At 41.5% G+C, this 72,089-nt stretch overlaps 1 protein-coding gene across 2 annotated transcripts; it reads left to right on the top strand.

Annotated features, from left to right (window-relative positions):
• Positions 1-15,306: 15,306 nt before the first annotated feature.
• SNX10 (sorting nexin 10) lies at positions 15,307-50,359 on the top strand. 2 transcript variants are annotated; one of them, XM_048303036.1, is made up of 7 exons: positions 15,307-15,344; positions 30,752-30,804; positions 36,042-36,128; positions 38,722-38,822; positions 39,407-39,505; positions 47,510-47,725; positions 48,168-50,359. In XM_048303036.1, the coding sequence occupies exons 2-7, from the start codon at positions 30,781-30,783 to the stop codon at positions 48,244-48,246; spliced, it is 606 nt and encodes a 201-aa protein (XP_048158993.1). In that variant the 5' UTR covers positions 15,307-15,344; positions 30,752-30,780; the 3' UTR covers positions 48,247-50,359. The 2 variants fall into 2 exon arrangements, with proteins under 2 accessions (XP_048158993.1, XP_048158997.1); XM_048303040.1 differs by lacking the exons at positions 15,307-15,344; positions 30,752-30,804; positions 36,042-36,128; positions 38,722-38,822 and adding an exon at positions 38,836-38,917.
• The last annotated feature ends 21,730 nt before the right edge of the window (positions 50,360-72,089 follow it).

Raw genomic sequence — 72,089 nt, 5'->3', positions numbered from 1 at the left:
TTTGTCAGCTACAAAAACCACTTTCAAGAAGACAAATAAAAAAACCCTGGAAACAGGGTTTTATTTTTCTGAATTTGTTTCAGAGTTGATGCTGACAAGCATTAACACGATGTGCATGTGGGCAGGCTTGTAGCATTTCAGAAATATCTTGGATTTGTTGCAGGGAGTGTTTATAAATTTGCTGGTGTTAATTAACATTAATGTGTCTAGTCTGGGGGTTTACTTGTTGCATTTCTGCTTGAATGCAACACTGCACTGATTGCTGCTTAATTCTATATTGTTGACAGATCAATAAAGCATTTTGATCCCAATTTGGTTTAAAGCTGTGTGGACTGAGCAGGTTCCCTGCAAAACTCAGGAAAAGCAAGAGTTTAAAAAACCTCACCTAATGATCATGTAAGGGTACTGGATAGAAGGCAGATATTTAGAGATTGATAACAAATCGCTCTGGCAAGGTTGTTCACATCCTTGAAATGCAGAATGACTGTTGATCTCTCTGCCAATAAGGCTTATTTCTTGAGTGGTCTCTCAGGGGAAAAGGGAGAGTCACTGTGCTTGTTACTGGAGATGTTGCTGTAGGCTGCAGAAGATGGCCCCAGCTGGGCTCCTATCTGAAATGAGAAAAATTTTGTGCTTGTTTGAACAAACTGTTCTTTTAGGCACAACACTGTTATTCACATTCAAAAGAGCAGTAGAGAATGCTAGTGTCTTTGCCCATTCCTGGAAGAAAGTGAGCAAAATCACCTCTTGAAACCACCAGGAAAAAACCACACACACACAACTACACACATCTGTATCTGTATTTGTATTTGTATCTGTATCTGTATCCGTATCCGTATCTGTATCTGTATCTGTATCTGTATGTCTACGTCTATATCTATATCTATAATCTGTGTGTATATATATGTATGTGTATCTATACCCATCTGCTGGGTTAGTGCAGATAAACCCTGACATTACAGCAGTACTGGTAAGCCCAGGTGAGGGTGTGTGCTGAGGACACCAGTTCAACACAGCAGCACTGCAGCTGTGGGAGGGAGAGGGAGACAAGCTGAAGGGAACTGCAGCAGCAATGCCATTGCAGGGGAGGTACCTAAGCAAAGGCAGGAAACAGGAGAAGCCATGAAAGGATAGGTTGCTGATTCATGCTATATCCTGAATTGGTACTCAAGGAAAAGGCATGACCTTCTCCATAATTTTTCCAGATACTGAATCAGTTTTGCACACAGAGTTGCACACCAGTTCTACATCGCCACAGAAAAGGAGCTGTTACAGAAAATTGGGTGAGGTCTAATGATACTACCAGACCCTACTGTAATTCAGGACTTTGTGTTCAGTGGATTGGTTACCACAATTTGGAATTACTGACCTGAAACAAAAAAAACCTGCAGAAAAGCATTGTCTTAATGTTTCGGAAAAGCTTGTATTGCTGAAATCATAGATACACAAGGGAATCTTCTTTGCATAGCAAAGAATAGTAGTTTTATTAATTAATTTTTAATCATATGAACAGAGTTGCAGTTTGGGTTTTCAGTTAATTTTCATTTATTTGATTAATTGAAAAAAAAAACAAACGGACATACAACTGTGAAACTAGAAAGGAGAAATTTTTCACCAGGGCAAGGAAAGCAACCATCTTATATGCTGAATCCTTAAACTTGATACTCCAACAGTTGTACTAAGCCATATATCCTGTGAAGGCAGTAAAATCAGAGATTCAAGGGAGAAACAGCATCTCACCTTGTCGTCAGAGACATTCTGCAGTTGTTGCAGGAACATCACTCTCTGTTACTGAGCAGCATTTCTGATTATTCTCTATGATTCCATTTATTGCAGCTGATTAATCTGCAGTTTTAGATGTTATTGCTAAAAATTTCTTGATTTTGACAAGTCACAGCATGGTCAATTCTCTAGCAAATGCATTTCTCTGAATTCAGGATTTTATATTTGGCAACTCCCTTGTTTCTCTCACTGCAACGTGAAATCTGACAAAGAAATAGGTCAGTGCAACTCTCTGGATGAGGAAATTTATGGCAAGAGATACTACAAACATACATCTGAGATGTATGTAAAGGTGAATAAAGAGTTCTTCCTTCGTTAAGAAATTAGGAATTACAAATGTTGATTTTCACTATAATTCTCAGTGATGTCTGCCCTAATAGACCAAGTTGCAAATTTTCAAGTATTCTGTAAATGATGTTAGAAAGTCAGACCTTCTTTCCCTTTAATGACAACTTTAAACTAGATAACTACAGTTAAACACAAATAAAACAGGAAAATACTGAGGAATACATATAAGCAGTTCTCAGCTAGAGAGAACAATAACACTTACTACCACAATATTGATTTGTATTGTCTTTTGCTGTCCCATAGGCAGTAACAATTTATCCTGAGTGTGCACATGCTATGGTCAGCAAGCTAAAAATAACTCTCATTTTTGTGGACCATCTGTTTCAAAAGAAGCCAAGAGAATGTCACCAATCAAGTTAAATACAGTTATGAAGGCTTCTATGATGCCATGAGAATTTTTTGCCTTTTCTTTTATACCCCTGCTGTACCTTTTTTACAACTTCTGTGTTCTTGGTGTTTTTCCCTACATTCCTGGACATGTTTGTCAAGCTGAGAGACTGAACATTTTGGAAGCTTCGCAGCTGAAAATCAGTGTGCCCCGGACCCCAAGGTCCTCTCCAGAACACATTCTGTGGGCTGGGATGAGGCCATCCAGGGGAGAGCTCCTTGGGGAGGGAGGCTCACTCGAGCCTCTCATTAAGGAATCTTTGGTGGATGTGCTAGTTGGTGAAACCTGTAGTGTTGTGCCCGATCTTTTGAGGGGAGCATTTTGCGGGGTGCATTGGGGTGCATATGACCTGGACGTGTGCACCTAAGGATCCTTAAAATAAATACCAAGGTAAAATCCCTTTTACCCTTCTAACCGTGTATGACTTGATTTTAAGACCAGGAAAAGGCATCAACTATACAGGAGCCAGTATATTCACACAACTTGGACAACAGAAGGCTGCTAAATGTATTTTATTCTTCCACTGTCTGCAATTCAAAGGCTGCTTGAACTTCTTTTCCTCCACCTGTTAAATTACCAATCAAAAGGCAGGGAATGAATTGTGACTTTGGTTTTCCCAGAACCACCAAGTGCTGTTTGTACTAAATGTACTGGGAAGGTGGAGAACCAAAAACCTATTTACTCCTTCAATCACCAAGCACCACAAGAAGCCTGGACAGGACACAACATTTCTGTTGAACAAAAGCCAGGTGAAACAGCGTGCAGGCAGCACGCTTCCAGTCACCTGAGAAATGCCTGTATCCTGACAGTGTTAACAATCATTTTATTAATGATCCAGGTGGAGGTGCTTAAAAACTTTCCTGTCATCTGAGAAATGCCTGTATCCTGACAGTGTTAACAATTATTTTATTAATGATCCAGGTGGAGGTGCTTAAAATTTCTGCTATTTATCTAAGAACTACTTATGGTAGTTCTTAGATAAATAGCAGAATCCGTGTACTTCCCATTAAAATTCTGTTGTTTCTCTAAGCAGTCATAGATGTACAGGTGGCATGTCTGTCAGTATTCTGCACATCACTGCTTAGAAAATGTATGCTATACCCTCAATTTAGAAAAGAACCTAGTCAAATCTATCTTTTTTTTTTTTTAATGAGTTGTTGACTTACAGCTGATTTTACTCATTCAGGGGCAGCTGAGGACATAATTTCTAGGTTTAAGCATTTGAACATGTGGTTAGATATACGACATAATTGAAGTATCTCCAGTGTTGCTGCTTTTGTTTCAAATTCTCTGGCTATGTCACCAAATTGCCACGGGTAGCAGTAGTGGTGATTCAGTAGGTGGCACTCCAGCCTGGGAGTCATGTTGCTGCCTGCACCCAGCCCTGCCAGTCCCCAGCAGGTGGAGTGGCCGTGCCCGCGCTGCCTGGGCGGGCACCTACGAGGAGATGATGGGGAGCCACAGGGTTCCTCTGAAAACACCTGGCTGTGCATGCTGTGAACGACGTCGTGGTCGTGCAGGGAGTCAGTCATCCTTGTGCCGTCCTGCTGTTGACTCTTCCACGACCTTCATGGCTAAAGGGACCCGAAGCTCTTGTGTTTTAACAGCAGATTGCAGCAGCCTGTTCCTCCCCTTTCAGAAATGTGCTGGGTGGTGATGTTTGGGTTTCCCCACATAACTGCAAAGAATTCATAGCCCGTGTGCTATTCTGCAATGAAATACTTTATGTCTGCCCCATGCAACGTGTCTTACAACCTATCAGAATACTAAGGATTGGGGTCAAACTGACAATGTACCCTTTTTTCCATGTTCAGTGATCCAGAGTAAATTTGCTGCCAATGTTCTGGGTGCCATATTCAAAATACCGTGCACCATCTTTCTGACAGACACTAACACTGAACTGTTCTTCAGCCATATTGGCCCTTGTCTTGGTGGGTGACTTCAAAGAGTTGGAAGATGGGGCTTTGAGCAACATGGTCTAATGGAAAGTGTCCCTGCCCATGGCAGAGGGGGTGAATTAGGTAATCCTTAAGGCCCCTTTCAGCCCAAACCATTCTGTGATTCTATGATTCTATGCCACTGTGACATAACATGCAGAGAAGGGGGACCATGAAAGCAGCTGTTTCTGTATGGCCATCTCCTTGTGAAGGTCCACTCAGGATGTGCTAGTCCCAAGAATGGAATGGCAAACAGTGGCTGAAGGATTTCAGAGGTGAATGGTGACTTCCCTCAAGATGGTTCCAGACACTGACATCTCCTCCAGGAATCTAATTATGCCCATTGCTTTCTAGTGACTGATCTATTTGCCGCCAGTAGATCAGTGGTCAGAGCTGCTGTCATGAAGATTAGTGCTTCCATTAAGAGGATGTTGTGTTCATTTAGAGGGAAGTAAGTGAACCAGGGGAATAAAGGTAGTATTGTAAGTCTTCGATATTAACTGCTTATATATGGTTCAAGGCTTGAATAATGAGATTTTGATTTTCTTTATCTCATGGCAGATATGCAAGATCCAGGCTGAAGTTTGTAAATGCATTTTTAGGATGAATGATGACCAAATATTAAATTCAGTAGATATGTAAAATGGATTAGAACATTAAAATCCCTTGCCAAAGACATTGTAAAGGACTCTTTTAAAAACTACCAATAGTTCTGATGCAAAAGATCAGCTTTTCAAGCTGATTTTGGGGGAGTCATGGTTGCCTTCCTGCATGTGATTTCATGGCTGCTTGTCACACTGGTAGTGGTGTGACATTCTAAATACACAACTTACTATGTGCTTCACTGGCTTACAAATGGCCTTATTGAACATTAGGGCAGGAGGCAGAAGTTGTTTAACTTCATCCAGGACAGGTGTGGAGTAGCAGGAGAGAGCAGATATGGAGGAATGCTGACCAGCTGTACACAGCGATGTGCAGTTCGCCTGCTGTGCCTATGTGCAAGAGCAACAGAAGAACCAGAGAAAATGGTGATAAACAGATCTGGGAAACTTCTCAACAGCTGGAAGTGTTGCCTCTGCAAAATGTGAATATTTCGAATCGGTTAAAAGACTATGCATTGATAAATCGCTATCTTTCCAAGAAAGCTGTAGTGCTAAAACAGCCCTTGAAGCAGCACCTACCAAAACATTCCTGCTGTTTTTGCAGTAAATGCTGGAGGAGACTCACAGAGCTGACCTGCTCATGCAAGGCTCAGGATGTAGCAAGGCACCTGAAGAAAAACAGTGAAAATAAATGAGAGCACTTTACCCATATAGATAGAACGACCGAGTATATACTGGGGATGTTATGTGAAAACAAAAGACTTGGAGCCTTCTTTTTTAACACAATTGCAAGAAACCTATAACACCAATGCCATCACAGGCTTGATTCCTAGTCCCTCACTCTTTCCCATGATGAATATAAACTTCTCTCAAAGTAAGAGATGCTGTATCTTGGAAAAAGGGGGAAATTGATTTGATAGTGCTTTGAAAAAGCAAAATAGAAGTTTAAGGCAATACTAAAGCTTGGATTAGCAGAGGATGATGTATGTACCTAAAGACATCAGCACTGAAGTAGATTTCAAAGACAGTTACGATCTTAAGAGATACTCTCTCTTGGTGGAGAAATGAGGTTCAAACATTTGAACCAAAACTGAGGTTCAAACATCCTTCTCTTTCTTATCACCCTTCATATTCCTTGCCATCTGAAGCTGCTCAATTAGAGTGGCTACAGACCGCCCACCGCTTGTCTCTATTTTGAATAAACACAAAACCAGATCTGACTTCATCTTTTTGAGTCTGATCCAGCCACATGTCACTATTAAGACAATTTGTCCGGATGTCACTTGAAATTTGCATGCCTCTTTCCTGTACGTAGGGAGAAATGAATTTACTAGTTGCTGAGGTTGGTCTGAGTGGAGGTCAGTATGTCAAGGCCTGGACATTGCAGATATGAATGAATACATGCTCTGCAAAGGCAGGTGAGTGCCACAGGTAAAGGAGAGTTGCTTATGTAGTCCCTTGAAATCTCAGTTCTCCCTGTTCCCCAGCTATTGCACAACGTTTCTGTAATCAGAGTATAATGGCTGTAACAGCAACAGCAAGCCCAACTACCGTGCTCTCCATTCACACAGGCAAAATGCTTCTTTATTATTTCGTTTTCGTTTGGCTTAGTAATACAAAACCTTTCTGGGAAAAGAAATAAATAATTGCAAAAATGCTTCTGGTTTCTTGCTTAACTGTGCTAATGAAGTGAGAGAATGCAGCACAGTACAACATGGAGATAATTACATGAAATCACGGCAAGTGCATAGTAGAGTCCCACATCCCAAACTGAGATGAGACAGGAGGCATTACAAATCTCCCTAGGAATATTGCGATACCAACAAATCTCAAGGTCAGACCAATGACTTTTGTAAAAATTTAACCAAGAAATTCTTACCATTCTTCACACATTACATTGTTATCCAAAACTGGTGATTTACAAGGTAATTAAAAAACAGACCCAAATGTTTTAAAATTTGGAGTCAGAGAGGAAATCAAGCCACAGGTGGAAACTAGAGTCAATCAAATGCCTAAAGCCATGTCTACTTAAGTAACACATTTCAGATAGACCTTGGCATTAGCTTTTTTGGCCATGTAATATAATTTAAAAACCTCACACAAGGACATTAAGGGCAGACGAAGCAATGATCTACACCACAGGACTTGTCTACACAGGAAAGAGCTGAGAATAACCACTGCAGAATATCTGTTCTGCAACAGCTTTCCATGGGGACAATTTTCTTTTTGCACTAAGTACTCATTTGTGTGGTTTAGCCGACCATGAGAAGTGAGCTGTGTTAAAAGCAAACAGACGCATCCATCATGGAAAATAAGAGCGTCTCCTTTAGGAACTGGTACACCACAGCTGCTGGGCTCTCAATTCTGCACTTCAGATCTTTTCCTAGTAACCACCTTGCATGGATCAATCCAAAGTGCACTACTCCTCCAGTGTAAATGCACAAAATGAAGGAAATTGAACAATAGACCACATGGATTCATGATGAGGTAATAGTTAGCCAGAAGTGGCTTGTGGTGCTGAGCTACTGCTGCAACTCGCACAGGTAGGCTCACAAAGTCCAGGCTGCCAACTGCAAAGAAGCAACAATAGTCCAGCACCATTCACACCCTACAACATGTTTCTTTGGCTGTAAATGGCATTGCAGATGTTTTTCAGACAATCAAGAAGCTGTTTCAAATTACACTAGTGCATACAGTGTAATTCATATTGTAAATTCAAATATTATACAGATGTGACTGTTTATTCCATGCAGATTTTAGACTGTGCCTGAAAAAACTAGCAGCTTTTCTTTATGGTAATAACTTTAAGACAATGGATACACTCTTCTGAAAGGAACAGAATATGTGGGGAAACAGGGAGGGCAAAACCTGTCTGATGTGGCTGTGCCAGGCAGCAGGAGGCATCTGATTGAAAGAGCTAAGCAAAACAATTACTATTGAAAGAGCTAAGCAAAACATCCTAAAATACAAGAGGGGATTCTGAACAACTGATAGTTTTGCTTGCCCATCTCCTTTGCTGAACAAACCAGTTGGTTTAGTAGATTTCAACCAACTACCTGTACTTGTAGAATTTATTTGCAGCAATGAGGTACTGATAGAATTAAAAGTGACAGCCATTGCCATGTTAAATGCTGTAGGTACAGGTTGCCTATGGGAATCTTACCACCACATGAGAGTAGTCTCATTCTAATTATGCAGGTGTGCCTAAAATAATAAAGCCTTGTTGAAGAGTTCACTAAATTGGCATTCAGAGGGTATATGCTTATGCCTGTGCTGAGGAAGAGACTACATTACACTGAGGTAACATAGCTTTAGATCAATTTAATATATTAATGCCAGGAATTGTACCAGTATATTTATTCTGGCAAAAGAAAAAAAAAACCACCCTAAACAGCTCCTACACCAGCACAAACCCTGCATGTAACCAGGCTATGGGGCCAAGGCAGGGGAAATGGCAGGAGGAGTCCATCATGGGAGTTCACCATCGTTCCTTGGCCTGGTGAGATCCATCCACAGACACCATCTCAGAGCACTGGGAAAGCAAGGTGACAGCCTTTAGTTTAAACCTCTCTTGTTTCCTGCTAAATGAGATTGTATGATGTGGCATTAACATGAACCAATAGCAGAGTCACTGAAACTCAGCTGGTGCACAGTAACTTGTTTGGCTGCCACATCTTCAGCAGAGGTGTAAGCCCTGAGACTTTGCTGTCAAAGTACCAGTGGGAGAGGCTTGTTCTGTGTGTGACTAGTACAAGCATGTGCTCTTTGGATGTTAGGAAAAGGGGTCTGTTCCCCAATATCCTAAGCACTGTCAGTAATGCCAGATCCTGTAAACCTTGTTGTTTCCAAGCCTGCTTCTCCTAATTTCATCTCTGCTGTTCTGGATCTTCTAACTCCATTGGTAGCTACTTGGCTGTAGCTTCTCCTAAAATATTCACCTCTAACTTGACTCCTCCCATCCGTGCTCATCTCAGACAAAAACTATCAATCCAAATGCCTTTCAAAATTACTAATTCCTCCCAGCCTCTTCACTGTCACACCTGGTTCCCATTGCTGGTACTCCAGCTTCCTTCTGCCTGAGGGGAACAAGAACTTACCTTATCAGGCCACTGCACAGACTCTGCTTAGAAGTCAACTGCAGAAGTCTCACCCACCTCACTGGGTGAGACCCACCTGCCCCTCAGGCTTGGGGTCCCATCAGCAGAAGAAGCAAGTTTCTGAGGCTTTAGGAGTGTGGTGAGAACTGTGGGATAATCTGCCAAAGGAGAGAGATGCTCATTTGGAAATACACGTGTGCAACCTGCTTAAAGCAGGGCTCCATCTAAAGTTTATGAAGAATGGATAATACTTTAAATTTTATTTTATTTTTTTCCAGATGTGGAATAAATGGCTCATGAGAGTTTATCAAAAGAAAAACCAGAAAGGCTTGTACCAACTGAGAGTATTTGGACTGAAAATATCATAAGCCTCTTCTTATTCTACCTCTTCTTATGAATGGATCAGGACAACAGCGGGCAGTGCACAATAATCCACGTAGGCACTGCCTTTCATATGACATGCACATATTCTGTGCTAACCAAATGGCAGCTCACGGCCAAGCCTCTGGAAACCCAAAGAAAAAGCTACCATTTTATAGCCAGCCTGACCCAGCCATCTCCCACTTGAGGAACGGAATTGCCGTAGGCTGCCGCTCTGGGCCCTGGGGGCACAGGTGTTTTCAGAGGACCAATTAAATCCTAGGCAATCTGAATTGTCTGAAGGAAGTGTTTGTATCTGCCTTGACTACAAACATCTAAGTACCCTGTGTAAGCAGGGAAAATAGGGCAGCTAGCTGCTTGGCCTTTGTGCCTTGCATCCCAGTAGAAAGGGACACAAAGAGAAAGGGGAGATGGGAAAGATGAAAAAAAAACCACTTATGTCGAGTCTCCTCCAAGAACAAGATTGTTCTGGTCTCACATTCTGCAAGAAACCAGCACACAACCAATAAGAAATTGCAGATCGAAAACCAGTGTATGAGGCTCTTCCAGTCAACCACTGCTTTACACTATTATTCCCTTCTCTGAAATAGTCATAAATATCAAGCCAAATTTGAGGGCTGTATATTTTGTTAGCTTAGAATTTTCCCTGGATGTTGATTTTAATTGGTCAGTCTGGTCTATTCATGCAAATAAACAGTGGCTCTGTGCTATTTTATTAAACCTGACTTTGAGAAACAAAACTGAGCAGAATAAAAATTGCCTCGAAATAAAGGGAGGAAACAATAAAAACCCTGTAAGAAGCAAATTTAGGGGAGAAAAAGGAAAAGAAAATCTGTATTACTTTGTTTCAATCAAATGTGTAAAGGAGGAGTCCCTTTAAAAACATTCATGTTTCTTTCATCCTTGCTTATTTTTACTGCAGAGTATCACGCAAGTCCTGCAGGTTGGCTAGACAACACTGTGAAACACTAAGCGTGTGGTAACAAATCATAGCTCTCTCTGATGGTTTCCAGTTTTTAATAATGCTCTTGGCTTCAGCTCAAGTTGAAAAGATGGCAAAGGAATTTCATTAATAATCCTTTTCTTGTCAGTTGATAACTTTCTTCTTCACACTAAAAATATCAAGGCCTTCCATTTGACTTTGTCTTCAGATCAGATCTAATATGGAAAACTGGAATTACTTATGGGTAAAAAAAGAAAAAAGTGAAATAAACAATTCTTTTCCATATTACTTGCAAATCCAAATAATCCTCTTCCTCCCACAGTCTGGCCCAATTTTGCTTGGGCAGACTTTGTGCTTCTAAGCCAGACACCTTTGAGACTGCAAACTTAGCAGATACTACTGAATGTGAGAGCACAGCTCTTGCAAAACCAAGTTTAAAGCTACTGCATTCATTGCACTAAAATGTAGTGTACTGGAAACTTGCCTGTTCTAACCAGAAGTCCTCCCTTAGGCCTGGTCACATAAATGGACAAGCTAAACCAAGAGTTCCATTCCTTCTGCAGTTTCCGACATGAGAACATCTACCCAAGCTGCATGAGGGAATGTTCTATTTGCAGGCAGGAGTATTTAAAAATGATCATCTGCTTATTGCCATACATACTTGAAAAATGGATGCAAATTAGTAGCAAGACACCGGAAAATGTGTTGATTTCATGCTTTATTGCAAATAAGCTACAAAGAAATCACTCCTTGACAAACACGACACCATTGTTGAGGGACAATTGTTGTTTTCCACCCCGGAACACAAACCAGTAAGGGGAAAAACATCTGCAGAGTTCCTTCTTTTGCTCTTCTCGTTCTTTTCTTAATCCTTACAACTGCCACAAGATGCAAGCACTGAACATCTTTACCAAACATTTTTCAGAACTGCAGTCATTGACACAACTCCTCTCATTTTTTATTAATGCTTTCTAAGAGTAACGCCTGAGAATCCCACTGCAGCCTAATGCTGCATGATTTCCTTCCCTTTTCAGCCATGAAAAGGAAATCATGGGAAAGTCTTAAAAATATTTTTAAAAAATTTATGCTCATAATATGCCATATTTCTTTGTTCTTTAACTCTAGTTATTTCATTCGAGGTAGTGTACTTTGGAAATTTAAGAATCTTCCTTTTTATCTGGAACTTTTCATTATATGATCAAGCAGTCAGGATCCAGTCCTGTAGCATTCTCTGGATGCAGAAATTTATTCAAATCCAATGAAATAAATGAGGGATTATAAACATGGGGTAACAAAAACAGCACTGTAATCACTCTGTGACTTAGACTAGGTCTATGTTAGCAAGCAGCAGGATTCCAACAGGAAAAGCTCTGCAGTGCAAACCAGCTCGTGGAGGACGTAACCTTCCCCCTCTGTGCACTCTGGAAGGTTTGTTCCAGGTTAGCTCCATCAGTGGTTGGACTGCAGCTTTTTGTTATGTTTCAGGTGGATCATTTCTTACTGTGTCTTTTGGGACTGCTCCACACAATGAACCAAAGATTAAAAAATACATACCTCATCTGAAACAAAATGTTAGTGTAGATGAATGCATGCTTAAGTTTACCCTTATGAATAAATAGATGGTCAGATTTAATCTGAAATAAATCAAACTAATGGAAAGATAGCAGAATAAAATCTTATTTCTGTAGAAATTTTAAGAGAGAGCTGTTGTGGAATAAAGTTCCCTTTATTTTTTTGGCTGAAAAACATAAAGAATACTTTACATAGATTGAATAACTCCCTGAATCGCAGTTAGTTTATCATAGCATTGAGAGGCAAGTTCTTGGCATAGGGAAAGAATTCCCCTCAGACCAGCAGGTCAGCCAATGCCAGCAGCAGGCCCAATCACCCATCCCAGCACTACAGCTGCACCCCGAGAAACATTTGGACATCATGTCAGGACACAGTGCCACTGGCACAAAAAAACTGGACAAAAATACCATGAGGACTTCACAGAAAATACACAGGAATTTCCTTGATGAAAATTCTTATCTGTCAACAGAATAAATTGGCAACACCAGTTTTCTAAAACTCCCCCTTGCCCTGATTTCTATCCCTTTCCTCAGGAAATCAATCTCCTTTTTCCAGTCCTTTGGTCTTTTTCTCCTCCATCTTTCCTGTCTTTTCCCGAGGATGTTATACTTTATTTATCAGCTGTAATAATATTGAATTTTGCTGTTGAGCTGAAAGCTGTTTTCACTTCAGTAGGTCTGGTGGTAGATGCTCTGAGCAGTAACCAACTGGTCCCTCTGAATCTTTCACCAGACAGCTTCATATAGATCAAGGCAAACTGAGAGCCTGTTCTGCTGGCAAAAACAAGGAGGAAAATCAGTTGGAGTATACAGCCCCCATCATCCAGAACATAAAATAAGAAACATCATGAAGATGACTTAGATTAGGAAAATTTTGTCCATGCTAGCAAAAACTGGGTACATCAACCAAATTAGGTTATGGACACAGAAGCCCACCCCTGTGAGGAAATCCATCAAGGAGGTTTTGGACAGATCTTCCACTTCAGAACCACAAAATGTGAATATTATGGTGATTGGCATCTGGTCTTCCTGATGCAAGCTTTCCTACAAAAATAGGAAGGAAGAAAGGTTCTGTAGGAGCATCATTCACATGTTCATTGTGCTGCTCATCACAGTCTTCTTAGTAAGGTCTGATGTCTTCCATTTTCCATTCTTTCCTTGGAATATATCTGCACACCATAGCCTTATGAAAGGTGGCTATTCAGTATGACACTGAAGTGGGACAGAAAAAAAAAAAATCTGGAAAATGAATTAAGGATTGAAATCCTACAAATAAGCAGTTTGGAAGTTTGAAAAGACCCCCAAAAGAAAAAAATTGTTCCCTGGCATAATTGTTTTTCACATTTTTCCCATTAAGAACACTTGCCTTTATAGCCCCTCTTTGCTAAATTTAACTATATCTAATTATGATTTTTTCTTTGTTGGCAAAACTGTGCGGCTTACAGGTAGCACTATTTCACATTTATGCAGAGAAAACCAAGATTTATAAATCTCACTGATATTAATTTTTTAATGCTAGAATATAAGAAAAAATTGATTTCTGAAAAGGAGTTTACACTGGCAATCCTGCAGAGAGCTATTTAATTATGTTAGTCTCATTCTTTCACTTCGGCCTTTTCCCATGCTGGCCATCCTTTCTGAATCCCTTCTTGGACAGGGTGGTTGTTCAGAGCCGCTGTTCAGCACAACACCTGACAGCAATAGCAAAAAAAAGGTGATGTTCAGCCTTTAGGTGCTTTCACCATCCTACCACAAAATTTGCCACTACAGGACAAGCGCCACTTGGAGCCCTGTCTACACCCACGTGGGGTCTCCACTGAACCACCATCGCCAGATGTTTTGTGGAAAAGGCTGATGCAGACACCTCATGTAACATCCCCGTAATTCTCTGTACAATGTTACTATGATCCAGTAGTTGTTCATGTTGATCTCTACCTGTCACTGTAGTGTTTTGCTAAGGGCTCTTATCAGATAAAAGTTTCAAGACAAATTAGTAATTATTTTCTTTGAGAATTTTTATCCTAGAATTTGCATCATATTTTGATGTATTATGGGAAAAGTTAGCCCACAGATTACAGAAAAAGGCAAAGAAAAGAAAATATTATAGCCTTTTCAGTATTTAGAAATGAAGTAAATATGCATAATGTATTAAAATTACTTCCCTTTTTCAAAATAGGAGAAGTTGCTCAGATCGTCTGGTGATTCTTACCAGTACTGAGATAAGTAAAGATAATTCGAGCTCTTCAGAAGCAGAAACCCTTACCACTTCTTATTGCAACAGAAAATTAACTCTTTTCCTTACACTCTCATCAGTGGATATTTTCCAAGGTGCTTTCACTTATTACTCTCAAACAAATTTTGGCACAAAAGAAAAGCCTCAACAGCAAGAGACAAGCACTGTCACAGATAAATTATTTCCTTTAGCTTGCCAAGCTCTTTTTCAGAAGACAGATTCCAAAACCCAGGAATCCAAGGTTCCAGAGTTGTGGCATAAAGTTACCACACTATTACGACGAAAATATCCAAGTGATGGCACACAACATTAATCCCGTATTTCAAATCCCTCTTGGAACTTAAACATCTAGCCAGTAAGGAAACAAAGAACTTAGATTTCCTGAGAAACCAAGTAAAGCTGAAAATAAACCTTCAGGAGATATTTTATTCACCTTTTAAAAACTAGCTGATGGATTTTATCAATCACAGAATAACAGAACCTTTAGGTTGGAGAAGACTTCCAAGATCATCAAATTCAAGCTTTGACCTATCAACACCTTGTCAACTAAACCACAGCATTAACTCCCGTGTCATTTCTTGTAAAACTCTAGGATAATTTTAATTTCTTTTCCCCCTTCTTAACTAAAAGGCTTCTAAAAGACTCCCAGTAAAACCTGTGCTTTTTCAGTCTGAGCAGGATGCGTGCATAGGGTGCAATCTCATCAAGCACATCGGGCGCCAGCAAGTGAGGTGTTACATGTTGCAAACACCAAAGGGCCCAACTCAGTCAAGGTGACGCAACCACGGGACGCTGATTTGATCAGGATGCAGATTTGATCAGGACTCAGGTCACAGGACACCTCCATCCCCGCTCCGCTCCATGGGCGCGGCCCTAGCGCTCAGCCTCCTCCCGCTCCCAAGCGGCTGAGGCTGACAAACCCTCTGCTCGGGGAAAGCCATTCTGTGCACCTCTGGGGCTCCAGGGGCCGGGCGGGGCGGGGAGCGCGGCCCCGCCCGCCGCCGGTGACGCGCCGGCTTCTGCCGGGCGCTGGCGGCGGCGGGAGCGGCGGCGGCGGCGGGGGTGAGCCGTGGGGCAGCGGGATTGGGAGCGGGATTGGGAGCGGGATTGGGAGCGGGGGGGTCAGACCCTCCGGACAACCGGGGACCACCGGGGCGGCCGCGGCGGGCCGGCGGGGCGGGCTGCGGGGGCTGTGTCCGTGTGTGGCGCCGGGAGCGCCGGGCGAGGGGTGCGGGCCGCCCTGCCCGGGCTGCGGGGCACGGAGGGGCGCTGCCCGCGCTCGGTGGCATCGGCCGCGCTTCAGGAGCGGCTCGGGAGCCCTGGCCCAGCAGCCAGCCCTGTCGCCGGGCTCCTCCCGGCCCTTTGGAGTGTGTTTTTCCCCCTGATCTTTGGTAGAGGGCTCCGCCTCGGTTTACGGCGCGGTGACTGCTCTTAGCAATGATTAACGCCGGGCAGGGAGAAAATTCGGTTTAAGCAACTACTAATCTTGTTTTGGCCCACTCCTTTTTGTTTTGCTATAGCAAATCCATCGCCTTTGGCAACTGTGATCTGAAGATCACAGGGATGTACAAAAGCTCTGTCTGTATATATACACATGTTGTTGTTGTGTACATACATTATATAGCATACAATGTACTTATACAAATATATAATGGATATCATAGCATGTTTTTGTATTAAATGCATCGTATTCGATGGACTATTCTGTTAGTCAGGAGACTGCCTTATGTTATTTTAAAATTCTGTGTTATCTAAGTTAAGCAGCATGAGAAATGTTTAGGTACGTATGAAGACAGCCTATGAAAACACAGTATGCAATTAAAACTAACTGATTTATAAACCAAAGGAAGTTCCAGTGACTGAGGGTTGCTGGGTTTGCCTTGGGTCATGTTCTGGAGTTGGGCACAGAGGCATGGGGGCAGCTGCCAGTGCTTTACCTTGAGGCGCCTGTGTTTGCTGCTCATCTCACACTTGCTGGGATCACCCCCCTAGAGACACAGTTGCCATCAGATCAGGACAACTGGCTGGGTGTTCTCACAGTCCTTCAAGGATATGGCAATTCTAAGTAAATATTGCCTAATTCTGCTAGCAGTGTCCAAGGGATAAAGGCAGATGGAAATGTGGAGCCAAGCTCTTGAGGATCAGGGTCTGGCCCACTCGGGTGTGTTTGAGGCTCCCACCTGGCACGTGCCCACATCACACATTTCCCAAGGGAAACTGCAACTGGAGTTTTCATTGCCCATCCTGCTTCTCACATTGACAGAAATGGCTCAAGTGAGGGGAAAGGTTTTCCCATTTGTGCTAGGGACAACTGAAACTGAAAGTAATGCAAGACAGGGCTTTCCTGAATGACACAATACTGGACTTCCTTTAGAAAAGTGGAAATACCAACGTTTTCTTTGTGTAGAAAATGCAAATAATAATTATGCTTGACTCAGCCTAGGGTATTATTTATGATGCTTGCCTTGAAATCCAGAAATCTCTTGCTTATAATGTATATTTTGTGTTGAATCTAATGAGTGTTTACCTTTTAATGAATTTAAGGTCTTGCATTGGTATACCATGGTTGTATTCACAGAAATACTTTACCTTTATTATAGATGATGATGATGAAAATTTTCAATTTTATTAGGAAAATAGTTACATTTAATTATTTTTTATAAAAGGAGGAAAATATTTCAAAAATATTACTACTAAGGTTTTGTGCTCCTGTAGCATTGCAAAACAGCTGTGGTTTCCCACATTAACTCCTGAAGAACAGCTGTTCTGGAGGTTAGCCAGCCCTGGTGTAGCTGCTTGAGCTAATTCTGTGATCTCTGCATGCCCACAGTGATGAGATGCTTTTAGCATAGGTGCAGCATACAGGTCGCACATGAGTGGTGCTCTGCTGTGCCGAGGCTCCGAGTGTCCTGAGATTTCCCTTCCCAAGCACTCTGCCATACTGAGCAAAAACTACTGAGGATTTGGGTCAAACTGAGCAATTCTCAGGCATAAGAGCAAGCAGAGCATTGAATCAAACCATCAGTTGGCAGACATGAAGTGACCTCTTGGTGGACTGTAACCATCGAGCCAGGACTGGTGATGTGACTGATGCAAGGTGTTTCAGTGCTACCACTGAACAGATGAGGAACAGAACATCATAAGGGTGAAGGCCCTGTTCACAGAAATTTTAGAGCCCTTACTGCCGCTGTTGCTGCACATGGATCTCTCACAGAATAGCTTTTTCCACCCAAAGGCCATGGCAGACATCAGTTTGAACACACCTAGCTAAGCAACTGTAGAGCACCTTTCCTTGATGCCTCCCTCCCTCCTTCCCCTGGCAGCTTATGGCCCCTGCCACAGGGCAGCGTTGCCTTTGGCCTGCTGGGCTGACCCTGCTGGTCAGGCACAGGCTTCAGTGTGGCGTTCCCCTCTGCCCACCCTTCTGCTGGGGAATGAGAGATACTGTCAAGGGTACCAATGCAGAAGTTGGGGCCTTTCTGACCATAAAGGGCTGAATCAGTCTTGTGGCCTCATTTTAGTCAATTTTTGCTCAGTATGTTTCTTAATTGTCATAGTTTCAGGCAACTGCAACTGTCTCTGCTTGTATCATGCAATTTTGTAACTTCTCCATGTGAAAGAAGGAAGCGCTCCTCTGGCAGGTTGATTTAGAAAGCAAATGCAAACAAAAAACCCAAAAGAACAAAACCCACACTGTGATAAACCACAAAGCAAAAAAGTTGTGAACATTTACTCAGCAGCATGGACTGCTGGGGGTGTTTCTTGCTTTCTGAGAGTAGGTAGGTGGTATAAGATAGGTGACAACTTTGATGTATCGTATCTCTGCAATGTGTCACACAGATCTTATTTCTATGCATGTGCTGTGTACTATGCATAAGGTTTTGGCTTTTGTAAACAGAGAAGTAAAAGAGAACTCAATAGTTTAGGATATTGTGTTTTTTCTTTCTTATTAAACATTTTGCATATTTTTATAATCTAAAAAAATAAAAGAAACCCTCAGCAACTTTTTTGTTCTTCTGATAAAAATACAAAAAGAAAAGCACAGCTATGTGTCCTACAGGAATTTCCTGGCTTCTTGGCAAGATAAGTCTTGGAATAGAGAAGCAAATCATGCATCATGCCTACAGGGAGCTACATGCTCAAGTTTGCTGCATAGTGTTTGGCCCTGGATCTTTGTATCATTGCTTGCTAAATCTCTACACAGATCTTAAGAATAGAAACACCTTTAGTAAGCATTCTTCTTCCCCAGATTGGAGGGAAAAGAACAAACCCAGAAGAATTCTTGATTAGTCTGTTTACAAAACATTCATGTTTTGTATATAGACACTGAAGGACAGGAAGGCAAAAAGAAAAAGCTTGTCATCCACTTCACTGGTGGCTGCAGGAGTGATCCCTCCACCTACAGAAAGCAGACTGCCATCACGATTTCCTTGTTGGCAGAAGCTCCAACTGAATCACACACTTGGTAAACAGCTCTCTGTACTCCTAAAATCAAGCATCTGTGGGAGGGAAAGAAGAAGCAGAGAGACTGCAAAGACAGCTTGGAGCTGAAACCACTCGCAGCGGCCCTGGCACAGACAAACCCTTGTGGTGGGAGGTGTTGCAGAAGGAGCAGGGTCTCCTGAGCAATCCCTCTGCACTGCATGTAGGACCAAAGTGCTGCCTGTGCAGCATCCAGCAGTTTGGGCATGGGTCAATTGCCTGATGTGTGTGACTGGGGTGCCTTTCAAGGTGACTGTCTAGAGAGATCCAAGATACTTGTATGAGGCTGGCGCATGACCTACAGTTGATCCACCCTCTTCTTGAGCAGTAGCTGAAGAGTAAGTAGGACACTTTGTGAGCATTCGTGAAGACACTGAACATCTAAGTTTAGCTGTCTGAATCCTACTTGTCCAGATTCCTGTAGACCAGGCAGAACAGTGGGAGTTTTAATGGAACATAATCCAGTGATGAAATCACAAATGGTTCTGCAGTTTCCATAGTGTTCCTCCAGGGATCCTCTTTCAACTTGGAGAAATTCAAACCTGTATTTTTCTTCTCAAGGTCTAATTAGTGAAATTTCTTCACAGAACCCTTAAATGTCCTCAGGGCTCCTGGTTTCAATTTCCTTTCTGGTTTTGTTGGGCCTGTTGTCCGCAGAGAAAGGAGCCCACACTGTCTGCCAGCTTTGTGCTGGCCATGACTTGCTCCCTGGTGCACTTACTCCTTCAGTACTTAGGTGACAGACATAAAAAACATACATACTACATTGTTGGTTGTTTTCTTTTGTTTTGCTGAAAGTCTGCAGTTAAACAGGGTATGTCCCTGGATTGATGGTGTGCAGGTGTTGCTCAAGGTGTTCACAGCACACCAGCACTGCACGTTGTCCCACTGGCACCTCAGCATGACTTATGTCAAAGTGTCTCCCAGTATGGCAGGTGAATTCATCAATAGACATGAACCTTGCAAAAACCATTACAAAAAGCATCACCCTGTGGGCCCGGTCCGAAAGGAAGTCCTTGATTGGATTGAAGGGAGTTTCTCTTTGCTCCAGCATCTTCATGTTACTGGCTGCAGATTGTCACAGAGCTGAGGGGCACGATGCACACCAGTGAGGTCCATTTGTTTGAGAACAAGTAAACCAGCAATGATTTAATAATGGATCTTCTCTCTGGTAACTCTTGTGCACAAAATGAGGAAGCAATTTATCCCCCATGCCTGCTTTTTTGTGGTATGAAGGAATTCCTGTTTCCTGATATTGAAAGGATTTGTGGCTTAAGAAAATTACTATTTCCTCTCCTTTTCTTCTCCAGCAGAAATGTCTAGAAAGATGCACTCACTTACAGCTAAAACTACATTTCAAAGCCAAATGTTCTACTCCTGTAGTAAAGCATCTATTTTACTGTAGAATTGACAATGAGTAATTTACCATGACCTCTGTTTGTGTGCTGCCAATGCATCCTTCAAGTTCCTGCTCCTCCTTTCCTTCAGGGAGGCCCTAACTGCTCACCTACCTTGCTTCTTGTGTACAGCAACAGTCACCAGGTTATAAGTTTTGCCTTCTAATAGTCTCATTGTTTTAATTGTGTAATGGTGATGTGTGGTTTTAAATTAGTCATAACTTTAACTTCTGTTTTAATGAGATCTTCAGTTGTATTCCCCGAGGGGAAGGCTTTGTTTTCCCAGGAGTAGTGTGCTTTTCCCAGAAGAAATGAATTTCTACTAATGACATATGAAAAGGTGAGGTGGCAGTGGAGGTGTTGGGGAGTGGTTATGGGGAGAAGGGACATATCTGCAAGTCTCAGGCACTGAAGAACATCTTGATAATGCCAGAGCCTCTGACGTGCCAGGCACTCGTGTATAAATAGTCACGCTGGCACGTAGTGTCATTGCAATCGTGCTTTGAGAACAGCTGAGTCTAACAGCCTTGTCTCTCTTGCACAGCCCAAAGACACCCTCACATGTCTGAAGACATATGAAATAATGAGACTGGTGTTTAATGGCTGAGACACGAGTTGTTGTGCTCCCCAAGGATTTATGACTACGTGGCATTTGTTAGATCAGTCTGGCCACTGGTTGCAGGTATGACTGCTTAGAGTTGGGGAGACAGGAGGAGACATCACTCATTCCAGAAGAGAGAGAGCCCTTTGTCTCCCCCTCTCTGGGTGGATGAAGATGAATCACAGAATATGCCAAGTTGGAAGATCTGTTTGACCTGCGGGCTGGGAAAAAGATGGTGTATAATACAGTGCTAAACCTTAGAGTAGAAATCCAAGATCCTCTCCCAGCTGAGGTCTTTTTTTTGTGAGCTTTCCGCAGCTGAATCGCTGGGGTTTAATGTAAACCCTGGTAGGTTGGTGTTAATAGTGTTAATGACATTCATTCTCCTTCCTGTTCTCCTGCTAGAACAGTAACACAGACCCTGTCAAGGACAGTACTGTCCTTACAGAGTTCTTTCTGAGTACGTAAAGCACTTGCCTGTACGTAATGTGGTGCAGGATTTGAAACTCACCTAAAAAGGGGAATGCATCCTCAGTAGTGATTGTTTACATCTCTGGTGGCACTAGTGACCTAATTGTGTCAGTTCTGCAGAAAAGTTACAGGCAGTGAGGAGTAGGCTGGATACCTGCAGCGGGGCTTTCCTCTGTGGGCTTTCCAGCTACAGGGGTGTGTGGCAAATGGTACCTTCAGTTCCTGCTTCATCTGGGCTGTTGGTTTCATTGAGGCGCCGTGATTGCAGTTTCCTTCAGCGATCCGCACAGAGCCCTGGGATTGTGATTGTCCCTGCAACATCGCTGTGTTTCTACAAGCCAGTAGAGCCAGAGAGGATCTCTTGGTGGTTATCAGATCCCACCAGCCATGTGAATGACATTTAGTATGGATTTAACCGTAGGACCACAAAGTAGCCCTTCAAATACACCCATACATAATGTGTAGGTTTCAACTGCTTTAGTTAAAGTGATCATATAAATTGACACTTTTTCTGTTTAAAGACTGGTTTGTGCTTTTTTTTGGCCTGAAGTAAATACATTTAAGTGAACTTGGAATAAGCGTTACTTAACACAAACCAGTTTCATCTTGATGCACTGTTTTCCCATGGGCTTGCCATACAGATCTGTGCATTCTGCTCATTTATGCAGCATCTGCTCTGTGAGTGTGAAATCTTTCTCCTACTGAAGGCAGAAGTTGTTGTTCAGACCACTTAGTGGTCTACTTGAATTCATTGTTGGAAAAATATCACGTGGGTTTGGGCACTGTGAAAGCAAGCTGTGAGCCATACTTGTCCTGCAAGCATTAAGTTTTCTACCTTTGCTTCTCTTATGTTGATCTTCAACCAGTGTTTGTTCCAGGCTGACCAGCAACTTCTTTGACTTGGCTGTGATGGCAGAGCAGTCAAGCCCAAGTGCTGCTTTTCTTCTCTCCCTCCCATTTTTGTGTATTTGTTATGCCTCCTGCTGTTCTCTCACGACTTTGGAAAGAAGTTTGCCACGTCACAGATGAGCCTCCTGTGCCAAGAGTTGGACAAAAGCTGATATCAGTCTTTTAAAGTTATGGTGCAGCAGTGGGATGAAAGCAACCAAAATCACATCTTAATGTTCAGTAGGCACAAAACAAATGAGAAGTAGAAAATCCAGGGATATGGATGAATCACTGATTTTCAGCTTGTTTTTCTTACTGGTCAGTCTCATGAAAAGTTTCTCCTGCCAAATGCCATTTGTTTCTCCGAATTGCTTGCTTTAGTAATAATTAACACTATTTTGAAGCTATTTATTTCCAAAATATTGTTGTCATGCCACTGGCACAGGGTAGCATCTAGAAAGATAACAAAGCCTGTTGAACAAGCAAACTGCCCAGTCAAATTCACTGTAAATACGTTCTTAAATGGTTAATTTGATGGTTGATAGACCCAGCCCACAAACTAGTGCAATGTATGGATGCAGCTACACAGATGTGACAGCAGTAGGATTTTGTGTCAGTGATGGGCCATCTGATACATTGTTCAGAGGAAGAGAGCCCTAAGAGTGAATTGCCATAGTGTGAAAGACTGGACATCTGATCCAGCTGCACTGTTGTAATGATCCTTCATGGGCTTGGTCTGCATAAAAGACACAAGAGACACAACAGTTTGCAGAGAGTTGATCAAAATGCTTTGTGGGCACACTGTATTGACTGCAATATTTCCTATCTTACCCACTGTTTTGAGCTGCAGTTATACAGACTACTTAGGATCCATCTATCTCAAGATGTTACTACTTAACTGTTCATTTTATTTTTGACCGTATCTGTGCTAAGTCTTTCCCAGCCATCTCCCCAGACACATGTCATCAGACTGAGACTTCTAATTCTGTGGCTGTGGCCAAAACTATCACTTTTGCTTTACTTTCCTCTCTGGGCCCAAGTCCAAACACTGACACTTCCTGGATTGGAGCAGGTAGCACATCACAAAAATAGATGTTTTGATGGCATAAGGAAATCTGCAGCAGGAAAAAAGCCAAGCTAAAACATGCAGTGCAATTCAAGCAGCAGACAAAAATTGTATCATAAATTAAAAGAGTTTGAAATGAGCTAAAAATGAGTAGTTTCTGGCACGTGAGATTCAAAATATTCCAGTGGCTGAGTCAGGAAGGGAAGGGTTCCGGTGATGGCAGCCTCTGCATCTGAGAGACAGAGACACAAATGTAGTGATAAGACTGCATGGTATTTGCTGACTTTTGCTCTGCTTACTCAGCAGCAAAGATACGGCTTTCACCAGCCCTTCTTTTCCTGTGATAAGTAAAAGTTAGTTATTACAGAGATACCTTGAGAAAGATACTATTTTTAAGGCAACTTAAAGACTTAATTCCTGACAGAAACATGCATTTTTCAAAGAAAGACATACATTGTCTGAACCTTCCTTCAGAAGCAGCATTTAATATTTTTCTTAGGAATTTAATCTGTGTTCCAAAATGCTGAGACTTTAGTCTCTCTTTTCAACCCCCATCTTGTTGGTTTCTAGAAGTTACAGCTGTCTGATGTGTTGTTTGTAACTGGCATCATGTGAAAAATACCTCGGGGTGGCTTATCTGTCTGTGTTGGTGTACCTAGTAAGATCTGTGTATGGTTTATGAGTGCACAACATGTACATCTTCACTCATCACTTCTGCAACTGAGCGGAACTGTCACTTGCAAAGTACACAGGTGCTATTCAGCAAGTGGTTTAGCCTGGAAATTTCTTGCTGCTTTCCCTTCTCAAAGGTACTTTCAGTGCCAGTGGTCTGCCTGTTGTGTGTAAGTATCAGTAAGAAGCCTAGTGCCTGTCCAGTATTTTCCATCTTGAGTACAGGTGAAAAGATTGTTGAATTTGCTGGCTTGCTAAGGTTGCTGTTTCTTCTGAAATTGATTTCTGCTAGCTCAAGGGATCTCAGAAGCTCTCTGCAGCAAGCATGCTTCCTGAAACTTTACTCTGAAGGTCACCAGTGCTTCCCTTCGAAGACTGCCTTATCTCTTTGTCAGCCTTCTGAAAATGTCCTAACAAAACCTGTGATTATTTATGCCACAAAATCATTTTGTGTAGTTTAATCTACTTCTTATGCACCATGAGAATTGGAAAGAGTAGCAAAGGCAGTCTCACATGGCAGACCAGCTTGACAGGCTGCCTGGAAAACACAGGAGCTAGAGCTGCAGGAACGTTTTGAGTGGTCCCCAGGTTGTCTGCAGAAGCGGTGGCAAGCACTAGCCCTGAGTAGTAAATAATTACCATGACCAACTCTGCCATGTACTATTCCTTCAGTGACATGACCCACAATTACTATTCTGTAGTCGTTGCCTAAAAGCCCAAGATGCCAATGTTAGCCTTACCAGTAGTTTCTAATATGAGAAAACCAAAGTAATAGTCGCTCTGAGATCAGCAACCCCCTGAAACTGCAGAATATCCATGAAGTCCTTTGGTTGTGCATATGTCTGCAATTTGAGCCTGAAAAGCAAAAAACAAAACAGACCAACAAAACCACCCGTCCCCCCCCCGAAAACAAACCAGCCCAACAAAAAAAAAAGAAAAATATGAGAATGGGGAAACATATGATGCTCTCTCCTACTCTGAACAGATTTCCTAGTACTTCTTCCTTGTTTACCTTTAGGCTTTTAGAAGTTTCAGAGAGACTTGGTAGGTAAGTCATACTGCTGTCCAGCAATATGGTATTAACTTGAAGCAATTCAAAGTGTGGTATAATACCACTGTAATTGGAAATCTGTGACCCACACCTGACACTATAATCCTTGTGATGTATTTGTTTTGGAGCGTAGAGGGAAATTAACATTTTTCATTAACTCTTTGATTCTCAAGTTCCTCTGAAATGAGTGAAAATTTCTTGTATAGTGTCTTTTTTTTCTTCTGGTAAAACATGTCTTGATAGCCAGGAAGATTGCAGGACAAGGGAATGGCTGACTGGGGATAAATGCTAGTGTAATGGTTGAGAAGAAGCTGTCTTATACCTGGTGGCCATAAACAAGTGTTTAGAAACCAAATGGAGTGAAATGCCATAGGAAGGAGTAGTTAACTAAGCATCTTGGCAGCAATGCCTGGGAATTTCAAGTGCAGCCACAAAGGCATGATGTTTGGCAGTGCCTTTCGAGATTGCATTGTGGTTGAAGGGAAGGTGTGTGAGTTCTGTCAGTGGTTTGGAAAGCTCTTGTTCTTTTAAAAGCAGTTTAGACAGTGTGTTTGTTTTTTGCTCAGCAATGAAGTGATTCTGCTCCTACTGTAATACAACACTGATGAAAGAGGTACCTTGAGTGTGGGAAGTGTGAAGGATTTGCTCAAGGGGTACTTAATTTTGTTGACTTCACTAAGCAGGCTGCGGCCCCCTGACTGTTGTGTAGAGTTTAGATGAAAATGCTGATGTCTTTCATACTCTTTTTGCATCTGACCAACAGATCCTTACAGAAATTTGCTGAGGGAGGGTGAGGCAAATAACCATCAGGATAGAAGAAAGGAGGAAAGATGCTCTGTCACCTGCACAGTCTGGAGTTTCAGTCCTCACTATCTGGTTCATGAACAGTGAGGAACAGAAGTGAACTCATCACCCTCATCAGTGCAGTTGGGTTGACCCCAGGTGTTAAGGTGGAACAGGTGAAGTAGAAGGCATTTGCTTATGCTGAGTTTGAGTTATTCCAGATTGACTGAAAGTCCCTGCTTGAGGAACAGCATTTGAATAAGATTTTTCCCATCAACAAGAGCAGTAGTTCTGTGATAGCCATGTACCCAATTGCTGTAAGTGCCAAGCTGCGTTAGGATGCGGTGAGTTTGGCAGCACAGAATGGTACACTTTATATAGGTGGCATACACTCATACATACATAGTTTTCTTTTTTTTTTTCCCTTCAAAACTGGGGAATAAGCCCTCAAAATGTTGCCTATTTCTTGTATTCTGAGGTTGCAGAGTAAGTCACACCTATGTCACTGCTGGACTAGAAGACCTCTCCATGGATACATACAGTATATTTGATCTTACGATTTCAGGCACTTTTGTTCCATAAACAAATTAACATCGCTTTCTCTCACTTGTTATCCTTTCATTTGAAACCTCTAGTAGTATTTCATCCATGCTTCTGACTAGCTATGGGTTAGTACTAAGTGGGGATTTAGCTCTGTTATTTCCTACTCCATTGGAACAGCAGCGGCACAGGCATCTCAGGAGATGCTCTTTCTACATCAGTGACTTTCTCTGCCAGTGACTGACCTTTAAGAACTAGTCCAGAACCTGAGGCTTCTGCAAATACAGCAAATGCTCCCCAAAAGAAATTTGCATTATCCTATCCCAAATCTTAGTAATAGTTATGTTTTAGCATGGAATTGAGTTTTTTGTAGGTTTGGGGGGTTTTTGAACACTCCAGATCTTCTCTTATTCTTCCTGATCCTCCCCCTTCTTTACAAATCCACGTGGATCACTCTCCTTTCAGGATTATAGCGTGGCCAGGTGTACATGGGCATGTTCTTTGATAGTGAACTCCATGTATGGATGCAGCTGAACTTTCTACAGGCTGTAAATGAAAATTACTGTGACTTTTTTTTGAGTCTTAAGGTGAGCAAAACATAAAATGCAGGAAAGTCTTGTAAGCATTTAGCGATTCAATTTTTATCTCTCTCGGTCATATTGAAGCCTTGAATGAAAGTTTCATTTGATACTGATGATGGGAACAACCTTGAAAGCACAGCTGAGGACTTTGCTTGTGACTGGATAGTACTTTCAATCATCACCAAGGTCTAAAAATAAATCACACTTCCCCATTAAAGCCTGAAGGTGGTCATTTAGTTATATGATTAGAAATAACCAAAGGTGGTTGGATGGATGGATGCATGCATGCATGCATGCATGAGCTGACTACCAGCATTTATCCTTGAGAGCAAACACTGGGCACATGGAATGCGTGAGCATTCCCAAAGCAGATAAGGATATTACAGAGGCCACTGCCCAGTATGAGTGAAATCATAACATTTCAGTGCAGCTAAATACAGCTACTAGTGAGGCAGCCAGGAGGGTTTGCATTTGTTCATGCTGGTCTTAGAGCAAGTGGTTTTTGTCTGTGCTACTGCTTGAGTTTTCATCTTTCAGTTGGGGAACGCTGGGGAGAAATTACTTCCTCCTTTAGCAGCAATCTATCTACATGATAAAAGGGTATTTCCCTAGTAATGTTAGATTATCAGTTTTAATTTAGATTTTAAAATACAAACTAATCTCTAAAACATGAAATAAAATATAATACTTGATATTGTTTATCTATTGCTCTTAAGAAGAGCACTGCAGTTTATCTGTTTTCCCTAAGAAAAGCACTGCAGTACTTGTGGTTTTTTCCCCCCTCTTCTTCCTGATTCTTTTTTAGGCACAGGAAGTATGGCAATTCATCCTACGTAATCTTTTTGCTTTTGAGTGGTTGTCATTGGCAGTTGTGGAGCTGTTCCCTGGCAGTTTTGTTGGTTATACAATTAAGAACCATCAAAAATATGTACTGCAAGGAGCAGTTGATATAGTAAGGATATGAAACTAAAATAAAAAAGAGGTCTTCAGATTGATAATGGATCAGAAGCAGAACAAAAACGTACTCAAAGCAATGTGGGGGGGTTTTCCCAGTCACAACAGAAAGTGTTTTATCAAAACTACAGATCTACCTGTGGCTTTTTTTGATTCTGTTTCCCAGCACTCATTCATTTCTATCAGAGTACATTTTGTTTAGAGTAAAAGAGACCAAAAGCCTTCTGTTTGTCTTCTGATTGATGGCTGCTCCATCGCTGGTATTTTGGGTAGATTTTTTTTCAAGATAAAAAGATAACCTCTTAAGCTGAAGTTTCACTGGCTTCACTGTGTGTTCTGCTTCACTGGCTTCATTATGTGTTACAGAAGTCCCCAAATATATATCTTGCTACCAGACAGAGTATTGCATTCAGTATATTTGCAAGTGGCTGCAGCATGACTGGGCAATCTCACGGAAATCAGTGAAAAAAGGCAGCTTTGAGGGGTTTGCATTTCCATTATTGATTTTTTTTTTCCAAATTACTTCATGAAAAACTGATGTATTTTAAATATTTTAGGAAGCTTTTTGGTGTTGAAATATTAATTTTTTGCCATTAAATATTTAAAATTGTGGTGGCTGTTTGGAGTTTAAGCTGTTCTTGCTAACCTGCACCAGTATATAACTCGGTCATTAGAAAAACAGATGACAAAATGAAACGTGCTATTTCAGCCTTGTCATTTGCTAGCAGTGTTAGGAATGAGATATTTTGGGCTTGCATAATTTCTCACTTAAATCAGCTTAGAGACAGGAGAGAAACACACTGCAGAATTTGATGAAATAAAGATACATAACTAGAAAAAATTTTGAATTGCCACCTTGAAAAAAACACAGCAAATTCAATAAGGTCTGAAAGGGGGAAAAATAACATCAAACTATATATAGGTTTACAACTATATTTAATGGGGAGAGACAGCAGAAAGAATCTTCTTCAAATAGCCTGAACCTAACACAGTGTTTTTGTCTGTACTCAGCACTTGTGAGGCTGCACCTCAAGTCCTGTGTCCAGTTCTGGGCCCCTCACTTGGAGAAGGACATTGAGGTGCTGGAGCGAGTCCAGAGAAGGGCAATGGAGCTGGGGAAGGGTCTGGAGAGTGAATCCTATGAGGAGAGGCTGAGGGAGCTGTGGTTGTTCAGTCTGGAGAAAAGGAGGCTCAGGTGAGACCTTACTGCTCTCTGCAAGTGCCTGAAAGGAGGCCGTAGTGAGGTGGGGATCAGACTGTTCTCCCAGGCAACCACTGACAGGACAAGAGGACTTGGCCTCAAGCTGCACCAGGGGAGGGAGGTTCAGGTTGGACCTCAGGAAGAATTTCTTCACAGAAAGGCTTTTTAAGCATTAGAATGCACTGCCCAGGGAGGTGGTGGAGTCACTTCACCATCCATGGAGAAGTTCAGGAAACAGCTATACGTGGTCCTTAGTGCCATGGTCTAGTGGACAAGGTGGTAGTGAGTCAAAGGTTGGGACTGATGATCTTGGAGGCAACCTAAATGATTATGCAATTCCATGAAAGGTCATGTAATGTGTGCTTGTGCTCTCCTGTGAGGTAAAAGCCGTTTATCTCCCCAAAAGGAAAGTTCCTAATACACTTTTGCACTAACAGCAGTTAGAACCAGTGAGGCAAATTCTCTACCCCCACCTTGCAGAGGTGCTTGACACTGCTGAGCCTGTGCAGCAAGAAATGTCCGAGTGCTCTTCTATAACTTCAGCTCAGAACATACATGCCACTTAAGCATAAATAAATGCAGATAATAAAAGAAGAAAATTTGAGTGTGTTTTTGATATTCCTGTTTTATCAATACCATTCTAGCTATAGAAAAGAAGTGACGGCCTTATCTTTATGAAGATGGGAGCTATACAACGGCACCCTTTAGGATGAAGTCTTATGTATGGGCATTTTTATTTGGAAAAAGAGTATCCTATTTTGATATAACTGAGCCTATAGAAATTTGACAACAAAGTGTTTGTTCCAAAATAATTTCCTGGTCACAGAAATGTGTGTGTGCTTATCTTTGTGCCCTGTTTTATTTAAATGGGTGGAGTTTGTAATTTGAAGAGGCATCAGGCAGGGGTGGGGTGTTCAGCACTCCTTGGCTGGGCTTGACCTAAATATGTAGTTGTATAATAACAAGAGCAGCTTCAAGCTCTGTATCACTAAACAGGAGGTGGTGTGTGTATAAGCTGGCAAGTAAATAAAGCTGTTCTGCTCTTCCCATGTGGGTACCTGTCCTGAGCAAACTGTCCAGTTTATTGGACTGCAGACGCAGTTAAAAATTTATTGAGATTTTCAGTGAAAGAGTAGAGTTAAAATGTAAGTTAATGACAGGATGTTTTGATTTGGTCTAATTATACCCTTCCCTACATGGAGGTTTGAAAACCACGGGCACTGTGAAATCTAGCCTGAGTTTTAGCTAGCCTGAAGGATCCAAGCAGTTTGTGTCTCCAGTTCTCTGAGTTTCAGGGAAATGGTTGAGATGGGCGTTTGATTCTTTTGACTCAGATGTTTTAAGAGTCTCTGGACCTCAGCTGCAGTCACGCAGACCTGTGCTTGAGCATCTGGGAGTGAGGCACAGGCAGCCCTGCCTCGGCTGTGTTTCTGCACTGGGAATGCTGGCAGAGCGGAGCTGTTGGGAGGTGGGTAGGAGGATGAACCCTGAGATGGCTCTTGGAGCAGAGGAGAAAAGCACTGACTTCCAGAGATGGACAGGCATCACTGGACTGTCAAGTATGACAAATATATAGAGCAGGGGACTAGCCCAGTGCTTCTAAAAAGGGATTATTTTTAAAATGAATACATTCTGAGATATAGTTAATGCAAGGATGTTTTCTGCTGTATATGGCACTAACCCTGGCTTTTTCCACTGTCTACTAATAAATAACAAAAGTGATAATGACCTTTAAATAACTACTAAATGCCAATCTGATGTCTATTCTGGTTTTCTTTTCAGGTTGATTTTTGTACTACAAACCAGTGAAGATGACGCCAAAACATGAAAAACAGGTAAGTTGTATCTAAGCTTTAACAGAAAAGTATTCAAGTGTGGCAGTTGTGGATTGAATTTCATTAAGGTTCACATGGATCAGGGAAGATTGGTTATATTCTTCATACTTTTAGTTGCCAGGATACAGAATATTCTGGAATGATGCAGTGCCAGTTCCTTCTGTTAAAGTCTGATAGAAGAATCAAATACTCATTCAGACTAAGTGACTGTGCATAAGGGGCTCAGACATTGAGATGGGAGAGAAGGATTTGGATGGAGTCTTCTTTTTATCAGTCTTTAGATATTTTATAGAACATAATGGTTGGAGCTGGGTCTGAACTCTGATTACCAGCTGCATGGACCACAAGAATCCCACTTGCATGTTCTCTTCTGCTCAGTCCAATGAACATTAAAAGTTTCAACAAATTATTTTGTTCAGCTGTTAGTCTCTTATCAGCCTTACTACTCAGCATGCGTGGAGTGAAGATGCCAACACCCACAGCATGAAAAGCCCCATGTCTTTTGTGGCTGATCCTTTTACTAACAGGCAACCTGATGGGATACACTATTTTTCTTGGAAGCTTTGTGGAAAATTACGCTTCAGGGGTTATTGACTAATCAGATGTGTAACAGGAGCACAAGCTTATCACCTGATACAGTCCTGAGCACAGACATTTGAATTAAAATGCAGCTGAAATGATTAATACAAATAATCAACCAATGTGAGATTGTTTTTATTCCTCCTTCTTGTGGCAGATTTTCCCCTCACATTAAAAATAGATATTTCCATGTCAGATTTCCTATTTTCCTAGTAGGAGACTTCTGAGAAGGACACATTTTTTGTAGTCAGATTCTATATAGTCAGGCTTCTGCCTAATCCTTGTCTCTGAGGAATCCATTGCATTTTGCAGAAATATATCCAATGGGAAAAGAGAGAAGGAGAAGAAAAAAGAAAGAGAAAAATGAAAAGAGAAAGATTTCTAGTGTTTGCTTCAGCTGCCTTTATGGGTTATTTTTCCTTTTGAGGCAGATCCAAATGGAACATTTTGTTTTTCTGTGATTGTGTCTGTGTGACCTCAGTGCTGTCCTTTTACTCTGCTGTCAACACTCATGTTCTTTGCATAGATCTGTAACCATGAGGGAGTAGGTGTAATCCAGGTTTGGGTGTCACTTTGGCCATTTTGTCATTTATGTGTGACCCCATCTACTTGGACTGCTCCTGGCCTTGAGGACAGGGTAGCAAAATACCACCAGTGCCATGCTAGTCTAGCCAGGAATTATAAGGCACATCCAGCCAGAGAAACTGTTCTGCAATTCCTGCTTTTTAAGTAGTTATGATTACTTTGGGGGCAGATTTGAAGATTCTGAATATTCATGAAGATGTTCAGGCCAGCACGGCTGCTGGGATCGGTATCAAAGCTATAGCATTAGCAGTTTGGACAGAAAATATCTTGCCTTTGAATTTAGCAGTTTCCAGAGAGAAGGAATAAATGGAGATGCCACATCTTTCAGTAGCTTTCTCTCGAGTATATATTGTTCCCAGTGCAAGAGACCTCCATGCCCAAGCCTGGACACTTTTAAGTGTCAACAGCAAATTTTGGTTTTGAGAGAATTGTTGCACTGAAGTGTTACAGGACACGCATTCTTGAATGCATTGATATAAATGCATGTATTGTGCCCCTCAATTAAAAAAAAAACTCAACAATACAATCAAGAAAAAAACCAAAACCAAACAAAACTGAAAATACATGTAATGTGGCATAATAGCTAGATCTGCAATTCTGAAAAAACCAAGCAACACTGGGCAGGAGAGGAAGACACCTTGTACACGATTGCAGCTGGCAAAAGTAAAAAGTCCCTGAAACCTTGGCACTCTTTGTACTGAGTTTCCCATGTTGTACAGCTGGACTGCAATACAGTTTTGTGACAAATGATTGAGTTAGTCTTCAATTGGTCTGTGGGAGGGAGAGGTCAGCGTCACCTCCCCCAAGTGGACAGTGCATTACTTGAGAATAGACACGTTTATTGAGAGTATCCTCATTTTTATAGATGTGATAATGGATGATGGGGAGGGAGTGGAATACATACAGAGGAGAGAGGCAGTTATTGCTCAGTACTGCTGTAACCTCCTGATTGTTTGTGACTAGGGAATGCAGGATGGACTGAGCATACAGCAGCAATCTCGCAGAGGAATATTCTGCCACCTAACTCTGCTTGAACCATAACAAAGCCTGTATGCGAATATTGGCCTTTACAAGCCTACTTCTCAAGGGTTGCAAAAGCATAGGCACCTTTTCTGGCAGCAGATCATCATTTATACTGGGCGGTTAGGTCTGCTTTGATTAGATCAATGCTGTTTTCCCAGTGGGTTCTCGTATTCTGGAGAAGTCTTAAAGGTCAGAAGAGAAGGAACAGCCTACATGTGCAATGCCACTGTTTCAGAGCAGCAAAATCTGTAACGGGAATGGGGGTTAACACTTCCTGGATTCAAGAGGTGGATAGGGGAAGTAACCCAAAATCTTGAGAAACGCTGTACATTTTTATTTTTCATTTATAGTTGCTTACTGTTTATCTTGCTTCATTCTAAATTCAGTTTTGTCATTTTTTCAGTAAATAAGGGGGGAAAAATAAGGAACACCAGTCTTCTGTTGAAATCCTGGTGTTTCAAATCAAAGCTGACAGTGACCGTGTGTGAGGGCTGAAGTTTTTGCTGAGGTGCTCTGCTGTTCTGCGGATAGTTTTTCCTCTTGGCTCAGTTCTTTACTGCTTAGACACTGCCTGCATATACAGCAGGTCTCCCTTCTTCGGTAGGTAGAGTCTGAAGGGTTTTAACTTCCTCCATATTGAAGCTCAGTGACTAGTTAATTGCAAGTTAAAAGTGTACAGAAGTTTTCCAATGTGAATCTTGTGGTCTGGAATGATTTCCAAGGTAAGCCATAGCTAACTGGCAGCATATACAATAGCAACTTTTGGTCAGAATTCTTTGGTATAACAGAGGTTCGAAAGAAGTATTTTACTTCAAAGACTACTTTGATTCTGTACGAAGGAGACGGTCATAGAAAGTTATTTGGAAATGGGGTAATTTGGGGAATCTGGACAAAAGGAAGATCAACAAGAAGCTGATACAGCAGTAGATGAGGGGAAAGAGACTGAGGTCAGGTTATGAGCAGGCTGCCTGAGGTTGTGACTCCTGTGCTACAGCAGTTGAAGGGAAGAGGAGTGCAGTGTCCTGTTTAAAGCATCTTGGCATCATTTCTTTTCTTCCACTTGCAGGACTGATGCATTTAGTGCTCAGCAAAGAAAAGAAAATATGTTGAGAAGTGATTGCAGCTTTAGAGAAGACTGGGACACAGGGAAAGAGGAATTTGGGGAAGACAAAAACTTTGAACATTAAAAGATGGTACAGTGGATCTGAAAGTATGCCCTATCTATCTATCTGTCTGTGGTAAATATTATAGACAGGAAGGCAGGTGGAGAAAAACAACCAAAAAAATGGTTTCCCTCTCCTGTGTTCAGCACATTGCTCATGATCTTCTCTGGAGCAGAAATAACTTCCTCATATGTCCCACTAGTGTTTTTGTAAAAGTAAAGGCATGACCCTCAGCTGGTAGAAATGATTAAAGCTCTTGTTCATTTGTTCCTCTTGTGTCATGCTGGCTGGGGTTAAAGAGCTGCAGGGGAGAATTGGCCCTCCAGTGCTCCTCAGCGAGGAAGGAAGCATCAGACGTAGCAGGAGCCTTTCAAATGTGCTTTCTTTGGCAAGGTGTTCATGATACTCACTAGAAGGGTAACCACCAATTACACAGAAAGCACCCCTGGGACCAGGAGCCGGGCTAAGGTGACATAAAACCAAAGGCTGTGTCCAGCCATCAGACCAGAGGCTCCCCATCTCTGAAGTAGTAACACCTGAAAATCAGAGAGGAAAATTATTTAATCCAGACCTTGAATGCCTCCCTGCTACGTACAGAGTGCAATGGCTGTTCAGGAAAAAGAGTATCTTGGCCTACCAAGGTTGTTGTTGCTCTCCTGTCAGTCCACTCAAGGTTTGCAGTGGTGGTACATGGAAGTGTGTGTCAGGGGAGAAGATTTGGCTGAAGAGTAAGGCTTTTATTTCTGATGTCTTTGGTTTGGGCATAGGAAGACAGATTTTGAGAACTTTCTGGTTCAAGATTTCTTGATTTATGCAAATATGTACTAAAAAAAGCATGGTTTTTACCAGAGACACTGTCATTCCTCCCACAGTCGATTCCTGTACCTGGAGATCTTGTGCAGTGCCTTCCTCTCAGGAGGAATATATCTACAGCTTAAAGTGATACGCTTTTCTTTTAGTCTTTGCCAAGTGGTTGGCTTAGCTTTTGGGGTGAATAGTTTATTTAAGAAACTGGAGTAGGGCAGCCTGTGTATTTGCTCCAGAAGTAGCAGGTATTTAAGCACACTTTTGACCTTTGTATTTTAAAGGAATATTTTCCATCCTAGTATGAATATACAGATTTATCGGGATTTTCGCGTTTGGTTTGGTTTTGTTTTTTTCTACAACAAAATTTTGATCATTAGCTGAGGGTATTCAGAAACATTTCATTCTTCAGTCTCTTCCAATTCCCATTAGTGATGCCCAGTTACATTACAGTAACATCTGCAGGCCCTCTCTCTCGCTCTCTTTTGGGATCCCTCTAAATTATTACATAAATGTAGAAATTACAAGGAAGTAAGCTAGAGATGACATCTTCTACAACTAATACTCTATATGATTGTGCCCTCAAAATGAGAAATTATGCTCTGCAGTATAGCTGTGTTGATTCGTTGGGCAGATTGATGGGCAGACTGGAACAGAAATGCCCCAGTGCCACATCTTCAACTGTACTCTTTGTCAGTGTTGATTACAAATGTGGGAAAAGCCTAAAATACCTGCCTTGTTCTCCTTTACATGTGTGACTTAGAATGTAAGGTTTTCAGTCTGTCGCTACCAAGATCGCATCTCCCATGCATGAAACATGTATGACTTCTCACAGTGTTACTTAATCTGAAATACTCCTTTTCAGCTAGCAGTTTGGCAGGGACTTTCCCAGACATGTGGTGTATCTTAGATGATTCATTGCTTTTTGCTTCTCCATTTATAGGGTTGCAAAATTCAATAAAACAGCAGTTCAGCTTTTAATCTGACTCAGTAGTTTGTGGAACAGCAGAACAATCAAGAGAGTATTTAGGACTGTCTTTGTCTTCTGAAATTAATTGCTTGATTTTTATTATGCACTTACAGGAGTTTGTAACTGTCTTGGTGCGAGACCCCAGGATACAGAAAGAAGACTCGTGGCATTCTTACATAGACTATGAGATATTTATTCACGTAAGTATAAAAATATCAGAACAGATTCTTTGGGCTCTTATTGCTGTTTCTGTCCAAGCCAGGATTGTCTTTGGGATATAAATGGAATTTCTGCTTCTGGGATGCTGGGGGCTATTATTCTTTTTCAACAACAGAGTTGCAGTGGAACAGGTAAGGTGGGTTTGCCAATGGCCATGTAGTAGGTCCAGCAGAGCTGGGGTTGAACCTTATGTGTTCACTTGTGCATTCCACAATGTCTTGCAACAGACGATTCTTAGCTTTACTTACCAGCTAGAAGACTGTTACAGTCAGTGATATCTTAACCATTACAGAAGAATGTTCAGGTATTCATGGGAAAACAACTTTCTCTTCAAGTAATTATCTGGTTATTTGTACTTTAAATTCTCCTCAGTTCTTTTTGCCAAGTTATTTGGTTGCTGCAATGTGGTTGTTTTCAGTGTACCTTGACATTCATATTATGCTACTTTAGTGGTCCTTGGATGTGTGAAGTAATTGCATTTGGGTTTATGGTTGTAGTCCACCGTATGTTAATGGGAGTGCACTTGTAATTATGGTGGTTTTGTGCCTTAAATCCGTCCTATATATAATTTTGTTTTGTTGATTGTTCTTTGGTGGATGACATATGGAAGGCGTTACCCTAATTCGCCAAATCTAGATCCAGGGATTTTAACTGCAGTGTAAAATAAAGGTATTTGAGAGCAGCAGTTATATGGTTAATGTTTGGCACAAGACCGAAAGCATTTCCTTCCTTTGTGGAAGAGTTAAGCAGTTAGTGTAGGAGAGCAAGCAGTCAAATGATGACTTATTAAATGTCTGTGTGACAAGTATTTCTCTCCTGTGTGGCAATCAGAGTTGTGAAACTTTCAAGTTTGCAATGTGCTTCAAGTACTGGTTCCAAAGCAATTGCATTTTTCATTTCTGGCAAATAGAAATTCTGTAGATTTGGCAGGGTGGGTGCTGTATTACTGTTTCACAGACATCAGTGCCTCTGAATAAAAGTGTATTAAGGCTTTCTCAGCAATTGCTAAGTTGAGGAGATGTTGTTTAGATCAAATGTGTCATAATTCAACTCCAGCCAGCAACTAAGCACCACACAGCTGCTTGCTCACATCCCCCCTGTCCCACCAGCAGGATGGAGGGAAGGGAATTGCAGGGCAGTAAAAGAGAGAAAACTTGTGGGTTGAGATAGGAACAGTTTAATAATCAAAATGTAGTAGTAACATTAATAATAACATTAAACAATAATAATAACAATACTAATAAGAAAAACAGAAAAATAAATAAAACTGTAGAAAGACAAGCGATGCAAATGAAAACATATGCTCAGCACCAAGTAACCAATGCCGTGGCAGTCCCCAGCCAACCTCCACCCTAGTTTATTTCTGAGTATGATGCCATAAGGTATGGAGCATCCCTTTGGTCAGCTGGGATCAGCTGTTCCCCCTGTGTCCCCTCCCAACACCTTGTGCACCCCCAGCCTGCTCACTGGTGGGGTGGGGTGAGGAGCAGAAAAGGCCTTGGCTGTGTGCAAGCACTGCTTGGCAGTAACAGAAACATCCCTGTGTTACCAACAGTGTTTTCAGCACAGATCCAAGACACAGCCCCAGCCACTGTGAAGAAAATTAGCTCTCCCCCAACAAACCCAGCATACAGTGTTACATGATCCAGCACTGGGCATCTCTGAAGCCGTTAAGCATCAACTCAGCTTCCTGCCACCACAGTGCCAGGGCTTTTGGAGACCAATCTCTAGGTCAGTCCTCCCACACAGACTTCTCAGTGGACTCAAAGTATTGTGTCTGCCTGTATTTTAGGGCAGCTGAGTTCCCCTTCTACCCAGCTCTTAGAGCATTTATCTTTTTAAATTGTGTGGTATCCTGGGTGCTCCTCTATTCCAGAAGGCTGTCATCTTTGTGCTCTCTACAGTCTGCATCTTGTGGCTGGCTGGAGTTATGGCTCCTGGCAGGCAGGGAGGGTAGGGTGGGCTGGACTGCAGGCAGTTTTCTAATGGAGTCCTGTCTGGTATGTGGCATTTCATCTAAATGCATGCTCCATGGGAAAATTTGGCAAAAGTATTTAATTTCCACATATTGTTTCTCTTTTGATGAATTGTCATTTTCCTAGTGAACAGATAGTGTTCTGTGGGAAAATTTCCAAATGCTGATACTTGGAGAGCAGTCGCATTGGTTTCTTTGATTTGATTTAAGTGGGACTGCGCACAGGAAAAACTCTGTGTAGCTGTTTGCAGGATGGTAACTAGAATAGCTAAAGATGATCCTTTCCCCCTGCAAAGATTGATGTTATCTACTGAAACCTTTTTTTGAGGTCTGTTTTTCCTGTTACTGTAAATTGCACTGTAATCCAAATCTCTTGCTTTTAAAAAGAAAGCAATGAAAAATGTTTCCCTGAGAAGCAGTAGCAGCTGTCACCAGTCCTGTCTGAGGTAAAGCACCATCCTTAACATGAATTGAATTAATGTCAAGCTTTCCATTGGTGTCTCAGGCATCAGTATAACATCTTGGATGTGTTTTTAATACCATGCCTGAGCTTCAGCTTAAGCTGATTTGCAAAATAATTGTGTTTTATTTCCCAACAGACAAACAGTATATGCTTTACAAGGAAAACATCCTGTGTTAGACGACGCTTTCGAGAATTTGTTTGGCTCCGGCAGAGGCTTCAGAGCAATGCAGTGCTTATGTGAGCAACTTTATATATGGCTATTTAATAATCTGTCAGTCATGGAGGGAAGGATTGTTTCATCTTAATCCGGAGAACTACAGAAATCAGATCTGGAAAGTATCCTGTGTTTCTTACTAGCACAAGTTTATTCTGTACAATGCATTTTATGTGCTTTAGACCCAGAAGAATGTGGTTTGTACTGATAGCCTTTGCTTGGTGAGCCCCCCTCTAATTTGTAAGACTTGGTCTGTATTTTCTTTTGCTATGCAGAGGTAGAAGAAATAACAATCTAGTGTAGGTGCTCGTACCTCCTCTTTGTTCTTCTTTAGTTTGCTTAGGTCTTGCAAGCACCATAAGACACCCAGCCAGACATGGATGCAAGCTTAACAACTGGACCAGAAAAATCAGATTAATTTATTTTCCCTTTTGAGGTGTGTGAGAAGCCCTTCAGTTTCTCAGCTCTGTGTTCCCAAATTGATTTCAAGAGCTTCTGGAACATGACCCATGATTTTCACATGCTTGGGGTTGGCATTTGCTTACTGCATTTTTCTCTGCTGTTTCACGTTTGGTTTTAACTGTGTATTTTTTTCCTGTTTATAAAGACAGCTACCTGAACTTCCATCTAAAAATCCCTTTTTCAATATGAACAATCCTCATCACGTGGACCATCGCCGTCAGGGTCTGCAAGAATTCCTGGAAAAGTGAGTACAGCCTATCCTAGAGATGTTGGGATTTTTATGAGGTCATCAATTCCTGGTTTAAAATAGCTCATCTCTGGTACTTGAGAGCCACCGTGTGGTCATCTGTACGTGCTACACGTTTAGCTATATTTCTTACTTGCGCTGTCATAATTCATACACGTGACTTCAGCTCTATTGGTTATAAGGAGACTTCAGCTGGGACTTTTCCATTGTGTTTCATTGCACTGATTATAGATAATACGTTTAGATTTAAATCACGTTGCAATTGCATACTAAGGTTGGGAGATCTTTCACTGTGATGCTATTTCTAGCTTTCAATAATGAGCTAGATGCTCTTGTACAAAGAAGAAAGCCCCCCCCCCCCCCCTTTATGTTCATGGAAAATCAGTGTCTTTGTGGGCTAAACTTCTGTGAGCCTGGGAAAATTCTCTAGTGAGATCTCCTAACACAGAGCTTTCCTATAATGCAAATTACTTTGTTTACTAGTCCCACTAACATAAGCAAGCTCTAGCAGCTGTGACCATTTTCAGTGTAGATGCAATCTGTGTAAAATCGTTCATCAGGCTTAGCTAGAGTCTGACCTGCATTACAAGGGAGTACTGTATGAGTTTCAGTACTGCATCCCTGAGTCCCACTGCTGTGACCACTTCACCTTCTGTAGTGGCTGAGCCCCTTTTGGTGTAATTTTCTGCTTTTTTTCTGCCTTTCTTGTAGTGCCCTGGCACTGCTGGTGTGAGAACAGGCTGCTCACAGCTGCTGGGGCAGGAGCTGTGTGTACCTCTGCTGGCTGTTGTTAGCTGCTGCTCGGGGTAAGGGCATGGTGAAACACTGCAAGTAGAGACTATTCATCTTTCCAGTCAGTGTATTATAAGCCTCCCCTAAGAGACAACAAATCATTGGTCCTGAGGTATATTTGTTAGGCTTAGCAGCTGAAGGCAGGGACAGCTAACTGCTGCAGGAATAATATTCTGTATGCAGTTATATAGGATCTATGGCCAAAAGGTCAGCCAATAAATATTGGCTGAAGGCAGGGAAGAGAAAGCAGAAAAGGATTAGAGTATTTTTGCACCTCAGGAAAGAGAAGCAGTGAAATGGAAGGGCTGTGCTCCTAGAAGCATGTCAGTGATAATGAAGAGTGTGGTAGCTTAGGTTTCTGAGTCTGAGCAGTTCTATCTTAGCTGTGCTGCCCCATGGAGTAGTGCATTTCAAAAAAATGCTCTCATTTTAAAATGGCAAAGAGGCCATTCTGGTAGCAAGATATGGTATATCAGCATCAGAAATGTTTACAAACACTGTCTGCACTTCAAAAGGCAAAGCAGAAAGGTAGATTATCTTAAAACACATCCTCATGCTCCAGTCTTGTGGATGACTGTAGCTTAAATGGATACTGACAGTAGACAAGGACAGAATGTGGAGTATTTCACCATGCTGCTGTTAGTCCAGAAGTGGGAAAAGAGGGAACTCAGTTGTAAGGTAATGATTTAAATGTTTGAACTTGAGTGCTAGAAGAGTGTCAGCTTTCTCTCAGCCCTGGGGAGTAGTTGGAGGGAATTTTCAGGGCTTGCGTTGAGATATATTGGCCTGGCAGCTTATGTGCTGTACCATTGCCCTCTGCTGGCTGGCCCCGCTGTGCTGCTGCTCACAGAAGGCACCTTCCTATTGGCTCAGCGACACTGCCATGATGCTTCCCCCCCCACTTTATGACTCTGAGCCAAAGGTTATGATTTTTTTTCTCTGAAATTGAACATGTGGAACTCCCTAACAAGAATGAATGTATAATAAATATATATACACCTGTGTATAATATACAGGTATAATATACATATGTATGTAAAATATACACATGTATTCTGTATATATGTAAGTTTTATATGTACAATATGCATATGTTACATATATATTGTGTATAATATAAGCACTTGAGTTTACTGAAGCTCTGGGTCTGGATGCTACACATTCTGTGGGGTGGCAATGCCAGATGTAGCAGGACCTTTCTGATACATTAGAGAGGAGGCATAACCGAAAACTGCAAAGCTGAGAGCTCCATTCAGCCCAGCAATGACAGCAGTCACTGTGCACAAGCTCACAGTCCTACTGGTGTTTCTTTGTGGCAGTGGGAAGAAATGGGATTCAAGTCTGCATGGACCTGTCTTGGGAGAGGTTTGCAGGTAACATTTTTAAATGCCCACCTGTGATGCAGGAATCCCAGGTGTTATCAGCATCCAAGACATCTCTGAAGAGGGGATTTAGATCTTACAGCATCTTGGTTTGTGCCCTGTGCCTGCTGCTGTATGACCAGATTGCTGTAGTGCCTGCCTGTGCAGGAGCCACATGCCTGAGAAGCAAGGATTGAGCAGCTGGAGGCTCTCTAGTGCTCAGCTTCTGGCCCTGGGAACACTTCCATATTGCCTATATGTGGATGGCTACAGAGTTCTCTTGTCGTTCCTCACTTCCCACTCCAGGGTGAGTTAGCACAGGGCATAGTGCACACTTAGAGCCTTTGTGAAGCCTCTCCATGCTGAGCACAGTAGCGTAAGAATTAGGCCAACAGCTGGGAAGTTAAGCACTAGACTTTGGTGAAATCTGGGAACAGGTGTCCCATTTTGATTTGGTTTTACTGCACAAATGCAGGGTAAGATCTACTTGTCTTACAGGTTATTATCTCTGAGTGATGAAGAGCTGTAAAGCTCACTTCTTGTCTGGGCATAATTTAATATTTCAAGAGGCCATTTGCATTAACGGAAGTCAGCTCTAGCCCCTTTTCAATTATGAATTACTTTGTAAGAATAAGGAAAATTATGTGTTTTTCCTGCTAAGTATCCTTGTCCTTTGGGGATGCCTGTAAATTTACAGGAAAAGTTTATTCTTAAACTAGAGGTCAAAATTAAAACAGTGTGTTATAATTTTAGCTTTTGGAAGATCCTCTTTGCTTTCATCCCTTTGTAGATGTGTATGTCTAACTTTGGGATTTAGATTGCCTTCACAGAAGACCATTTGGGTTTGCTCATGAGAAAACTAATTAACAAAGCCATTTTGAATGAAGTTGAGTTCAATTGATGACTTTTTTTTTTTTTATATATTTAATATAGTTGGATCCCAAAAATTTATGTGATTTAGGGAGAAGGATTACTCTTCAATTACTTTTCATATATGCAGTTTATGATGGAGTGAAAGACATACTAAGAGTTTTGAGAAAGGAAACGCTTGGATCCACCGGGGATAGAGGGCATCCACAGTGTTGCTGCTCCAGAGGGCCATGCATTGGGCTTGCTGGGTGCTGGAGTGAGCAAGCCACCCAAAGTTCATCTGCCTAAGGCAGAGCCGTTTTCTGAAGGTGTCTGGTGTTTTGCCCCTTTGTTCCCACCTCCTTGCCTTTCCCACTGCAGTCCCACAAGCAGCAGCTGGTGCAGGGTCAGAGGTCTCTTCTGGAGGTGTCTCCACTGGGTGCTGTCTCGGGGATGTGGAAACTGGGAGACTGGCTCCAAAAGGGATGGATGCCAGCTTGCCCCTGCCAGGGGCTCAGGCAGGAGCACCAGCAGTTGTAGGGCAGGTGGAACCACCTTGGGCAAGTGGCCAAGGAGTGGCAGGTTGGCTCTCTCCAGTGGAGCCTTGCTGGTATTTCCTATCTGGTGAGGGAATAGTGTGCAGCAGGCACGTGTCGCTTAATCATCTCCTAACCGCACGCATTATCACATACCCAACAGTTGCTTCACAGTTGCTTAATATCAGTAACATTTCCTCCCTTATAAAAAGTGAAGGAGGAAACACAGTCAGCTTTTTTAAAGAGGAAACTGGGGCTTTGTTTGGTGTGGGCTGGGGCTGAGGGACTGGATGCTCAATAGAGGGCACCACAGCACAGGCTGTCATCCCCCGCCTCTCAGCTCCTTGGGTTTTTCCCTTGCTCTCGTGATCTGATGTAAACGGGCAGAGTAAATTTGTCGAAAACAAAATCGGAGTGTTAACCTTCCACACACATTCAAGTGTGCATCTGTCATTGTATTAGGTTACAGTAGATACAGGAAATCTTTAGTTAGGATTAAGTTGTACTGCTCAGCCATATGTTGTTTTCCTCCAGCAGAACAGTGTATAATATACCTAATAAAATCATGTTGAAGAAAACCAGATTTTGGACTTTGTCCAAATAAGAAAAAACACGTTTTGTCTTTTGTAAATATTTTTGCCATAACACAGGAAAAGAGAAATATTCCTCATATAGTATCCAGCATTTCCTCAAAAATGACATTATTTCTTCTGGTTGTGAAGTGATGATTTTCAGCCTTGCTTCTTTAAAGGTCTAGAGATCACAAGCATTTACTGAAAGCTTACAAACAAGGATTCACGTGGCTGTGAATAAAAAATTATTATCTCTAATTCTAATGTAGAGCCTTATCCTGCAGCCCCCTTAATCACATAAGTAGTCATTGTGCATGTGAGCAATCTGGCCAAGAGGAGTGAGATCTCTGACAAGTAATGACTACTGATGGGATCAAGACTTGCAGGGTTTAGCCTTTCCTTCTTCTTCCAGGCGTGCATAGAAGGTCTGTTGTTCTCTTAAATGTGCTCAGTCAGTTTATAGGAATTATTACCGTGAGCCGTGACTCTTCCATTAGCGCAGTGGCAGCGAGTGCTGATTTACATCACTGTAACCACAGCCCTGCCTGGCACTGGCTGCAGTGAAAGTGCTGAAGAAGCACTGGGAGTGCTGCCGGTTGTGTCGAGACTGCGCACGCGTCCAGTCTCTGCGAAGACATCAGAGTAGTAATGTTGTGACACTCCTCCCTTCCTCTTGCCTTTTTCATTTGTAAGCGGTGGTTTGTAATTTTTATTTTTAAGTCCTTGAAGCCAGGTCTACTTTTTAAATGTACAACCCTTCACACAGTGAGACCGCAGGACAGTGAAAGCCCCAGAGAGCAACTGCTATACCAGCACTTAATACTACTAGTACCATCTGGTGACAAATGTATGGGTATTCCCTTGAAGAAAGAGTATTTTGAACAGGAAAGCATAACACCTATGGGTAGTGCAGAATTTATTTTTCAGTTTGATTGCTTGAAGCATGCAATTAAAAAGCAGTCTAACCTGTTGGTTCAGAGGGGGCAGGAAAAGCAGGAGTTATTTTTTAATTAAGAGAAAACAAATTCTTCAAGGGTACGGCCAGGTAAAAGGTGTTTGTATATTTGATTTCAGAATGGTTTTAAATGACTTGCAAAATGCACTGAGTGTTTGGTCTCAATGTGAACACATAGTGAACACACACACACAATATATGAGTATATGAGTGTGGGTATGATTAGCTTTATGAACATCTTTCCATTTCTGCACCTTGGTTTCTCTTCACTCCCTTCACCTCCAGATGGCACTATGAAGCAGAAAAGAAAATTACTGTGAAATAATGAGTCCAATGTAAAGTAAAATTGGAAATTGAATTATAGCTGCAGAAAAAGGACAGTAGCCTTGAGGTCCTGATCAGTCTGTACTCTTATCACTTTTGTTTGCTGTTCCATGTGTTAGGTTACTGCCGAGTTAATAACAGTGCTTTAGCAGTTCAAGGCTTAGCAGAATTGTACTGGACATGAAATAAAGCTAAAATGAATTTGTGTCCAATATCATTGACATTAGTGCTCATTACTTCTCTGGTGTAATGCCTCAAACCATCTAAAATCAATTTTAAAGATTACCCGTTATTTTATAAAGAAAATAAAATACATTTCAAACAGCAACAGAGCTGTAAGTGTAGTGTAATCTCATGAACAGTTAGTTACTCGTGTTTTCACTGGTTGGCAGGAAACTTTTGAAGGTGCAGCAAGAGGAAAATTTGTGAAACTAAATGCCATTCACAGAATTTAATGACATGGCTTTTTGCTGTGTTACTTGGCATTAGACACGCAAATATTAGAATTGCAGGAATGTGCATCCCCTCATTGTGCCTGGAAAAACTGGAAAAAACTGTAACTGTAGTTACTCTACAGGAAACTCCAGCACATTATTTTTCTTTTTGTTTTTCTTTTCTTTTCTTTTTTTTTTTTCTTTTTAAGAGAAGTAGGAGGAGAATATTTACTCCCCAATTGCATAAACTATAAAAGCGGATTTATTGTCTGGAATGATACTTCTACTTTTTGTTGCAATGTTTGTCTTTGGAATGTGGGTGTATCAAGAGTCAAGGCTGAAATCCTCTTTTAGTGGCTGCTGAATGATGGCTTTTCAAACTGTAATCATGAAGCTGTTGCTGTCAAGGTGTGTGGACCTGTAAATTCTGTTTTGAATCATTTTTACACAGTCTTTGTGGGCCTTTAGACTACAAAGAACTTTTCCTGTCTATTAATACATTACACCATTGATTTTACAGATGTCTATTTGCTATTAAAACTGCGAGAATTTGGACTGCATTAAAAAGGCTTTCTTTAGGTATGAAAGTGTGCTTATTTCAAACTTCAGCAGAATCTGGTCTTTCTGAGACTCAATTTCACCTGCACCTGGTAGATCATTAGGGTTGTTGGAGACATTTCCTCATTGGAAGGTGTCGGAGTTGGAGTTTAGTGGTTGAGACTGTGTGTGTGTTCACCTAGGCAAGTGAAATGGGCATGCGCACAAGTATCTCGTGGTTTCATGTGGAGATCTCTTACTACTTGTTTTAATTTGTCAGATTTTTATAGGCTTGAATGAAGCCAGAAATCCTTTTGTGTGTTTATTAAATGTTATTGTAATGTTGGCTGCTTTAGAGAACAGTTTTCAGAACGTATTTGTGTTTAAAACATTACAGTCCAAACACACCATTAATCTTATTCAAGAGAAGGAACTAATCAGTTACACTTTTCATTTTAGTCAGAGTACCTTTAAAATGCAGTATTTCTTTCTGCTCTTACTAGTTCTTACATTAATGTCATCTCTTGTTTCCTGTTGCACATCAATGACTTTTTTTTGGTAAAAACTATAACCTAAATGGGTATAAATAGGTAAATATTGACTCTGAGTAGCGTTAAAGATATTTAAATAATTTTCTGTGGAGCATTCTTTGGCATGGTCATAGCTTCTGATGTCTTTATTACATGAGTAAAAAGACACACACAAATTTAAAAAGTTTCTTGTTAATCATTCTAGGATTTGCATAGTAAAGAATTTCTTCTTTAAAGAAATGTTGAAGAAAAGTTGCATATCTTTTCTTTAAATATAGTGATGATGATCCTCAATTCTCAGGCCTTGAAAAAGTCTCTCTACAACTTTCTGTGTTACTGGAATGTATTGTATTTTGTTTACTGTCGTGGGTTTTAAGTAAATACTCTGTGCTAAATTTATTTGGAGACTTAATTTAAAATCTATATAAACCAAATTTTAAAAGTGGTTTTTGAAAATAATAGCAGGAATTAAATAAAATTTAAGAGTCTCTGAAAACTATCTGCATGTAAATTAAAATCAGTGTTTGGTATTAACATTTTCATTCTAGCTCAAATATGTGCATATTTTTAACAGTGTAAATAATTTTGGGTAGTGTTGGCTCAGTTGTTAACAGGTATTCCAAAGTCCTGATGTTGCATGTGCATGAAGTCTGTTCTGCCTACTCACTGTCCCACTACACACTTCTTTATTCCACCAAACAAATCGGTGACTTGTAATTTTTATAAAAGTTTGGCTATTAAAAAAAAAGACCAAATTTTTGTAAGAGTATACGCCTCCAACTGCCTAAAAATCATTAATTGATCCATGTGGTAATAGCAGATGGTTAAATGGAAGAAATGTCCTTGAAGTTATTCTAATAGCAGATGTGCCTAACTATTAGCTTCATGTTTTTACTCACCTAAAATTCCAAATAATGTAATAAGAAAGTAACACGCACCTAATCATTTTAATATGTTCATTGCCTTCTGTTACTGATTTAGGATTCATCTGAAAACTTTAAAAGCAGGACATCGTTTAGAATTTGTTCTGGGAAAACACTTTAGAATGTGTGTGTGTGTGTGTGTGCGTGCAGGTTATATATAAGCATTTGCCTTTTTTTTCTTTTTCCAGGATCCTACAAGATGCATTACTGCTTTCAGATAGTAGGCTTCACCTCTTCTTACAGACTCAGCTAAGCCCAGAAGATATGGAGGCCTGTGTGTCTGGACAGACCAAATACTCTGTTGCTGATGCGATTCACAGTTTCGCCTCTCTGAACAGACGTTTTCCTATAGAAGATGAAGAGAGAAAAAAAGGAAAAAACGATGCAGACTCTGATTCAGAGAGGTGATTTCCGTATATCCTTACTTTCTGAGATTATATATCCATACATACACACGCACATGCTTCACTTTTTTGTTGATGTAATACTAAGATAATGAAAAAATTAATTGACTGAGATTTTATTGAGCTGTGACAGCTCATCATAGAAGTCTTCACACACACCTCCATACTGAATTAATGAATGCAGTAGAAATTCAATTATCTGCATTCTGATTATGTGAATTTCATTTAGTCAGACTTGAATTATTCGCGTTTAAATTATCTTGCTAAAAAAATATCCAACTGCACTCCAAATGGCTAATTAAAAGTCCAAATTTCCTGTCTCTCTTTGTGACTGGAGATAATTAAAGTTCTCCTCTGTTACTCAGGCTTTGAGTGTGTTGTGAAAACCAATTTCCTCCTTTTATTTTTTTTTTTTTCTCCCCCCCTCTCCCCTTTTCTGCAGTTCATCCTCCGGGCTCGGACCTAGTGATGACAGCATTTCATGTGGATGTAAAGCAAGCCCAGCTTCTGAAGAATCATGAAAAATCCTTCCTGTATTGCTATCTTAAGGACAGTACAGAGCAGTTTCTGCTTTGTTTACTGGTTACGTGTACCTCACAAACAGGGCTGTCTGGTAATGTGTACCTAAAAGACCCATCATTAATGCAACCATATGTCCTTACAAAATATTGAAAACAGACCTCGATACTATCTTTTTGGTGATTTTTTTTTTTTTTAATGTATCTTGATGCAGGTCTACATGCTACCTATTTATGTGTTTGTGACTATTAAAATCTTAGTATTGGGTAAGTCATGCTCTTCGGACATACGTGGCAGTTAAAATATTTCCGTCAGTGGGTGCACGTCTCGGATTTGAAAAATAAAGCTAACTTAATTCCTCATCTTAAAAGTTGGTATATCATATCAAACATATTCAAAGCATCTTTTAGTAATTTGCATCAGAGAAGTTTCATCTTTAGCAGTCATTTGACATTGGTGATGAAATTACACACCCCACCAAGGTACTCACTTTTAAAGTAGCTCAGCAACATCAGCAAAACAGCATTCGTACAAACTGTATGCTGACAATTTGAGATATAAATACATCTTCCTCTGGTCCTTCTGTAATGTTTATGGAAAGACTGGTTTTATCATGCCTAAGTACTGAAGGCAAAAATTCTTGAGTATGGTTGCTTAGAAGTTTAGAAATATAAATAAAAATTACATAATTTCTAGGCTTGCTGGAGATTCTCAGCTCGCAGGGAATTATGGATACTCATTCCCAGTGCAAATCCTGGATGAGGTCCATCGAAACTAATGGCTGAATTTTGCATTGAGCTCGCTAGGGCCAGGATTTCACCAAACATCTTTAACTTTAGGCATCTATATTTGAAGATGCTGGTAGAGGTGTTTTAGTTCAGCAGCTGAAATGGGGAGTATCTCCCTCTGTGAGATTATGATAATCACACAGCTCTAACACCCTGCATGGATGTGGCCCTCTCCACTCTCTGTGAGTAACAGGAGCTGCTGATATCTTTGTGGCTGTAGTTAACACGTTGGAATATTGACTTTTTCACAAACAAAAGGCAGGCTTGAACACAACTTCTTAACCACCAACACTTATTTTGATTAAACGTTAGTTTTGCTCTTTATTGTTCACAGCAGCTGTGTAGTGTCTTGTCCCAGATTCTGTCAAAGGAATATGTTTCACTGTGGTGTTGTATTTATATTTGACATTTAACTGCTATTAAAAAGAGCTAGGGGGTCTGATCACCCTAGCAAAGCTCTCATTAACTTCAGTGCAGTAGTTACCAGCCTAGAAATGGATATACATACATGCCTTTTTTATTTTTTTTCCTTTTTTAAGAATTCTGTGGTTACTTTCAAAGAAGGAGCATTTAAAACCTGTGAATTACAGAAACAATAGATTATTAAATAGCTAGTAAGGGGTAGCATAAACATGTGTGGGCATGCTTTTTTAAAGCATCCAGCTGGGAATGTGTAATTTTAGAAACAGGTTTTATTAGCCTGAGAATAACATCTCTTAGGTAACTACTTTAAGCCACTGTATTTTGTTGATGGTAGCACTTTGTAAGATAAATATCCATGTTTCTTTTTGCTCAGTCTTACTGCATTGCACAAATGTATCTATTCACCATCTCAGCTTGTGTGTGAGTTAGCAGCAACGCTATTTTTAATGTAAAAGTGATAACTTTTAATTAAAGCAACAAGTTATCACTAAAAGCAGCTTAAAAAATAGCGGTTATTGCCAGGGAGAGATTTGGATTACTTGATTTTTTTTTCTATTTTTTTTTTTAAGATGGCACATTACAAAAAAATTTGTTTAGCAAATTTATTTAAAAGATGGGAAAGATATAAAACCAAAAACTGGAATAATGTTGAGAAGGGTATTAATGTTTTTATTTAACACAATGTAGGTTTTTCTTTTGCTTTAAAAGACTGAGCTAAACTCTTGAAGCACTTTACAGTTCTGGCTTACTAACATATCCTCAGTACCTGACAAAAATTATAGAAACACAAGGTTTGGAGAGCGTTCGTTGCTGATTTTACTTTTTAATTCTAGGAGCTTATCAGTATACCAGCGAGTGTTTTCCAAATGAAGATGTTTCTGAAATAAATATCTGTTTTCTAATAGCTCTATTGTTGTTCTCTTACTTTCTTCGGCATCCTGTTAAAAAAAATGTAAGACTACTGTATCTTTCTTCTCAGCTTTGACAGAAATTTGTTCAAATATTTATCTTTTGAATGTTGTTTGTGTAGCTAGTGTTACTGGAATTTTTCTTAGTAATGGGGGAGGGAAAGTACTCCATGCTCTCTAGTATGTCTCCTTCCTGTATCAGCTGTATATAACCACATATGAAGGCTTTAAGGCATTTTGTTTCATTGGAACATTAAATGTAACTGTTACAAGTGTGAATGCTAAAAAAAATTAATTTTAATGTCTTTTGTTACTTTAATGATTTGGTAATTTTTCAACACTTACGACATACAATTTGATCAGTTGATCGCTGCTATTTTGATTCTCATTTTTTAGTTTTGAAAAATGCTGACATTTCCTGCTAGCTTCTTTTTAAAAACAGTATAATACCTAATTTATAAATTAGAAGCAGTAATCAGATTACATTATATCTAATTGCAATAATTCTGCGTTCAAAAGCTTTTCTTCATCTTTTGCTTATAACTTTATATCCTCATTTTTATGATGATTTCTTAAAAGCTTTTAAGTAATTAAATAAAACAAGTTACTTCTTTCTAGCTCATGTTTAAACCTGACAGTAAGGTTTCCTTTATTTCAATATCAATATCCTAATCACTTCATGACTTATCATGTGTAATTTACTCTTCAGTTATTTTTGTAATATGTGTCTATATATATATATAAATATATGTATACATATATGTAGTGTATATATATGTGTAGATATATATACACAATGTGTATACATACACAATCTGTTGTGTTTGGGTCTTCACTTCTTTAAATTTTCTACAAAAAACATAGCAAAGGAACTCCAGAAAGATGGTGTATTTGGAATGAAAATTGGTGTTTACATCACAGTGTATTTCTATAAGCACTGAGGAAAATTTATACTCTAAATCCCACACTGTAGAACAGTACAAACTTCGGTGTCCATGTCTTTTTTTGACAGGTGACATACTGAATTTGTTTTCCAGATGAATATTTAAATTTTATGTAATTACTATGAACTATTAAAACAAAAAGTGTTTGTGACTTGCTTTGTTATACACGGTATGGATAGGAAGAAGAAACCTTGCATGGCCCTGTGTTGTTTCCTGTAATTGCAGGACTAGGCGCACGGCTAAGGATCGGAGGCTTTACCTTTCTTCCCTAGCTTTTGCAAGGTTGCAAAAATGTAAATGCTAATTTCCAGTCTCAGGCTGATTCTTTTCACAAAAGGCCTAAACGCTTTAGGAAAGACACAATTATTCTCCGCTTCATGTTAAAAATGCGCTAAAACGGGTTAAGTCGCTTCTTTGCCTTCTGGAACAAAACCTCCTTAGAAATTAATTCAAGTGGCCTTGTAAAACAGAAATCGAACTGTGGCCTTTGGGCTCGCTGCTGACTTGCGGGGCGTCCGTGGATACTCCGCACCCGCGGGTGTGGGTGCGTGTGCGCCCGCAGGAGCGGTCCCGCAGGCGGGCAGCGGCAGCGCCGGCAGCCCGCGGGGCTCCGCCGCCGGTACGAGCGGAGAGCGCGGGGGAGGATTTAAAAAAGGGGGAGAGGGGGAAAAAAGAACAAAACAACGAACGGGGGAAAAAAGGAAGAAGGAAGGCAGCATCCCAGATCGCGCTCCTCGCTGCGCCCTGGCCCAGCCCTTCCTCGCGCCCTGCCCTGCCTTGCCCCGGGGCCGCGGAGCGGAGCGAGAGCCTTACCTGGGGCCGCCGCGCTCTCCGCCCCGCTCCGCCCCGCGCCCGGCGGCCGCTCCGCTCCGCCCCGCGCCCGCTACTCAGGGAGCGGGGCCGCCCAGCCTTCATCCGGTAACTCGTGGCAACCGCAGCCCGTGGCAACGGCGGAGGGGGAGCCGGGGCGGGGGCAGGCGGCCGCCCGCGCTGCCGCAGCGCTCCCTCCCTCTCTCCCTCCCTCTTTCCCTGCCACCCCCCGCGGAAGGAGGCGGCCGCGCCCGCCCTGCTCCGCACCCCACAGCCGGGCGCCAGGGGGCGCTGCGCGCCAGCGGGAGGCGCCGCCGGGCGGGGCGGGGCCGGGGCGGGGCGGGAGCGGCCCCGCGCCGGGAGCGCGCTCCGCGTGCGCGGCTTTCCGCGGGGGCGGCCCAGCGTTTTTTGGTTGTTTGTGGGTTTTCCTGGTCGCCACCGGCTCCCCCATCCGTGAGCCCCTCCGCAGCCGCGCAGCTCTCAACCGGGCGAAACAGGAGGGCGCCCACCGCGCTGGGGATGGGCACCGCCGGTGTCGGGGGGGCTGCACCTGCCGCCCCACAGGGGAGCCCCCGCCGCCCCCTCCGCATTGGCCCCCACGGCTCCGCCGTAGTTAGAAAATACATGTTACTATTAATTAATTAATTAATATTTTTATACAAAAACAGTTAGGGCCCAGCGCAGAGCCCAGGCGTGACATTTGCCGGCCTCGGTGGCAGGCAGGCTGCTCTTAAATGGAGGCCTTTCTGCGGAACAGCAAGATCCAAAAGGCCTGGTGTCACTCAGTTATGTAGGACACAATCTCGCCTGAAAATGCACAATGAATCGGGAAGGATTTATGTAATTAATTGACCAGTCTTAACCTGTTATCGTGATGTAAGGAATTTGGAACTCATTAATTTGGCCCCTGACAGATTTCATATTAGAGCTGGCAAATATGGATTGAGCCTCTTATTCTTGTAGCAGCTGGAATTTCCATGACAGTGAGGATTAGTGAAGAAGACCTATTGCTCAAGTCAAACTGCCTCTTTTGTAATCAGCAGCCCTGCTCTGCATTAAAGGGGTAATGGGAAAGAGAAAAAAAATAAATAAACACAGAGAGGGGAAAAAAAGATAAATTTATTCATGTTTGGAGCAGAGCAAGGGAGGGAGAAGAGGGATGTATCCTGGACAGCACAGACACCAGAGTGGGGTTTTCCCAGCTCTGTGGCAATGAAAATGCCACAAAGGCAGCCCTGGGGTGATAGAAAGGGAAAGTGCCTGGAGGACAGGTCTGTACCATCACCATGGGCCTTGTTGTCTCTCGGGCCCACCTTCAGATGGACCCTCCCAGGAGCCACGGAGCACTTGGGGCCTCAGTGTCAGAGGTTCTGGGAACAGGGTCTGGGCTGCCAAGAGCTGAAGGGACTTAAGAAAAGAAGGGTTTGAGTCATGATCCTGAGGAAGGCAGGACTGGGAGGTACCTGTCTTTCAGCCTGTACTGTGACACCCTCCCCTATGGGGAAAAGGATGCTCAGGGTGGGTGAGAGCTAAGTGCAAGGACAAGGACAGGCCTCCATGCAGCCATGGCAAGGATGACTGCACATGATATGCCTCAGCTTCCCCAGTACAAAGAAAAAAGTTAGAAAAGTCCTTTTGTCTGCTGGTTTGCGACAACCTCTCTGTTTTGTATTTCATGGTTCCTGGCTGGGGAGTGCCCTCATCCCATTATCATTTCTTGGCATTGATGTGGTTGCAATAACATTGAGTGCAGTTTGTATGGAAACAGTTTCGGAGCTTACATTTTCTCTCCTGGCAACCTGTTAATGACTGCCCTGGTAGTGAATACAGTTGTTAGCAATGACATTAAAAGGTTTTCATGAGGCATCATCATATTTTTACATGCTAAGTGTTTACCTATCCTTGTGATAAAGGCCATGCAGAGATGGAGGAGTGTTTTTCCTTTTCTCATTTTTCCCTTGCTTTATGCCATTTGGCAGTTGATCATTTCCCCTTCACAATTGCTTAGGTCCACCATTTGCTGCTGTGAGGAGAAGTGAAAAGTCATAAAACAGGGGTATGGAGAGTAAAACCACAATTATTTGCAAAGACTGGAAAGTCAGATGCAGATTAAAAAACACAGATAATAAGGCCAATGTGCCTCTAATCCTCTGGGTATCTTTGACCATATACATATTGGCCTTGATGTCCATCACTGTGTTGGGATAATTAATGAATCCTGGCACTACAAGGTGAGTATTCAGTTCTAAATTTGGGCCAGTAATCTGGATCATAGCTTTGATCTCCTTGATGTAAAAAACCAAACCAAACCAACAAAAAACCCCCAACAAACCAAAACAAACAAAAGACCCCCAGACCAATGGATTGCAATTTGATTGTTCTCCTTCAAAGAATGTATTTTGTCTTACTGTCTCCTGATATGTTAAAAAATCTTCACACATGTCAACTATCTCACTCTTTTCCCAAAGGTAGGGAGTAATTTATCTTTTATGACGGTATACCCAACTCAACCATTGTCTCACTCAGTGAGACACTCACTTATCTTTGCTTTTCCAATGATCAGGAGCAGCAAACCACCCAGGTACTGCTGCAGATATAGGTTTTGTTCAAATGTTGCTCTTGTTAAAATGTTGATCAGGCACAGCTAATTTCCATGTTAAATGTGCCAGCATATGTCTGAGTTTAGAATTATTTCAAACAGCAATAAAAAAACATTTTAAAGTTTAAATGGATACTGTAATTACAAGTATTTGCACGTTCTCTGATTTCTTCCCATGGTTATATTTAAAATATGCCTGAGTGGTAGAACTTTCCTGTGATACCCATGATTTTGAATGCTTGCAAAATTACTTCTCGTGTTTGCTCCTTTTTTGGATTTTTTTGCTTGTAGATAAGAAAACAGTCATCAGATTAGATGAATATTTTTGTCAGATTCTTACACTATTTTTATTCTTTGATGGTTAATCAGAAAGCAGGGAAAAAATTTTACAGAAAAAAGCCCCACAGTTAAGCCTTCTGAAAAAAAATATATTTGCTTCAGATATTTTGTAAGTTACAACAATACCAGAGGACTGTTTTAGTTTTGTGCAAATACTAAATGAAAATTTCACAGTAAAAGTGGTTAAGACGTATCAATCACTGATTCAGTTAAAGTCAATGGTAAAAACATTGTGCTGCTTGTGCTGGGGGTTAAAAAATTCTGTTTTCTGAATGGCACTGAGATTAAAAATGACATTCTTGTTGGAACCAATAGGTGGCCTTTTTGAATGCGCTGTAGTAAATTTTTTCCTGAAAACAGAAAAAGATTTGCTTTGAAGTAGAGAATGTCTTAAACCAGTCATTTTCAAATACAGGGATTTTTTTGTTTGTTTCTGAAAGACAGTAGAGAGATTCTTTTATGGATTTATTTCCTATTTTTGGTGTACTTATGTTAAGTCATGAGTCTTCATAGGCTTATAGAATGGGTTGGGTTGGAAGGGACATTAAAGTTCCAAACCCCCTGCCATGGGTAGGGACACCTCCCACTAGACCAGGTTGCTCAAAGCCCCTTCCAGCCTGGCCTTGAAAGCTCCCAGGGATGGGTTGTCAACAGCTTCTCTGGTCATCCTGTTCCAGTGTTTCACCAACCTCACAGTAAAGAATATATTCCTTATATCTAATCTTAACACACCCTCTTTAAGTTTAAAGCCATTTCCTTTGTCCTAAGTGATCAATAATAGTGATGATAAAGTGGACTACAAAGTCTATCCTTTCTTTTTTCATGTTCATGCTTTCAAAATGCCATATATTTCCAGTTTCTAAGACCTCTCGTAAGTTCTTATTTCCTGTTACTTCACAGTTAATGAAAATGGCTTCAAAAGAACAGTATCTCCTTGTGCTTCAGAAAGGGAGTACTTGTGATTTTTCTGAATTCACTCCTCTGAGCCAAGCTCAGAAATCTTGATTTTTTAAATTTCCTATATAAGCAATACATTCTTAAAAGGTTTCTGCAAGGAAAAGGCAGTCAGCCGCTATAGGTGGCCAAGCCTCTTAAAAGCATGGGTCAGATGAGGGTGTTAAAAACCTGAAAATGCAGCCCTGAGTTCTTCATAGCACTCCTCACTTAGGCTGGATGAGGTATTTTAGCAGCTCATTCTCTGACCTATGCATTTCTGGACACATGATTATTTTTTGGAGTTGGTTGGCTTATTCTAAATTTTGGGCTTGTGTTTTTATCCCTGGGTGGGGATAAAAACGGCCACTGTAGGGCTGAGAGCTGGGCAGGTCTCCTAGGAGAGAGGCACCACCCTATTCCTGTCTTCTCCTTTCAGTCTATCAGCATTTGCTGCTGGCCCCTATCCGAGAGCAGATTCAGAGTCACAGGACTGCGGTTTGACCCAGTTCTTACTTTTCTTGAAGGCAGTGGCTGTCAGGTACTAGCACAGAATTTGGTCTGGACCCAGCACTCATCCCATGAAATTGGGCTTTAGTTAGAATCCTCAGTGTGGGACAGGAGTTCACCCACCATGTTCAGGGTTCCTGTGTTCCCATTTGTGTCTGCACAACACTTTTTACTTTCGATGGTCATTTGAGGGCTTTGTGTGTTGAATTATGAGACTGAGGCACTAAAATTGTGGGGAGAGCTTTTCTTAGAAGCTGATACTGACCTAGGGATTGGTTCCTAAACAAATTTAGTTGCTCTTCCTTGAAGAAGCCCATCACTCCCCTCATGTACAAGAGCCTTGGAAGACCTGGTCCTAGGATAGAAATGGAACCATATGAATGTCCACCTTGGGACATTCTTGTAGCCCCAAGAAATAACTTTGTTGGAAGAGTAACCTGTTTATATAAGATTGCTTCTTATTTTTTTGCCAAGAAATGCCCTCTAAGTGCTGCTTATATGAATCTTCTATTTTATTACTGTTTCCTGCTCTCTAAAAGGCTCAAGACTCTTGCTGCATCTAATGATCTGAGGCATTGGGAGAGGAGGTAGGATATGAGTGTCTGTCCTTAAAAATGCTGCCAATTTGGTCACACACAAAAACAAGTCTGAAAGCAAGTTCAGCTCCTGGATAGTTTGAGTTTTGCTGGGAAATCAACGTCCACCTTGGCACCAGAGTCTACACATCATGGGCTGGATATAGGAAGTTAATAATTTGTCTGTGTTTATGATAAAGCTTTCCTGTCCAGAGTCTCAAAGTCTTTTGTGATTAGGAATTAATTCAGCCTTACAATAAACAGGATCTACTGTTTTACAGCTGAGGAAACTGAGGAACAGTGAGGTGGCCACAATGATGTGCAGGGCATGTCTCTCAGATGAGGGAGGAACAGTGTTCCTCCTGTTGCTGGGCTCCACTGGATTACCTGCTGGGAGGGACAAGGTGCCACGCTCCTTGTGAACATCTCACCCCAGCTATCAGCACGAAGCACTCCAAAGAGGTAGCAGAGGGGTCCCAGTTTTTGATGTTTGATTTGAAACACCTGAAAGGGATTTGCTTTTTGCTTCCCAGCACTGTGCACTCTGGCACTTAGAAAGCAAACTCCCTCTGGCGTTTATTGCATTTGAAAATTTTGGGCTTATTATCTTTTGGGTTGCAGCATTCATAACAGAGACTTACGTCTATTTTGGAAAAAGAGACTTACTCTTCTCACTAATCATAAAAACAGGAGGTGAGAAGAGAGAGGTAATTAGGGTACCTTGTTTAGCTTGGTTAAATAAGCAGTACTGACGGGATTTTCTCTGAGGGACACTTGCAGAAGTGCTGCGGTCTTGTTGATATTAGATGGTGTTATCATTGGAACTGGACTGAAGGAAGCAGAGCTGATGTTGACTAAAAAGTATAGGAAAGATTGATTTTGGCCAGATCCTTCAGTCTTTGCTCATTCATCCATGACACTAGTTATTAAAACAATTTCGGACTGCTAGCATGAGTAAAGACCATTGGTGTTAAGTGAGTACTGCAGACTTCTTTTTCCAAAGTTGTCTTGCCTGTTCAGCTGATTTCAGCAGACCTCCGCTCCATGTGAGTTTATTTTACTGGTGGGATGTATGACCTGGTCTTCCATAAATAAAAACAATTCTCAAAAATTGACATAAAATGCAAGCATTATAGGTAAATATAATTTTCTAGATTACAACAACCCATTTAATTAAATCCAAGCAGAATATTTAAGGTTCGTATTTTGCTTTCTGACCAGATCTTTTTTCTTGGAGTGGTGACAGAGACACTTCACCAGAAGGCTCTGCAAGCTTATCCTTAATTCTGTATTGTTTGTAGAAAGTGATAATGACTTCTGAGCAGGAGATGAAGACTGTGCCAAGGACAGGGCATTGTGCTGTTCCTGGAGCTTTCCTGGCTCTTCCCTCCCACTTTGTTCCTTACTAATCACAATGGCTTCCTACAGCACATATATCAGGGCAGGCCACTGCCTGTAAATATGAGAGTTTTTGTCCTTTCCAAAAGCCAGGAGTACAATGTTATCTTTCCTCTTTCCCACAGAAGAGAGCTGTTAGGAAATTCCTTGGTTTAGTTTGTTCCTCCTTGTTCCTGGATGATGTTGGAGCCATTGTAAAAAGATGAGGCTTATGTTTCCTTCTGAAGATGGCGAACTCATTGATGCTTTGGATTGATGAGCTGAATGTTCCCTAATGCATTGCATCCTGTAAGAAGAGTATTCTGGGCTACTTCAGGGCTTAGAACTCCACAAGGAATTTGGCTGGTCTGAGAACTGAGTACTTGGTGTTTTTCTGGGTGAAACAAAAGGAAGCAGAGATCTGAATGTTAAATTTAGTGAAACATGATTTGGCGGGAGAGATCATGACAGTGGTGGTGATGTGCTTGCACTAATTCGTAACCATCGATGTCAGCACCCCCTGAAATTTCTTTGAAGACAGGACCCAAATTCCCCTGTGGGAACAACTCAAGAAGGAGACTTTGAAGATTTGTCTTTGTAAAGTGAATTGCTGTTCCTAAAGAAGGTTCCTCTGGCAGTTCTCAGTTTCTCTGTCTGCCAGAGCAGGGAGGACATGAAGGGGCCCCTGGCTAAAGCTCTTCTGACCCAACAAGGGCTGTGAGTGGTGTCAGGGATGTCAGCAGCAGGAGAGTCACCTCTCTTGCTCATTCCCCATTTTTTCATGTGGTTTTGCCCTGCCTACATTTCCCCCCAGAAAATGGTGCTTTGGAGCCTGCTGAGAAATGTGTGCTGACCTCTGCCACCTGAATGCATGATGGTGTGCAGCTCCCCTGATAGATCTGAGAAGTTCAAGCTTCCCTCTCAGTTATGCAGCTATTAATACTGTGCACATGCAGAAACTCCACAGACAGATATAAGATTTTACTTCTCGCCAGTCACAGATTGAAAACCAAACCATCCTCACTTACAGAAGTCATCCCCTGGGGTCAGAAGAACCATTTGTGTTAGCAAGAGAGGTGAGACCTCCCAAGATGTGCCAAAATGATCCTGAGATGAAATTGCTCCACTCTTCCCGGGAGGGCTCATAGCATCTTGCAGGGTCGGCTCCATAAATTGTATGTTCTTCAGGGCAAGGACCTTGCCCTCCAATTTGTCTGGGAAGAATGTGTTCGGTGTGCCATACCACAAATAATAAATAACTACTTTGGCTGCTGGCTGGGCTTGGGATTATGAGTCAATTCTCCCTCCTGATTCATTTCTTGTTCTGAGATACCAGCAATGCAATTTTACTGGAGTATGTCAGTGCTGGTCTTAGTCCCCTGTTCTTCCCTTGCTCACAGTAAGGCAACTGTCATCTCCTGTCTGCAGCATACTTTACAGCACTGAGGAAGAATATTAATAAGATTTCCAAAAGGCTTGCTGCCACTTTTGGTGGAAAGGTTTCCTGCAAAGAATATGCAGCAAAACTCCCAGGAGACAGACAGAGAAAACCCTCCCACTGAGAAGAGCTGGTGTCATCCAATTTCATTGTCTCTGTGTCACTGTAACACCCCTGTGACTCTGACACACTGCTCTGTGCTGCCCTAGCTTGTGCAGTTCAATGTAATTTCCTTGGTTGAACATCTTTATTTTAGAACTGTAACAAGGTATTAACTAGTTTCCCTATGCCTAACTGTTGGCTGTTTGCTGTTTAAGTAACAGTCTCTTTCCTGTTCAGGTCAGCTGGATTTTTGCTTTTACCATTTGATTTTGCATCACATTAAAAAAAAAAAAAACAAAAAAAAAAAAAACAACTTTATATGCCATATTTCCATGCAGGTTAAGGGTTCAGGTTGCCAACAGTTCACATGACAAGGAAACCAGAAATACCCCTCGTCAGTGAGTAACACATGTAGCCCAGCAGTCAAGAAAAGAGAGACATAGACAGAGAGAAGCCCAATATTAGCTGATGAGGCCTGAAGTTTAGTAGATGGGATTCTTCTGAGGGAGCTGGCAGAAGTCGGTGTTACTATGAAATTGCTAGGAGTGCCCTCTGGAAAGCAGTGGGCAGCCCTGTTGTGGTTTCTGAGCTGTATCTCACTTGCTGCCATTGTACCTAAGCTGGTGCCAGGAGGTCCTGAGTGTGGCCACCCCTTCCCTGCTCCGGCAGGACACTCTGTGGTCCCACTGCCCCTTGCCAGGGGATACCTTCCTCGCCATGAGCAGCTCTGGCATGGTCCAGCTCTACCAGAGGCACCTTGTCAGGGTGTGCCTGCTATCAGCAACCAGGGGACAGGCTGCCTTTTCCAGGTCTGCTCCTGAGAACACCCCTTAAATGCAATCTGGGCATCCTCAGTAAGCCTGTGGACATAAGCAGAGCTGCTTTCTAAATTAAGGGATAAAGTGCAAAGAAAGAAGGCTTTTAATGTAGAAAACCCCTTAATGTTAGTCTTTGAAGAGCTCCCATTAGATGCTGGCAATCTCAAGCCAATCCAGCAGCTGCATTTGCAGGCTTGACCTTTGTTATTTTTATCTTCTTTGGGTTCAGGGAGACAACTCTTAAATGGAATTAGGAGTGAGCTGTGAGCTGGCTCTGTATTTTTAAGCAGATGTTCATCTGCTTGACCAACAGATTTCCATACTTTTTATTGCTCATTTATGCATCACGTAGATATATTTATATAGTAAACAATCGTAATACTTTAGAAAGTTTGACTAATATATCAATTGCATCATCCAGACATAAATTTTTATATGGAACAGTGATATTGCTTTGTGTATTCAAATAATATATCCCTAACTACTGCGTAAGGCACACTGAGGTTTTGTTTCATTTTGTTTTCAGATTGAAACCAGGAAGCTAATGTACATGAGTTGGCCTGTTCTGAATCTTTGTCATCTTAGACAGCCCTGCTTATTGCCAGCTCATTTCACAGAGATCTATTTCAAATCAACTCATAAATTATTAATAGTACATGTGTAGGTCAGAGAGATGCTAACCCTGACAATCACACCCTAATATTCTCTCTTTAGCATCAGAAATAAGAAAGGAGATGTGAATAATCAATATTCAACAACTATGGTACATCTTATACAGATATGGTATATGCACTTAGGAAAAAAAAAGCCCACATCTTTGCAAAACCTGTCAGGCTGGCATTAATCTTGCATGATGAATAATGTGGCAATCTATGAATTTTTAACACCTTTAAAATGATAAAATTGTGGAATGTGATATCCAAAAGTAAATTTGTTCAAATTGGAGAATATTTTTGATCAAATTGAGATATTGAATAATGTGTAGAGAAATATTTAAACATCAATTTAAATTGCACAGCAGGCAAGACAGTTTGTACGGGTTTGTGACTGGGAGCAGCTTTCCGTCACAAATAATTCGCCTGCAGATTTAATTATAACTCAAAGCTTAAGCAGTAACTCTTCTGAGAAGAGCCCTAACTCTGGAGGCCCTGAGCAGTTCCCAGGACTGTCTGGCAGCGCAGGAAAGGCCACATAGTTCCTTGCCTTGCCTGGTTCCTGCTGTGCAATGCCCTCTACAGAAAACCCCACCAAACCCGGAGCAGGACACTTCCAGAGGGGATGTAACACAGCAACAGAAAGGGGCAGGAGCAGAATTGCACCTTTTATTTGCAGCAGGGCTTCCCAGTGAGCAGGATCAGGCCCTTGCTCAGCTGACTGTGCTTGGTGGGAGAGGGTAAATTCGGGTTTTCAGTCTGGAAAAAAATGAACTGCTAATAAATAGAAAATAATGGGATGGATGCTGTCCTGCTTGAAGTTCAGTACAAATTTTTTGTTGACATTCATGGGGACAGGATGAGACTTTACATTTGAAGTCACCTCCCTCTGACAAACTGTCTGGCAAGCACTAAACCAAAATGCTTCATTTAGAAACTGTCAAAAGGGAATTACTAACCTTTTATACTTATTAAAATTGCTATATGTGCTCCTGTAAAGGGACTAGAGAGCAGCTGGACATTTTAATTTTCACTCTATGCAAAATAAAAATGACACTCAAGAACCTTATGTATTTTTTTAAATACTTCTAATAAAAGCATTTTATTTTATTTCATATTTATTGAACAAAAAATAAAATGTGTTTGTTTCCCCGGATTTGAGGAGAATTAACATGTATCTGATTGTTAATATTTGATCCTTCTTTAATTATTTATGGTATCAAGGAATGAATCTGTCAAGTAAATAATGAAATGCGTACATGCAGCATATGTAATTAGGTTAGGTGCATAAATCCAAAGTGTTCACTTTATAGTTGTCAGTGCAAAATTTATTAATAATGAGAAATGCTAAGTGAAGAAAATTCCTAACAGTCTACTCATTAGTGTAGGTTAGAGCAGTTGCTGAAAAGGAAAGTTATCATTCCTCTCTTACTGTATTTCATCATTTCAGAATGTTAGTAAATCGTTACATATTTTCCTCATCTCTGTTTTAAATGTGTAATAAGAGCAGTCTTTAAGTTGTGCTGGGAAAATGCACTTTGTCGTCACTCTGGAAATAGACGGCTTTATGTAGTTTAAAGCCAATGTTATAGCCCAGTTTTGCTTTTCTTAGGACACAGGAGTTCCCAAGTGTTTAAAAGGGATGAACTTCGCTGTATTTATCCCCTGGAATTTTAGAACTGAGGGTGATGAATGAGTGCTTACGCACAAGCACAAATATGACTGTGTATTTGTCGGGGAGGTAGGACACAGGCAGCACAAAATGGTGGGTGATGCAGTCTGTGTTTGCTCGTGTTGTGTGTCATGTCCTGCCTTAGCAGAAGTCACACAGACACAATCTTCACACAATGCATGTCTGCCTAGCGCACACATGTATTAGAAAAGCTCAGCTTTTAGAGGTCCAAGTTTGTAGCCAGGTAGAACAACCACAAGACCACCTATTTCGCGTGGAGTGGTGCATCTGAGTACTTCTTGGGCCATGTGTGAGTTGGTCCACACGAACACAAACCTTAATGCATTGCCAAGGGCGGTGACCTGAGCGAGGAGCTGTGTGGCTGTGCCTGGACCCAGGAGTATACAAGCCAGCTAATAGGCTTTAAGAGTGGGGCTATGTCCCATGTTTCTCTTATCACCCCTTCATCTTAGCTTGCTATCAAGTTGTTTTTGCTTTTTGCAAATTAAGGGAAAAATGGTTCTAGTTAATAAAAAACAAAACAAAATTAATCTGTGAGTTTATGCCTTCTGGGGTCTGAGAAAAATGTGTGAGAGAAATGAAACACCTGTTTGAGACAGAGAATTGTCATTGTGAGACCACAAAAAATCTTTCTCAATCCCAAAAGGTATTTTTCAGAGCTCCCTCTCTGAAAGAATATTTGATTGCTAAATGCATATTTAAAACAATATTTCAGTATCATTTTGAAGCTTATCATTATCACAAGCACTTCATGGGCTAATTCTCTATATCCAAGGATAGGCATTCACCCCAGCTCACTTTTGCTGTGGAAAATTAGATATCTAGTCTGAATTAGTCATCTGGGTTCCCTTTGCAGTCATTGAGATTCAACCCAGCCTGAAACTGGTGCTCGAGGCTAAGCCTAAGTTACAGGAGGTGAATCACTCTCTGGAGACACCAGCTCTCTTCTTGGGATGCAGAAAGCTGATACTGGAAGCCTAACTTTTAGTCTGCTAAATGAGATGAGCTGAATCCCACATTATGCAGCTGGATCTGACTTCTACTGGGGATCTTTAAGGAAAGGTCATCAAGTTACGACCTTAAGGTAGCTGAAGCTCGGGGAGACTGACCACACAACCATAGCAAAATGCTTATGCTGGCTGTGCCTTATTTTTCCAAAACATTAAAATAAAGAGGACTGGATTTGCTGATCAGCAGAGGCTGACCTAAGTCTGGGCTATCACTGAGACCCCCCAGCCTGAAGCTGCATAGCTATATCCGTATCCCTCACTTCTGCTGGCCTCAGCATCCACACAGCGCAGCAGGCAGCTGCTTTGAGAGTTGATTTGGCTGAGCACAAGTCTTTGGGGGGTGTTGCAGTGTAAGTTTTCATTTTTAGAGATCTAGCTGACCATGCAGCCCCACAGTCACTAGTGCTGGCACAAGGGAGAAAGATGGAAAGGCAGTGATTGCCGATGTTGTGAGGTGGCAGTGCAAAATCAAACGGATTGTGAAATTGAACCCAGAGCAAAAGGATGCTGACAGCCATTCATTAAATTTTGTATCACACTGTTAGATTTTAATCACAACATTTTGGATCAGAATCACAAATCCTCTTATCTGCCGTAAGAACTTCTTTCAAGCTTAACATTTTTATGCTCCATGTAGGATGCAACAATATTCATCTCTGCTAGTCAAGCTTAGAAATGCATTAAACTGTCCAACCAGAAAATCAGGAACAGGCATTTAGTGATGCAAAATGGTCATTCTGCAACCTAATGCCTAAGGGACAGATCAGTCATCACAGACTCCCACTTCTGCCTGAAAAGACCAATTAGGTGACTCTGTCTATTCAACTATCAATACAGGATTGTTCCCAACAGTATATTCCCCTGTGCTTTATCCACTCTGATTTTAAATTACTCAAGTGCCAAGACTTCTATCACTTCCCTGGGGTGACCATTGCACAATCGAAGGCCTCACTGTGAGGAAATGTTTCCTGATATTCTGCCACAATTTTCCTATGCTTAGACTCATGCATTTTTACCTAGTTACATGGTCTTCAACAGCTCTGCCTTCTTTTATAGCCACATTATTGCAAAACATAATGACAGTTACCACCCCCCACTTTTTTTTGGTATAATGATTCCTAGGCAGTAAACACATAAAGGAAAAGTCAATTATTTCAATCACTGGTTATCATTATTGGTGGTGTGCCAGTGCTGAGGTGCCCTGGTCATTCTGCACTGAACAAAGTTACTCCAAGAGGAAGAGTTTTCTGCACACATCCTTTGAGGAAGAATGATAAAGGCTAAGCAAAAGTAAGTCTAGGAAAAAACCCCACCAACTTCAGTTGTTATATACTACTGTGGAAAGGGGAGTTTGCTACTCACACACAAGAGTCCCCTAACAACAAATAATTAGGATAAAGCTCCTCACAAGAAGAGCTTAAGGCTTACATTGTATTTCCAGGTTTTGGCAGGGAGGTAAATGTTAGAGCCCAGTGGGTTGTGACTCGTTCAAGCAAGAGGCAGCAGAACTGTGCCACAACCCAGTGCTCTCAGGTGCCCTTGCTCCAGGAAATAAGGCTTGGATGCATCTTGTATAGCAGGAAAAGACTTATCTCCAAATATCTTGGGCAAATGAATGGCAGACCTCCTCCTAAATAGTCTCTTCATGCTCAGTAAAGGGGCAATAATATTATATTCCTGCTCCTTTTGTCTGTACCAATGCCACCCTGAATTTTGGGTCAGGTGTATTCAGAATGAGCTTTCCCAAAGTTATTGCAGGACCTTTCGACCTGCTTTAGGTAGGATTTCTTTTTGAATTTTTCCCCCGCACAGTGAGTGTTGTATAGTCAAACTGTTCATCTGTTTTATCAGACAAGCAGAACTGGAAGTCTGATATCTTTTAAAAAAAGATACAGTTCTCTGATTAACTGAAGAGTAATAGCATGAAATTCTAGTCTCCAATAAGTAACATATTGATGCTTATGTCTAATTTAATCAGCATCAGAGGGGACAGGGGTGCCCATTCCTTCACCATCAGTTATACAGCAGTTCAAGGTGATAAATCCTATCTGCAGAATGATATTCCGTCGACATTTCTATAATATTAATTAGATCACTGTGTCAGGCTGTAGGAAATTTGCTTAACATTCATTAGAAATTTCTTATAGATATCCCTCCCTCCTTCTCCCCTCGCTTTCTTTCTTCTGTGATTGACAGATGAGGTCAAGCCGGAGACAGCCCCCCTTCTCTCCCCGTGCCTGAAGAGCCAGGTCACCGGACTCCATAATGCATGGGGAGTGGGAGGGGAGGATTATGCCTTGAAGAGATATCCTATTAAATTGGACAAAAGCTTGTCTGCCTCCAGGCTCCATTGCCAGGTCTTTTCAGCCTGCAGCCAGCATGCAGAACGCAGGCGAGTGTACAACGCAAAAGCCATTTGCATTACCCTGCAGTCATTTTTATATGTGGAGGTAATGAAGTTGTCAGCGGAGCCTCGAGTGTGGCAGAGCCTGATATTCAAATAGACCTGCCAGCTCTCCCCTCTCCTCACCACCGCCCTCTGCTCCCCGCTCTCCCCCCATCCCCACAGCTGATCTACTGACTCCCTGGATTACTGCTTCACTGGTTCCCTGGCTCTGACTGTGCTTGCACTCTTGCCCCTGTTAAGCGCTTTTGTTTCCAAGTCAGGGAGCAGCAGCCTCAGCCTGGCTGCACACCGCTGCCCATGCTCCCACACACGCCCGCAGTGCCCATGCACGTGGGGTGTCATGGGCTGACTGAAGCGCAAGCCTGCAGCAGTAGTCCTGACAAGCTTGCAGGGAAAGCCCTTAAGACACTACATTAATCCCAGGCTGAATGTCTGGGGCACTTTGTTGAGGTCAAACAGAAGAGAAAGGTTTTGCATTCCTGTAGATTTTTGAAGTGAGGTGGCATGTTCATGCTTGGTGTGCCCACCATGCCCTTTTGCTGTGGAGCAGCAGGACATGGTGCAAATTGTGCATGCAGCTGGGAGAGAGGCAGAAACCAAGTGGTTCCCAGCACTCGTGTTCACCAGTATCCAGGGGATGCTGGCAAAGGGCATTAGAGAAATACCTTGTCCTCATAAAAGGAACCACAGGATCATAAATAACAAGGCAGTCAGAACTGGCCTTTGGTAAATTTTACGTCCATTTTAGGAGGAAAAGAATTTTAAAATTCCCTGTGGCAAAGCTGCCTGGTAAGCAAAAGGTCTGGATCAACCCCATTAGCCTTGGAAACTAGCTTTTACTAAATATGGGGCTAGGCTGTCAGCTGGTGTTAATTGGCGCAAACCTACTGAAGTCAATGGAATGACAGTGATTTATACCAGGATGAAGACTTGGGGGATGGATACTTAACAGGAAGGCTGTCTTTTCTCCGTTTTCAATAACTGGACCCACTTGTGGTCACAAATCATAGCTTCTAGGCTTGATGGGCAGATGTCACTAGGTAGATAGGCATCTGCAGGTTGTCAAATACACATTGCAAAACAGAAAACCATTAAAAAAATTCATCGCCCTGGTAAATATTTAGCTGCCTCAATAGTCTCATTTTTGGATCAGCAACTCATTCATTATTTGCAGAAAAGGATACTTTCTGTGCTCTTATGAAAATGATCAATGATCCTTTAGCACAGAAGGCCCCTGGGATTAATTTATTTTGTAAGCAGTGTGCTAAAAAGACTGGCTCAAGCATTTTTTAAAAACTTACAGGAGGGTCAAAGCCACAAAGGTTTCAGCAGCAGCATTTTTTGGCCTTTGTTCTTACACTGAGATCTTGAAAGATTCCCTAGAACCCCAGCAAGCTACAAATTTTCATGGCATGATACATCATTGTGCCAGTGGAATTCATATGCCTTCAGGAGCTCCTTTTGGAGAACCTGAAATTTATTTAAGAAAGTGAACTTTATGTTTACAGTACAACAGTTAACCTACGAGAATTTCCCAAATACAGGGCTACTCTAAATGCGCCAACCTGCAGATTAAAGGCTCCCTGAGTATAAATTGGCATGATGCACTGTAAATGATTCACAAATGGAGGAGTCCCTAAGTGTGCATTGACTCGCTACACCATAACGTCTCCTACAGAGATTTTACAGCATCGTATGCCAATGATCCATGGATTAAGGGCTCCCTAAGTGCACATTGACACGATAGACTGGAGCTGTTTTGGTCTATCGTGTCAATGATCCAGTGATAATGACGGTGTCTTGTGCAGATCCACTGAGACCAGAGTTGTTGTGGTTCCTAACGGAAAAGCCAAAATTGTCCCACTTAAGTCATATTGACTATTTTGGGTGCTACAGGAACATGGACAAAGTTTTCCCAATGTTCTCCTCCTTCATATCAGTTGAGGAATGTCTTCAGTGGTGCAGTTTTGTAGTCTGGGTGGCTTCTGTTTGTGTATGTACATGCATATGCAGGTTCATATGAAAAAACGTGGACAAGTGAAGTCTTACACATTTTATACGCATAAATCTTTCTTCACAGAGAGGCAGACTCACACTAAAATTTTGTCACTGTCATTGAGCGTACCAAGGCTCAAACTGAGGGAGAGTCATTCTAGTAGATACAGATCGACTTCGTATGTAAAAGAGCATAGTTCTCCCTACTATAGAGTAGGATGGGGAGGGGAAATGAGGACCCAAACCTGAATATTACCTAGTTATTCTGCTTACTTGCATCTCAGAAAATGCCTCTCCAACATTTGTAAACCTCCCCTTGAACAAATGGGAAAATTGGAAAGTATCAAGTTTAATGTGGTAAACCTGTGACCACAGTGCAACTATGACCAAAATACTGCCTAATACGTCTCAAACCCAAGAGTAATGATTTGACAAGTTGAAAATAATATTGTCTAGTCCTTGTGCTGTTTCTGTGGAGACAGGAGAGAAGAAGTCAGGAAGACACAGACAGGTAAGAAGAGAGTGTTAGCAAGTGTTTATCATCCAGAAATTGTCTGGCATTTGCAGCATCCTGGGTCAACATTTTCACCTTCAGCTACTCAATCTTTAGAATTGCTAGGATGGAGGAAAAGTTAAGATATCAAAAAATCGGGTCGCAAATGAAAAAACAGGAGAGGCAGAATGAAAAACATTTAAAAAAACAATTTTGGAGGATTGAAACAAAAATATAAAATTTTAAACATACAATTAAAACTGGAGTTCCATCAACCTCCACAGAGCTATCTCAGAAGAAACTCATAATATTCTGACTACATTTAATTGAAAAAAGGGAGAAAGTCTTTGACTGTGATTACAATATAAACAAATACATTATACATTGATGATGACAACTGGATCCTTTGATGAAAGACTGCTTATAGGTGCATTATATTGGCTTTTCAGGTCCACTGACATTCATTATAAAAATTTCCATTATAATATACCATCTTCTGAAATGTTTAAATTCCTTGACTCCTGACAGTCAGGAGAAAAAGTACATATTAAGAATACTAAGAGTATTTCCATCTTCTGCATAATTTTACCTTCACAGAAAGTGAAGTCTGACCTCCATTTTATCTTCAGAGGTAAAATACATGCTACTGAAAAAAACTCTTTAAGAAAACTGAGAAAAGTCCAGGGATCATCACTGATGTTTGGTAGCTGGAATCCCAAATAGCTTTTACTGTTTATATTCCTGAAATCACAAATTTCATGAAGTTTACCATTTAAAGAAAGACATCACTTTATTTATAGCATACATACAACTACTTTAATCATGTTTAAGAGGATGAATTACTTTATTTTGTAATGTATGAAGTAAAAGTTTCCCTTCCCAGGATATTGCTAGTTGATTTTCAGGTGTGAACTACTCTAGTCTACCCATTCCTAGAAGTTCCCTTTCCATGAAGTTCTGACAATTTTTGATGACTGGTGTGGAGATTTTAAGAAACAGAAATTATCCCAAACATTCAGCTTGTTAATGGTTCATTTCAAGAAATACAAGACAAAAAAAGGTTATAAGCAGTTGTCCAACCAACTTCTCTCTCTGACATAGAAAGTCAACTGGTAGATGTTATTTAGTGCTAAGGTAGTGACAACTGTGACCCCAGCTTGGACAGCAAAGTACAGATGCAGTAGGAATTCAGGGTATTGGGTGATCTGTTGTGGGCTCCAGGCTGGCACTCCACACAGTTTGCAGAAGGCAGAAGTAAAGGGGACACTTCCTAAAGAAGTACTGGGAACAGAAGAATTGCATAGTCTTCAAAAATGGAAATATATCTTTGGAAATGTTCTTCATAACACCTATCTTTGACTTCTTCACACAGAGGCTTCAGAAGCTCATCTCAGCTTATAATTGATTATGCCTGTGTTCAGAGATCCCAGATGCTGTGGTGATGTTCTTGTTTAAGGAGAAACCGTGGGACTTGATTCCAGGTGAGGCAAATCATGACTTTATTTCTAATGCAAACATGCCTAGCACACTGTGTATGTATATATACTGTGGATTCACCCATTTAGATAATTATAAAGACTTTTTCTGCTCAAGAACATTCCTTTCACAAATCTTAGCTCCATTTTCAACCAATCTTCCTCTTGACTCCTTTGCCTGTAAATACAGGCATCATGAAATTGCAGTATCAAAAAGAAAAAGAAACAATGCCCACAGTATTTAGTATTTTAAAAGTAATTGTATAATTGTTTTGATAAGCTAACCAGAATGAGCCTCTTGCATATGTTGCTCTGAGGCACTTTTGCCAGTCCCTGGTGTATATAGAAATGAGCTAAGAATCTCACCCAAGCTGACTGAACTACAAGGAGTCATTATAATTATGTTCAGTGGGGCTGGAGTAAAGCATAACAAATGGTAGCTGTTTCTGTTAAGAAAGGTGAAGAGTGTAGGCAGAAGGAAGACATACTTCTAAATTTCTATTTTCTCCCCAGGCATATAAATATTTTCATATTTTTAGCTGTGGATAGTTAGTTGTGCTCTGTCTACCTGTACAGGTAAAGCCACCCAACAGTAGTGCATGTGCAGGATAAAACATTCAATGCTGACCACACACTTTAAGTTCTTTGGGCTTTTACTTGGGATGAACTCTAGCCTGACCCCCATGACTGAACACCTAGTAGCAGCTAGAGTGTATCAGGTACACTCTTGGAGATCATCTTCTAGTTTGTTTTCCTCCAAAATTAATTTTCGTGGTCCAAGACTGTTTTGCATCATGACCCAATATGAAGTAATTGGGGACAGTCAGGAGAGTTTTGCTTTTTCTTCTACAGGCCCCTGCGAAAACCTGAAATGCTGCCAATGATGAGCCCTTTAAGTGTCATTCAGCCCTCTTCCAGCTGAATCTCAACATAAGCTCCAGTATTTTATCTCAGTGTAGTGCACAGTCTGTGTTGCTCAGCACAGCCCTCAGCTATTACTGCTCACAGAATACCAGCACCTGCAAACCACCAGCTCTGCACACCCGGGTGCATGATACACTTGCAAACCCCTCTGGTTATGGCATCCCTCCAACCTACTTGCTTTCCACATCAATCTGCCATGGCCCTTACCTTCTGCCATAGGCCAGAGAGTTTATTTCCAGTAAGAGATCTATGAATACACACACAAAATTTTACAGCAAATTCCTTTTTTTCTGAAAATGTTCCATGCAGAGATGCTTGATATGCTTTCAGTAGCACTATGTAATGTCTGAACAGGGCTGAACCTGTCCTCATCAGTAGCCATGGGATACCCTGGGGACAGCCACTGTCTATCTCTTGCCGAGGTTGCTCCTACATATGCTGCACACTTCAGCCAATTTGAGAGAGAATACTGCTTTTCTTTGCAATATTAATGGGAAATGATGCAGAAGTGTAAAACCTAACGTGGATCTGATGCAGCCCATTCAGAAGTTGAAAGGCTGGAATAATAACTATATTATCTCTCCTTGAGAAACCTAACCAATGCCAGTTACTACCGTGCTCAAAATCATGC

The sequence above is a fragment of the Corvus hawaiiensis genome, chromosome 1 (genome assembly GCF_020740725.1).
Source record: "Corvus hawaiiensis isolate bCorHaw1 chromosome 1, bCorHaw1.pri.cur, whole genome shotgun sequence".
Lineage (NCBI taxonomy): Eukaryota > Metazoa > Chordata > Aves > Passeriformes > Corvidae > Corvus > Corvus hawaiiensis.
Note: the sequence above shows the minus strand (reverse complement) of the source record. Positions and strands in the feature narration are given on the sequence as shown.

What these genes read in the sequence shown, in the direction of transcription:
- SNX10 (XM_048303036.1), top strand. Translation starts at nt 30,781, where the DNA reads ATGACGCCAAAACATGAAAAACAG. An exon ending in CAGAGCAATGCAGTGCTTAT is followed by an intron (nt 38,823 to 39,406) that starts GTGAGCAACTTT and finishes CTGTTTATAAAG; the next exon opens with ACAGCTACCTGAACTTCCAT. An exon ending in CTGCAAGAATTCCTGGAAAA is followed by an intron (nt 39,506 to 47,509) that starts GTGAGTACAGCC and finishes TTCTTTTTCCAG; the next exon opens with GATCCTACAAGATGCATTAC.